This window comes from Pristiophorus japonicus, chromosome 12 (genome assembly GCF_044704955.1).
Source record: "Pristiophorus japonicus isolate sPriJap1 chromosome 12, sPriJap1.hap1, whole genome shotgun sequence".
NCBI lineage: Eukaryota > Metazoa > Chordata > Chondrichthyes > Pristiophoridae > Pristiophorus > Pristiophorus japonicus.
Window position 1 is genome coordinate 128013611 of NC_091988.1, and position 71816 is coordinate 128085426.

The 71816-nt window shown below is 53.4% G+C and overlaps 1 pseudogene; it reads right to left on the bottom strand.

The window, feature by feature from the left end:
* Positions 1–6802: 6802 nt before the first annotated feature.
* On the bottom strand, positions 6803–52442 carry LOC139276863 (zona pellucida sperm-binding protein 3-like; annotated as a pseudogene).
* Between the last annotated feature and the right edge of the window lie 19374 nt (positions 52443–71816).

The following is a 71816-nucleotide window of genomic DNA, read 5'->3' on the forward strand; positions in this document are numbered from 1 at the left end:
CAACCTGTTTATCTTAGCTTTTAACTCTTCAATTTGTTTTATTGAGTATCTATTTCTTTATTGTATCAGGCAAGTATTATTACATAAGCTAGTTCTGTTTTTATTTTTGTTTCCTCTGTTAGGTGAGTCTTTTTTTTTCCTATTAAGAAATCCAAATTAATAATGTTCAGTATAAAACGGCTGTCAATGGAAAGGGTTAACTCCTTTCCAGGTTTGTAAGAAGACCTGATGTCATTACGTGACTTCACGTAATCATCTGAAAAAAAAAGTCTTTGTGCCTTCAAAACTGGCTTCGAAATTAGGAATCCGTTAAACAGCATAAATCATTAGAGTAAACTCCAATGTTTTCTTAACTTCTAATTCAAATACTTGCCAAAGAATTTTTTTTAAAAATTGTTTTAAAACAAGACCACACATACAATAGCAATTTTGTTTACTGAAATTCAATTCTGTTTTTTTTTTTATTTCTCTCTTTCTCCTCGTTATCTTCAAAACCCTCCTGCTTGTTTAGACTGTTCGGGACATTTTGGAAATCTTTTCAAACTGCATTGAAACTTTTTCATAATTGAAAATTCGAATCCATGTAGAGTGTTTTTTTTACTTATTCCAATTTTTTTTTCTCTTCTAATTAAACCAATATCTTTTTCACAGCAAACATCAACTAGTATTTAGTAAGTTATGTCTTTTTCCATTTAGTCTGTTACATCTTTTTTTTTTCTTTCTTCAAATTAGGTTTTGTATTTTACACGGAGGGTTCGTAACTCCATAAAGTTGTTAATTTAAAATCATTTGTTTACTTTCAAAGTGGCGTCTTTATCTTTTTCTTTTTCTCCATAACTGGAATGGAGTCCAGCTTTTGAGTGCTGCCTTTCGTTATCTCAAAATGCTCCAGTTTCAAAGTCGTTACTAAAGCTTGCTGTTTTTTAACATTTTCCAAAAGTTCCTTTTACACCTTCGCAGATAGCTCGCCACTTGCCCAGGAGTTTGACCTGATCAGATTTAATTTAATCTTTTTCTTTTTTTTTTAAATCCACCTCAGTATTTCCTGTGCCTTCTCTGAATATCTCAAAATCCCAATTCAAACGTTGTAATTTCAATCTTTATTTAAAACTTTTTTTTTAGAAGCTCTTTTTTTTTAAAGCATTCTTTATCTCATTCCGAGACTAAATTTATGTCTTTCAACCCAATCAATCATTGCATGTTTTCTTTCGGCAAGTAAGTGAGCATGTCAAATAAATATTTTGCTCAACAAACCTATTCTTTATTTGTTTATTTTCCTAGCTCCGTAACTTATCATCCGAATAAATCCACACCTGTGTTTCGAACTTAAATTTCTTAAAACTTCCCACATACAGGACAACATTACAAAGGGTTAAAAAAAGACTTTCACTCTGTTTCTAAAATAAACAGACACTTGCATTCCTCTTCCAACCAGGCTTTCGGAACATGAAAACATAAAAAATTCATTCTGCAGTCAAAAATCACACAGACACTTCTCACTCAACGATCATACATTTACAACAGTCTCTCTTCTTGTTTTGGCCGGCTCTATTTTTGGATCCATGACCTTTCAGGGAATTCGTAGTTTTATCTAAATAATTCCTCACATAACTAGTTCCTGAGGATTCCACCCTGCTTTAATCATTTTTTCAATTAGCTTCTTTTGTTTTTCCGCCAGGTGGCGGGTAAGCGACCCTTCTGGTCCCCACTCGAGTTTACTTGTTTTCATGGCCATTCCTGGGTAGGACTAGTACCGTTAGGAATCTACTCTCAGAGGTCTGCTTTCTTTCTAGCGCGACTTGTAGTAAACTGTCTCTTGGCTACTGTCAGGTCACAAGTTCTGCTGTTACACAAACTTATACAATTCTTAAAAACGCGTTTAAGCAATTCCCGCAGTGCTCTACGTATCCTTAACGACTACCTACCACCGCTCAGCCCGTTGGTCCGACCCTGTTCACAGGTTTGGATTCCGTTAGCCGCTGTACACCGCTTGGTTCTATCCCGGGGTATTTCAAATTACACTACTGGGTCCGGAAGATGTCTCTCGGTATCACGATCCCACGGTCTAAGTGTGTTCCCTACGCCTACTTGGTTCCTGGCCGTCACGTGGGACAAAAGTCCTCTTAATTCAGGCTCAGGCTAGGCGTTTGAGATATTAGACCGTCTCCTCATGTCGATCAACCAGCTTCCACCTTCCGCACCCTTTATACTTAAAAATTGTTTTTTATACTCACCCGGGTTTTTTTTCCAAGGGCGTCCAGCGACTCCGGGAAATCCCGTCGACTACGCCATTGTTAGCGTTAGTGTTTTCTTAGAAGAATCACTCAACACTCAGAGTCGGTTCCAATTCCTGGCGGCATTTAATAACGCTCAGCGGGGAGGAAACACACAGGACCGTATCCAGGTTTCTCTCCACAGAACAAAGAGTTACATGTACCTTTATATGTTTCACAACAGTTACAAAACAGTTTACTACAGTTACACAGCCCATCACGGCTGGACACAAGCCAATCACAACGATTATAGATTACATATAGGTTCTTTTAACCCAATAGAATTCTCTTAGTATCCAGGGAACCATATGTTCGGTTATTGTCAGCTTGGGCTGATCGATGGCTTTATAGGTTCTCTCCCTAGTTCTTTCATCTGGGAGAAATAATTGGTATATAGTCTTGTTTACAGCAAATGGTTTCCCTCTTATCTTTCTTCCTGGGGAATTAATTGATTTATGGCCTTGTTCACAGGAGATGGTTTCCTTCTTATCTCTGTCTTCCCAGGCATTCCTACAGTGGGCCTCACAGGGTTATTGCTCGGTCAGTGAACGTTCAACAGTTCACAGTTTGACTACCTGATTTCCCATAATGCCTGGGCAGCCATTTTATGTGTGTGTCCATTTAAGCTTATGTGAGTTTTAAATATCCAGCAGGTGTCTAATGCCTAAGTCTATATATATATTTCTACTCTCTACAACAGTTGTTGTTCTTTTTTCCCCTCTCTCCAACTCTTTGTAAAAGTAATAATGATGTTGAATTTTCTGCTCTCCTCCTCTCCCTCTGGATGAATTGGAATAGTAGTAAGCCACTTCCTCCTCTTCCTGGCCTGCTTCACAGTGCTCAAAAAGGCCTTCCAGGCAGGAGCAACAGCAGGGAGCTCCTTCTCTCACTGCAGCACAGCTCCAAGTGAATAGGTCATGCCTCCAACAGCTCCACCATTGGTCCACAGAACTCTTTTTGGGAGGAAAGTAAAACATTAAATCGTGTCCCCCTTCCGATCTGGGGGACACACCAAACATTTTCAAGGCCATTTTTTTTGTGTTTTTTTTTTGCGTTTTTTTTGGGGCACTAAAATCATATATTTTTTCCCGCCAAGTTCCCCCTATAAAATGGGAGGGGGACACTAAAAACACCAGCAATTAAAACAAATTAAACTTTAAAACATAAAATCAGATTAAAATTTGGTTGCCGGGCGTGATGATGCACTCCAGTCCCTCCGGTGCCCACCTCTCGCGGAAGGCCGCGAGCGTACCGGTGGACACCGTATGCTCCATCTCCAAGGACACCCTGGCGCAGATGAACACGCGGAAGAGAGGCAGGCAGTCAGAACCCCTCGACCGCCCTCTACCTGGACCGGCTGATGGCACACTTGGCCGTGCCCAGGAGCAGTCCTACGAGGAGGCCCTCGGACCGACCCGCTCCCCTCCGCACAGGGTGCCCAAAGATCAGGAGTGTGGGACTGAAGTGCAGCCAGAATTTCAGGAGCAACCCCTTTAAATAATAAAACAGCGGCTGCAACCTCGTGCATTCGATAAAAACATGGAACACGGACTCTTCCAGACTGCAGAAATTGCAGGCGGCCTGTGAGTCCGTGAACCGGCGAAAAAATTTATTGCACGGCACTGCTCCGTGCACCACCCTCCAGGCCAACTCCCCGATAAATAGTGGGAGGACTCCAGCGTAGAGTGCCCTCCATCGGGGACCCCCACCTCCTCCGGACGTTAAGATGATATGCCATGGTGTGTCTGGACGGCAGGCGAGGATGGCAAAGTTGAGAGTGTGCAGGAGCAGCCCGTACAGGAAAGCCCTCCGCGCGAAACTGAAAGGCATGGAGGGGATTTCCCCGAGGCGGCTCAAGTTGTGAGGCGCCGGCTCCAGAGGGAGGTTCCGGGTTTGGCGCCGATGAGGAATTCCATCCGGACGGGGGTCAGTTCGGACGGGATCTCCCCACGGGCTTGAGCCTCCTCAATGCACCTAACGGAGTCAGGGCCCTGAGCTGTTTTTAGCGACTCGATGGCATCGGCCGTGCGGCGGATGTCGGCCGAATTTAGGCGCCGCGCCAGCGTGTCTGGCGCCATCCAGCCCGCTCCTCTGCCATTGAGCAGGTCCCTGACACTGGTCACCTCACAAGCCACAGCCCTCTCGTCCGACTGCCACCTAAAACCTCGGTCGTGCAGGTACGGATTCGCGAGCAGCGGCTCCTGCCGGATAGCCGCCACTCCAGCCGCTGGAGAGCTGCGCTTGGTGGAGACTTTGTTCCAGACCCTGGTGAGTTCCTTGTAAAAGACAGGCAGCTCCTGGACGGCGGCCCTGACGCCCCCCATGCTCACATACAGGAGCTGCGTGTCGTGGTTGAGGCCGTGCTGCTGGCGGAAGAAATACGTCGCCAGAGGACGCCACCTAGGAGGGGGCTTGACATAAAGGTATCGCTGCAGGGTCTGAAGACGGAAAGTTGTGAGCTGGGTGCTGACGCACACCCCAAGCAGGAGAATCAAGACCGCGGCAGTGACCCAGTGCTTTCTGTTGTTCCAGAAGAAGTCCACCAGCTTCTTCTGTATCTTGGTGACAAACGCAGGGGGAGGGGTAAAGTGACCAGCCGGTATCACAACATGGCGGTCACCAGCTGGTTTATGACTAGCGCTCGACCCCTGTAGGACAGCACTTGGAGCAGACCTGTCCAGCGCCCTAGGCTAGCGGTCACCTTGGCCTCCAGTTCTTGCCAGTTCGCCGGCTAGGCTTCCTCGTCGGGACGAAGATAGTCTCTCAGATAGAGGAGATGGGTTGTACTCTGAGCTCCTCCGGCAGGGAGTCCACCCGCCACTGACCCACCAGTAGTCCAGAACATTTCTCCCAGTTCATCCTGGCGGAGGATGCGGCCGAGTAAATTTCCTGGCACTCACGCATCCTCTGCAGGTCAGCGGGATCCTCTACCGCGTAAGCCGAGAGGGCGACCATTACGCCCGGCCCTTGCAGAGCCAGTCACATCAACCTCGTCCGCAGGAGGTGCAGGAAAGGCTCCACGCAGATGGCATATAACTGGCCGGACCTGGTGCATCCCTGGCGCACCCCTCTCCCAAAGCGAAGGGGCGCCATCAAGGACCCGTTAACCTTAATCAGACAATCCGCGGCAGCATACAAAAGTCAGATCCGGGTGACGAAATGCGTCCCGAACCCGAAAGCGTGCAGTGTCCCGAAAAGATAGTTGTGATCCACCCTGTCGAATGCCGTCTCTTGGTCGAGAGATAGGAAGGCGTCCGACAGACCAGCCTCCTGGGAATGATGGATGAGGTCCCGGACCAGATGGATGTTATCGTGGATTGTCCGGCCCGGGACCGTGTAGGACTGGTCGGGGTGGATCATGTGGTCCAGCACGGCGCCAAGGCGAGCAGACATCGCCCTGGCGAAGATTTTGTAGTCCGTGCTGAGGAGGGAGACAGGGCGGTAGTTCTTAAGGAGGCGGAGATCGCCCTTCTTAGGCAGCAGGATGATGACAGCCCTGCGCCAAGAGAGGGGCATCTCCCCGGTCGTCAGACTTTCCCCCAGGACCCGCGCGTAGTCGCCCCCCAGGACGTCCCACAACGCCCTGTGGAACTCCACGGTCAGCCCGTCCAGCGCCGGAGCTTTTCCCCTCGAGAGCCGGTCGAGGGCGCCGGTCAGCTCCGCCAGGCTTAGCGGAGCTTCTAGATTATCGGCGACCTCCGGGCTGACCTTCGGCAGGTCCTCCCACAAAACTCTACGCGCTTCCTCGCTGGACGGCTCCGGAGAGAACAGAGCCCCGTAATATTCACGGGCCCTGTTGTTGACGCCCTCCGGATCCGAGACGAGAGAGCCGTCGTCGGCCAGCAGCATCAAGAGCTGCTTACAGACACTCTGTCTTTTTTCCAGCGAGTAGAAGAAGGGGGAGCCTCGGGCCAGATCCCGCAGGAACCGGATCCGTGACCTCACGAACGCGCCTCGGGACCCGACGCACTGCAGGTCCTTCAGCGCGGCCTTCTTCGCTTCGTGCACCGTCCGCGGGGCCGGGTCCTCGACGACTTGACCGAGACGGGACTCCAGGTCGAGCACCTCTTTTTCTAGGCGCCCGACCCTGGCCGCCCGCCTCTTGGCCGACCCCCTCGCGTACTCTTGACAGAAGACGCAGACGTGAGCCTTGCCCACATCCCACCATAGCCTCAAGGAGGGGAAGCCCCCCTGCTTCCTTTTCCCGTCGTCCCAGAAACAACGGAACGAGTCCTGGAACCGCACGTCCTCCAGCAGCTGGTTGTTAAAATGCCAGTACGCGGACCCCGTCCTCGCGCGGAGCGAAGCGAGCTCCGCCCACATCAGGTGGTGGTCCGAAAACGGCACCGGCCGCATGGAGGCCGCCGGGACGCAGGAATTGTACGCCCGAGACACGTAAAGGCGGTCGACTCTGGACCATCCTACTCCAGGCCTCACCCAAGTAAAGGCGCTGGAGTCGGGATGGAGATTTCGCCAGACGTCCACCAAGTGGAAGGACCCGATCAGGTCCCTCAACTTCTCCATCGCCGTCATGTTCTGCGGGGCACCGGAGCGGTCCCTCGCTTCGAGGGTGCAGTTAAAATCTCCCTTGAAGACAATGCAATCGCCGACGTCGACGGAGCCAAGAAGAGCAGACATTTCTTTGAAGAAGCGCGCTTGCTGCGGGCCAGGCTGAGGGGCGTACACGTTCACAAGATGGAGCAGCACGTCCCCCAGGCGAACCGTGACGTGCAGTAAGCGGCCTGGCATGGGCTCCTTGACCCCGAAGATCTCCGGCTGAAAATGCAAGGTCAGCAAGATGGCCACCCCACAAGAGGTGGTAGTGAGGTGGCTCATGCGGACCTCTCCTTGCCATTCCAGGAGCCACGTGGCTTCGTCTCCCGGAATGGTGTGGGTTTCTTGCAGGAAGCACACCGCATATTTCCCCTCCCACAGGAGCGGAAAATTGTTAAATCTACGGTGTGCCTCTCTGCCGCCGTTGATGTTGAGGCTGGCTATGGTTATCTTCATGACAAAAGCATAGTGCAACCTCTACCTAACCTATTGTGGGGGGGGAGTGGAGTCGTTTGTTGACCTCCACTCCCACAGCAGTCCAGCGAGGAAACCTTTGAGCCGGCGCAGCTCAAGGCCTTGCGCCTTTGATAAGGGCCCGGCCGCGGCCATGGTTTTAGCGGCGGTGCGGACGGACGCGATGAGCAGCCCCGGCTCGGACCATCTTTCCTGGGCCAGGTGGGCTCGGTTACGGCGACCCTGGCTCTGGACCAAAAAGTCCCGGAGTTCCTTTACAGGAATGAGGGGGGACTCAGCGGTGGGCACGAGGAGATCCACCACCTCACTGGCGATGGACTCGAGATCTTCTCCCGAGTCCTCCACCGAGTCCCCGTCCCCCTCCGGGAGGTCGCCGCCAGCAGCCGGCCCATCGACCGCACGAGGTACGGCAAATGAACCGGCCGCTCCATCCGACCCTGGCTCTGCCCCGATCCCACCCCCAGGATCGTCGGCAGAGGAGTCCCCACTGGGCTCTTTTAAAAGTGGTGCTGGGTCAGGAAGCGACAGCGGAAGGGGTTCCTCCTCCGCCCCAGGAACCGGGGAACACGGAGAGACCTGGTCAAAGAAATGTTCCAGGTCCTCCAATTCCCTCAGCTCCAAAGTAGGGGGCGAGGGTTGGTATTCTTCCACCTCCCCACCGCCACCCCCCGGCCCAGAGTGTGGATGTATATTAAGATTTTTAAAATTTTCATTTTCTGCCGAGTCGTGCAAGTCCCGGGGGAAGTTGGTTAATAGCTGGGCGGGCTCAGATTCGGCCTTTTCGGCCCCGCCCGCCTCAGTCCCCGGGACGCTCGATCCGGCGGCAACGCATTCCTCCGCTGGTCCCACGCCCCCCACGACAGGCAGATCCCCCACGCCATCCCCGGGAGGCAGAGGCTGGGCAGCCTCGACTGCCCCACCCTCCCCGGGGACAGATTCCTCTCGCCTACGGCGCAGTTTGGGGCGCTGGTGGAGGATGCGGGACAGGCGGCGGGCACCGATTCCTCCGCGGAGGGATGTTGTTCCCCCTCCGCCTCATTGGAGCGGCGCCTCCTTTTGTTCCTGGGGGGGCGCAGAGGCAGGGAGACCCCCATGTCTGCCGAGGCCTCCCACTCCACTCCCCCCTTTTCCTTTTCTTGCCCGCGCCCGGGCCCCTCTGAGATGTTGGTTAAGGGCTCGGGCACGGGCTCAGGGCACCCCGCGCTCGCCAGTGACAGGGTTGGGCTGAGCGCGGTGATCAAATTGTCTGGCACACTGAGGGGACCCGCCTCGAGGTGTTTTGCCTTCCTCCGCGCCTTCTTTCCGGTCGAACGCTTTCCCTCCCCCCCGCCGGAGGCCGTGAATACAAAGGCCCCCGACGAATGCCCGCGCACCTACGGCTCCCGGTACACGGACGCAACTCGGGGGAGGGGTGGCGGCGGCGCCAGCCTTGGCCGCCTTCAGTGGTTTGGCGGCTTTTGAGGCGGGACAGTTCTTGCGAACGTGCCCCACCTCCCGACAGGCATGGCACCGCACGCCGTCCAACGTCCAGAAGACGCGGTAGGCAGTCCCCTCGTGCACCATATTAAATGATCCCTCTGTTTTCTCCTCCCGCGCCAGCCGGACAAAGAGCTGGCGGCGGAAGGAGAACACGTGACGCAGGCTGTTCTCCCTGAGGCCGAGCGGTATGGGGTTAATCCCTGACCTTACCTCCCCCAGTTGGTGTAGGTGAGGGAGGAGGAGCTCAGCGGGAACAAAGGGCGGGATGTTTGAAAGGATGACCCTCTGCGCGGTGGCCTCGAGAGAGAGAGAGAGAGAGAGTCCACCGGCATAAACGTCCCGCCCACCGTGAGCCCCTTTTCAAGGGCCAGGGACAAAGCCCGCTCCGACCCCAGGAAGAACACCGCCTTCCCAGATATCTTGGAGGCTGCGACAATGGCCGAGGGGCCGACTACCCCAGCCATCGCCCGCACGCACTCCTCGATGCTCACAGTATTGTGAGTGTAGCTCTTGACCCCGTGTTTTTTTGTGATTAATCTGAAAGATGGTAGGGCAGCAGGAGGCGCAGGAGGCGCCGTGGATGTGGACGCCGCCTGCCCATATGTCCTTGCTGGACCCGCCACTGGCGTGGATGGGGTCGCCATCACGAGGTCCCTTTTAGGGCTACACTCACCCCAAAGTCACAGGCCTTAATGGTCTTGAATGGCCTCGTTGGTATTTGAACAGAGGGAGCTCTGAAAGAGGCACACCTCTCCCCTAGTTGACGATTGGAGAGGGGCCTTCATCCCTCTGCTCAGTTGTCTTGTAATTGATTTCCAATTAGGAGAAAGGGGCTCTCAGAGAGAGAGGGGAGAGACAGAGTGAGTGAAAGATAAGGAGGGAGGGGGGTGGGAAAGAGGGAAGCTGTGAGGGCAGGTCTCCCCTCACAGTGATGGGTGGGTGCACCCCCCAGATGGTAAGCAAAAAACAAAGTCTTTGGGATGGTCTTCGGGTGGGGGGAGAAGATGTCTTCACCTGGGGCAGCTGGAGCCACCCAGGCACAGCATTCCCAATGATGTTAATTGGGGCCTCAATGAGTCTTCGGCCAGGTAGCTCCAGCTATCCCAGGCTAGGCAATGGGGGAGGGGTGCTTCAGTGGTGCGTTGGGCCTAGTTGTGGCCAAGACCCACATTCACACTTCCACATGCACACACCCCCCGCGATGTTCCAGCCCTCAAAATGGTCTTCTTTCCTCCCCCCACTGATACAACAAAGTCTTGAGGGATATGCATCAAAATACACCCACCTTTGGATGATGAAGTCTCTCCCTCCTTCCACACTGGATAGTTGTTGTTCTTTTTCCCCCTCTCTCCAACTCTTTGTAAAAGTAATAATGATGTTGAATTTTCTGCTCTCCTCCTCTCCTTCTGGATGAATTGGAATTGTAGTAAGCCCCTTCCTCCTCTTCCTGGGCTGCTTCACAGTGCTCACAAAGGCCTTCCAGGCAGGAGCAACAGCAGGGAGCTCCTTCTCTCACTGCAGCACAGCTCCAAGTGAATAGGTCACGCCTCCAACAGCTCCACCATTGGTCCACAGAACTCTTTTGGGAGGAAAGTAAAACATTAAATCATGAAAGCGTGTCCCTCCGATCTGGGGGGCACACCAAACATTTCCAAGGTCCTTTTTGTTTTGTTATTTCTTGCGTTTTTTTGTGTTTTTGTTTTTTTTTAAGTTTTTTTGGGCACTAAAATCATATTTTTTTCTACAAGTGCCCCCTATAAAAGGGGAGGAAGACACTAAAAACACCAGCAATTAAAACAAATTAAACTTTAAAACATAAAATCAAATTAAAAATTGGTTGCCGTGCGTGATGATGCACTCCAGTCCCTCCGGTGCCCACCTCTCGTGGAAGGCCGCGAGCGTACCGGTGGACACCGCGTGCTCCATTTCCAAGGACACCCTGGCGCGGATGTACGCATGGAAGAGAGGCAGGCAGTCAGGTTGAACGACCCCCTCGACCGCCCGCTGCCTGGACCGGCTGATGGCACCCTTGGCCGTGCCCAGGAGCAGTCCTACGAGGAGGTCCTCAGGCCTACCCGCTCCCCTCCGCACAGGGTGCCCAAAGATCAGGAGTGTGGGACTGAAGTGCAGCCAGAATTTCAGGAGCAGCCCCTTTTAATAATAAAACAGGGGCTGCAACCTCGTGCATTCAATAAAAACATGGAACATGGACTCTTCCAGACCGCAGAAATTGCAGGCGGCCTGGGAGCCCGTGAACCGGCTTAAAAATTTATTGCACGGCACTGCTCCGTGCACCACACTCCAGGCCAAGTCCCCTATAAATAGTGGGAGGAGTCCTGCATATAGTGCCCTCCATCGGGGACCCCCGCCTCCTCTGGACAGCAAGATGGTACGCCATGGTCTGTCCGGACGGCAGGCGAGGATGGCAAAGTTGAGAGTGTGCAGGAGCAGCCCATACAGGAAACCCCTCCGCGCGGAACTGAAAGGCACGGAGGGGATTTCCTCGAGGCGGCTCAAGTTGTGAGGCGCCGGCTCCCGAGGGAGCTTCTGGGCTTTGGCGCCGATGAGGAATTCCATCCGGACGCGGGTCAGTTCGGACGGGATTTCCCCACGTGCTTGAGCCTCCTCGACACACCTAACGGAGTCGGGGCCCAGAGCTGAATTTAGCAACTCGATGGCATCGGCCGCATGGCGGACGTTGGCGGAATTTAGGCACTGCGCCTGCATCTCTGGCGCCATCCAGTCCGCTCCTCCGCCATCGAGCAGGTCCCTAACCCTGGTCACCTCACCAGCCACAGCCCTCTCCTCCGACCGCCACCTAAAACCTCGGTCGTGGAGGTACGGATTCCCGAGCAGCGGCTCCTGCAGGATAGCCACTACTCCAGCCGGTGGAGAGCTGCGCTTGGTGGAGAATTTGTTCCAGACCCTGGTGAGTTCCTTGTAAAAGACAGGTAGCTCCTGGAAGGCGGTCCTGACGCCATCCAAGCTCACAAACAGGAGCTGCGTGTCGTAGTTGAGTCCGTGCTGCTGGCGGAAGAAATACGTCGCCAGCACACGCCACCTAGGAGGGGGCTCGACATAAAGGTATCTCTGCAGGGTCTGAAGACAGAAAGTCGCGAGCTGGGTGCTGACGCACACCAACGACTGACCGCCCTCCCCAAGCGGGAGACTCAAGACCGCGGCAGAGACCCAGTGCTTCCTGTTGTTCCAGAAGAAGTCCACCAGCTTCTTCTATATCTTGGCGACAAACGCAGGGGGAGGGGTCAAAGTGACCAGCCGGTACCACAACATGGCAGCCATCAGCTGGTTTATGACTAGCACTCGACCCCTGTAGGACAGCACTCAGAGCAGTCCTGTCCAGCGCCCTAGGCGAGCAGCGACCTTGGCCTCCAGCTCTTGACAGTTCGCCGGCCAGGCTTCCTCGTCGGGGCTAAGATAGACTCTCAGCTAGAGGAGATGGGTCGTGCTCCAAGCAAAAGACCTGAGCTCCTCCGGCAGGGAGTCCACCCACCACTGACCCACCAGGAGTCCAGAACATTTCTTCCAGTTGATCCTGGCAGAGGATGCGGCCGAATAAATCTCCTGGCACTCACGCATCCTCCGCAGGTCAGCGGGATCCTCTATCGCGAGGAGCACGTCATCGGCGTAAGCTGAGAGAATGACCTCCACGCCCGGCCCTTGCAGAGCCAGTCCCGTCAATCTCGTCCGCAGGAGGCGCAGGAAAGGCTCCACGCAGATGGCATATGACTGGCCGGACTTGGGGCATCCCTGGCGCACCCCTCTCCCAAAGTGAAGGGGCGCCGTCAAGGACCCATTAACCTTTATCATACACTCCGCGGCGGCGTACAAAAGTCGGATACGTGCGACGAAATGCGTCCCGAACCCGAAAGCGCGCAGAGTTCCGAACAGATAGTCGTGATCCACCCTATCGAGCGCCTTATCTTGGTCGAGAGATAGGAAGGCGACCGACAGACCAGCCTCCTGGGAGTGATGGAGAGGTCCCGGACCAGATGGATGTTATCGTGGATTGTCCGGCCCGGGACCGTGTAGGACTGGTCGGGGTGGATCATGTGGTCCGGCACGACGCCAAGGCGAGCAGACATCGCCCTGGTGAAGATTTTGTAGTCCGTGCTGAGGAGGGAGACCGGGCGCCAGTTCTTAAGGAGGCGGAGCTCACCCTGCTTAGGCAGCAGGATGATGACTGCCCTGCGCCAAGAGAGGGGCATCTCCCCGGTCGCCAGACTTTCCCCCTGGACCCGCGCGTAGTCGCCCCCCAGGACATACCAGAACGCCCTGTGGAACTCCACGGTCAGCCCGTCCAGCCCCGGGGCTTTTTCCCGCGATAGCTGGTCAAAGGCGCTAGTCAGCTCCGCCAGGCTTAGCGGAGCTTCCAGATTTTCGGCGCCCTCCGGGCAGACCTTCGGCAGGTCTTCCCACAATACTCTACGCGCTTCCTCGCTGGACGGCTCCGGAGAGGAAAGAGCCCCGTAATATTCACGGGCCCTGTTTTTGACACCCTCCGGATCCGAGACGAGAGAGCCGTCGTCGGCCAGCAGCGTCAAGAGCTGCTTACGGGCACTCTGTCTTTTTTCCAGCGAGTAGAAGAAGGGGGAGCCGCGGTCCAGATCCCGCAGGAACCGGATCCGCGACCTCACGAACGCGCCTCGGGACCCGACGATCTGCAGGTCCTTCAACGCGGCCTTCTTCGCTTTCTTTGTTATTAGTCTGAAAGTTGGCAGGGCAGCAGGAGGCACAGGAGGCGCCGTGGATGTGGACGCCGACTGCGCATATGTCTTTGCTGGCCCTGCCACCGGCGTGGATGGGGTCGCCATCACGGGGTCCCTTTAAGGGCTACACCCACCCCAAAGTCACAGGCCTCAATGGTCTTAAATGGCCTCGTTGGTGTTTGAACAGAGGGAGCTCTAAAAGAGGCACACCTCTCCCCTAGTTGACAATTGGGCAGGGGCCTTGCTCTCTCTGCTCAGTTGTCTTAATTGGTTTTCCAATTAGGAGGAAAGGGACTCTCAGAGAGAGAGGGGAGAGACAGAGAGGGAGAAAGAGGGCAGGGGGTGGGAAAGAGGGAAGCTGTGAGGGCAGGTCTCCCCTCACAGCGATGGGTGGGTGTTTTTCTTGGGGTGCACTCCCCAGATGATGGAAAAACAAACATAGTCTTTGTAGATGGTCTTCGGGTGGGGAGAGAAGATGTCTTCACCTGGGACAGCTGGAGCCACCCAGGCACACACTCCCAACGATGTTAAATAGGTGATTAATAGTTCTTCAGCCAGGTAGCTCCAGCTATCCCAGGCTAGGCAATGGGGAAGGGGTGCTACAGTGGTGTGTGGGGCCTAGCTGTAAGCAAGACCCCCACACACACTTCCACACACACACACCCCCTGCGATGTTCCGGCCCTCTAGCAAGTCTTCTTTCCTCCCCCCACCGATACAACAAAGTCTTTAGGGGAATGCACCAAAACACACCCACCTTTGGTTGATGAAGTTTCTCCCTCCTTCCACACTGGATAGTTGTTCTTTTTTCCCCCTCTCTCCAACTCTTTGTAGCAGTATTAAAAGTTGTTGAATTTTCTGCTCTCCTCCTCTCCCTCTGGATGAATTGGAATTGTAGTAAGCCCCTTCCTCCTCTTCCTGGGCTGTTTCACAGTGCTCTCAAAGGCTTTCCAGGCAGGAGCAACAGCAGGGAGTTCCTTCTCTCACCACAGCACAGCTCCAAATGATCAGGCCACGCCTCCAAAGCTCCACCATTGGTCCACAGAACTCTTTTGGGAGGAAATTAAAACATTAATCCTTAAATCGTGTCCCCCCGATCTGGGGGGCACACAAAATATTTACAAGGCCCTTTTTTTTTGTTTTTTTTTGATATTATTTTTGTGTTTTTTTGGGCTCTAATATCATTTTTTTTTCCTCCAAGTGCCCCCTATAAAAGGGGAGGGGGACACTAAAAACACCGGCAATTAAAACAAATTAAACTTTAAATCATAAAATCAGAATTAAAATTTGGTTGCTAGGCGTGATGATGCACTCCAGTCCCTCCGGTGCCCACCTCTCGCGGAAGGCCGTGAGCGTACCGGTGGACACCGCGTGCTCCATCTCCAAGGACACCCTGGCACGGATGTACGCGCGGAAGAGAGGCAGGCAGTCAGGTTGAACGACCCGCTCGACCGCCCGCTGCCTGGACCGGCAGAATGGCACCCTTGGCCGTGCCCAGGAGCAGTCCTACGAGGAGGCCCTCGGAGCTACCCGCTCCCCTCCGCACAGGGTGCCCAAAGATCAGGAGTGTGGGACTGAAGTGCAGCCAGAATTTCAGGAGCAGCCCCTTTAAATAATAAAACAGGGGCTGCAACCTCGTGCATTCAATAAAAACATGGAACACGGACTCTTCCAGACCGCAGAAATTGCAGGCGGCCTGGGAGCCCGTGAACCGGCTTAAAAATTTATTGCACGGCACTGCTCCGTGCACCACCCTCCAGGCCAAGTCCCCTATAAATAGTGGGAGGACCCCCGCGTAGAGTGCCCTCCATCGGGGACCCCCGCCTCCTCCGGACGGCAAGATGGTATGCCATAGCGTGCCTGGATGGCAGGCGAGGATGGCAAAGTTGAGAGTGTGCAGGAGCAGCCCATACAGGAAATCCCTCCGCGCGGAACTGAAAGGCACGGAGGGGATTTCCTCGAGGCGGCTCAAGTTGTGAGACGCCGGCTCCCAAGGGAGATTCCGGGGTTTGGCGCCAATGAGGAATTCCGACCGGACGGGGGTCAGTTCAGACGGGATCTCCCCACGTGCTTGAGCCTCCTCGACACACCGAATGGAGTCGGGGCCCAGAACTGTTTTTAGCGACTCGATGGCATCGGCTGCACGGCGGACGTTGGTGGAATTTAGGCGCCGCGCCAGCGTGTCTGGCGCCATCCAGCCCGCTCCTCTGCCATCGAGCAGGTCCCTGGCCCTGGTCACCTCACCAGCCACAGCCCTCTCATCCGACCGCCACCTAAAACCTCGGTCGTGGAGGTACGGATTCCCGAGCAGCGGCTCCTGCAGGACAGCCGCCACTCCAGCCGGTGGAGAGCTGCGTTTGGTGGAGAATTTGTTCCAGACCCTGGTGAGTTCCTTGTAAAAGGCAGTCAGGTCCTGGAAGGCGGTCCTGACGCCCCCAAGCTCACAAACAGGAGCTGCGTGTCGTAATTGAGGCCGTCCTGCTGGCGGAAGAAATACGTTGCCAGAGCACGCCAGCTAGGAGGGGGCTCGACGTAAAGTTATCTCTGCAGGGTCTGAAGACGGAAAGTCGCGAGCTGGGTGCTGACGCACACCAACGACTGACCGCCCTCCCCAAGCGGGAGACTCAAGACCGCGGCAGAGACCCAGTGCTTCCTGTTGTTCCAGAAGAAGTCCACCAGCTTCTTCTCTATCTTGGTGACAAACGCAGGGGGAGGGGTCAAAGTGACCAGCCGATACCGCAACATGGCTGCCACCAGCTGGTTTATGACTAGCACTCGACCCCTGTAGGACAGCACTCCGAGCAGTCCTGTCCAGCGCCCTAGGCGAGCGGCGACCTTGGCCTCCAGCTCTTGCCAGTTCGCCGGCCAGGCTTCCTCGTCGGGGCTAAGGTAGACTCACAGATAGAGGAGATGGGTCGTGCTCCAAGCAAAAGGCCTGAGCTCCTCCGGCAGGGAGTCCACCCGCCACTGACCCACCAGGAGTCCGGAACATTTCTCCCAGTTGATCCTGGCAGAGGATGCGGCCGAATAAATCTCCTGGCACTCACGCATCCTCCGCAGGTCAGCGGGATCCTCTACCGCGAGGAGCACGTCATCGGCGTAAGCCGAGAGGACGACCTCCACGCCCGGCCCTTGCAGAGCCAGTCCCGTCAACCTCGTCCGCAGGAGGCGCAGGAAAGGCTCCACGCAGATGGCATATAACTGGCCGGACATGGGGCATCCCTGGCGCACCCCTCTCCCAAAGTGAAGGGGCGCCGTCAAGGACCCGTTAACCTTTATCAGACACTCCGCGGCGGTGTACAAAAGTCGGATACGTGCGACGAAATGCGTCCCGAACCCGAAAGCGCACAGAGTTCCGAACAGATAGTCGTGATCCACCCTGTCGAGCGCCTTCTCTTGGTCGAGAGATAGGAAGGCGACCGACAGACCAGCCTCCTGGGAATGATGGATGAGGTCCCGGACCACATGGATGTTATCGTGGATTGTCCGGCCCGGGACCGTGTAGGACTGGTCGGGGTGGATCATGTGGTCCAGCACGTCGCCAAGGCGAGCAGACATCGCCCTGGCGAAGATTTTGTAGACCGTGCTGAGGAGGGAGACCGGGCGCCAGTTCTTAAGGAGGCGGAGATCACCCTTCTTAGGCAGCAGGACGATGACTGCCCTGCGCCAAGAGAGGGGCATCTCCCCGGTCGGCAGACTTTCCCCCAGCACCCGCGCGTAGTCGCCCCCCAGGACATCCCAGAACGCCCTGTGGAACTCCACGGTCAGCCCGTTCAGCCCCGGGGCTTTTTCCCTCGATAGCTGGTCGAGGGCGCCAGTCAGCTCCGCCAGGCTTAGCGGAGCTTCCAGATTTTTGGCGCCCTCCGGGCCGACCTTCGGCAGGTCCTCCTACAAAACTCTACGCGCTTCCTCGCTGGACGGCTCCGGAGAGAACAGAGCCCCGTAATATTCATGGGCCATGTTGTTGACGCCCTCCGGATCCAAGACAAGAGAGCCGTCGTCGGCCAACAGCGTCAAGAGCTGCTTACGGACACTCTGTCTTTTTTCCAGCGAGTAGAAGAAGGGGGAGCCGCGGTCTAGATCCCGCAGGAACCGTATCCGCGACCTCACGAACGCGCCTCGGGATCTGATGAGCTGCAGGTCCTTCAGCGCGGCCTTCTTCGCTTCGTACACCATCCACAGGGCCGGGTCCTGGACGACTTGACTGAGATGGGACTCCAGGTCGAGCACCTCTTTTTCTAGGCGCCCGACCCTGGCCGCCCGCCTCTTGGTCGACCCCCTCGCGTACTATTGACAGAAGACGTGGACGTGAGCCTTGCCCACGTCCCACCATAGCCTCAAGGAGGGGAAGCCCCCCTGCTTCCTTCTGTAGGCGGCGCAGAAACGATGGAACGAGTCCTGGAACCGCACGTCCTCCAGCAGCTGGTTGTTAAAATGCCAGTACGCGGACCCCGTCCTCGCGTGGAGCGAAGCGAGCTCCGCCCACACCAGGTGGTGGTCCAAACATGGCACCGGCCGCATGGAGGCCGCCGGGTCGCAGGAAACGTACGCCCGAGACACGTAAAGTCCATCCTACTCCAGGCCTCACCCAAGTAAAGGCGCTGAAGTCGGGGTGGAGATTTCGCCAGACGTCCACCATGTCGAAGGACCCGACCAAGTCCCTCAACTTCTCCATCGCCGTCATGCTCTGCGGGGCACCGGAGCGGTCCTTCGCCTCGAGGGTGCAGTTAAAATCTCCACCGAGGACAATGCAGTCGCCGACGTCGACGGAGCCAAGAAGAGCGGACACTTCTTCGAAGAAGCGCGTTTGCTGCAGGCCGGGCTGAGGGGCGTAAACGTTGACGAGATGGAGCAGCACGTCCCCCAGGCAAACCGTGACGTGCAGCAAGCGGCCTGGCACGGGCTCCTTGACCCCCAAGATCTCCGGCTGAAAATGCGGGGCCAAGAAGATGGCCACCCCACAAGAAGTGGTAGTGAGGTGGCTCATGCGGACCTCTCCTTGCCATTCCAGGAGCCACGTGGCTTCGTCTCCCGGAACGGTGTGGGTTTCTTGCAGGAAGCACACCGCATATTTCCCCCCCGCAGGAGCGAAAAATTGTTAAATCTACGGCGTGCCCCTCTGCCGCCGTTGATGTTGTGGCTGGCTATGGTTATCTTCATGACTAGAGCATAGTGCAACCTCTACCTAACCTATTGTGGGGGGGGAGTGGAGTCGTTTGTTGATCTCCACTCCCACAGCAGCCCAGTGAGGAACCTTTGAGCCGGCGCAGCTCAAGGGCTTGCGCTTTTGATAAGTGCCCGCCCGCGGCCATGGTTTTAGCGGTGGCGCGGACGGACGCGACGGGCAGCTCCGGCTCGGACCATCTTTCCAGGGTCAGATGGGCTCGGTTGCAGCGACCCTGGCTCTGGACCAAAAAGTCCCGGAGTTCCTTTGCAAGAATGAGGGGGGACTCAACGGCGGGCACGAGGAGATCCACCGCCTCACTGGTGATGGACTCGAGATCTTCTCCCGCGTCCCCAACCGAGACCCTGTCCCCCTCCGGGAGGTCGCCGCCAGCAGCCGGCCCGTCGACTGCAACGAGGTACGGCAAACGGCCCGGCCGCTCCATCCGACCCTGGCTCTGCCCCGATCCCACCCCCAGGATCGTCGGCAGAGGAGTCCCCACTGGGCTCTTTTAAAAGCGGTGCTGGGTCAGGAAGCGACAGCAGAAGGGGTTCCTCCTCCGCCCCAGGAGCCGGGGAAGGCGGAGAGACCTGGTCAAAGAAATGTTCCAGGTCCTCCAAGTACCCCAGCTCCAAAGTAGGGGGCGAGGGTTGTTGTTCTTCCCCCTCCCCGCCGCCACTCCCCGGCCCAGCGTGTACAGAATCATTAAAATTGTTAACATATTTTGTTTCTTCCGGGCCGAGCGGCTCCCGGGGGAAGTTGGTTAATAGCTGGGCGGGCTCAGGTTTGGCCTTTTCGGCCCCGCCTGCCTCAGTCCCTGGGACACTTGACCCAGCGGCTTCGCATTCCTCCGCTGGCCCCACGCCCCCCACGACAGGCAGATCTTCCACGCCATCCCCGGGAGGCAGAGGCTGGGCAGCCTCAACTGTCTCACCCTCCCCGGGGACAGACTCCTCTCACCTACAGCGCAGTTTGGGGGCGCTGGTGGGGGACGCGGGACACGCGGCGGGCACCGACTCCTCCGCGGAGGGATGTTGTTCCCCCTCCGCCTCATTGGAGCGCCGCCTCCTTTTGTTGCTGGGGGGCACGGAGGCAGGGAGACCTCCATGTCTGCTGAGGCCTCCCGCTCCACACCCCCGTTTTTCTTACCTTGCCCGCGCCCGAGCCCCTCTGTGATATTGGTCAAGGGCTTGGGCAAGGGCTCAGGGCTCCCCGCGCTCGCCGGTGACAGGGTTGGTCTGAGCGCAGGGATCAAATTGTCTGGCGCACTGAGAGGACCCGCCTCGAGATGTTTCGCCTTCCTCCGCGCCTTCCTTCCGATCAGACGCTCTCCCTCCCCCGCACCGGAGGCCGTGAAAACAAAGGCCCCCGATGATGCCCGCGCACCCACAGCTCCCGGCACGTGGACGCTACTAGGGGGAGGGGTGGCAGCGGCGCCAGCCTTGTCCGCCCTCGGTGGTTTGGCGGCCTTGGAGGAGGGGCAGTACTTACGAACATGCCCCACCTCCCTACAGGCATGGAACCGCACGCCGTCCAACGTCCAGAAGAGGCAGTAGGCAGTCCCCTCATGCACCACATTAAATGATCCCTCCATCGTCTCCTCCCACGCCAGCCGGACAAAGAGTTGTCGGCGGAAGGAGAACACATGGCGCAGGCTCTCTCCCTGAGGCCGAGCGGTATGGGGTTGATCCCTGACCTTACCTCCCCCAGTTGGTGTAGGTGAGGGAGGAGGAGCTCAGTGGGAACAAAGGGTGGGACGTTAAAAACGATGACCCTCTGCGCGGTGGCCTCGAGAGGGTCCACCGGCAGGAACGTCCCGCCCACCGTGAGCCCCTTTTCAAGGGCCAGGGACACCGCCCACTCCGACCCCAGGAAGAATACAGCCTTCCCAGACACCTTGGAGGCTGCGACAATGGCCGAGGGGCCGACTACCCCAGCCATCGACCACACGCACTCCTGGATGCTCATTGTGGGGTGAGTGTAGCTCTTACCCCGTGTTTTTTTTTTATAAGTCTGAAAGGTGGCAGGGCAGCAGGAGGCGCAGGAGGTGCCGTGGATGTGGCCGTCGCCTGCGCACCTGTCTTTGCTGGCCCTGCCACCGGCGTGGATGGGGTCGCCATCACGGGGTCCCTTTAAGAGCTACACCCACCCCAAAGTCACAGGCCTTAATGGTCTTAAATGGCCTCGTTGGTGTTTGAACAGAGGGAGCTCTAAAAGAGGCACACCTCTCCTCAAGTTGACAATTGGGGAGGGGCCTTGCTCCCTCTGCTCAGTTGCCTTAATTGGTTTTTAATTAGGAGAAAAGGGGCTCTCACAGAGAGAGGGGAGAGAGAGACATAAAGAGAACAGGGGGTGGGAAAGAGGGAAGCTGTGAGGGCAGGTCTCCCCTCACAGCGATGGGTGGGTGTTTTTCTTGGGGTGCACTCCCCAGATGATGGCAAAACAAACACAGTCTTTTTAGATGGTCTTCGGGTGGGGGGAGAAGATGTCTTCACCTGGGACAACTGGAGCCACCCAGGCACACACTCCCAACGATGTTAAATAGGTGATTAATAGTTCTTCAGCCAAGTAGCTCCAGCTATCCCAGGCTAGGCAATGGGGGAGGGGTGCTTCAGTGGTGTGTGGGGCCTAGCTGTAAGCAAGATCCCCACACACACTTCCACACACACACAACCCCAGCGATGTTCCGGCCCTCTACCAAGTCTTCTTTCCTCCCCCCACCGATATAACAAAGTCTTTAGGGGAATGCACCAAAACACACCCACCTTTGGTTGTTGAAGTTTCTCCCTCCTTCCACACTGGATAGTTGTTCTTTTTTCCCCCTCTCTCCAATTCTCTGCAGCAATATTAAAGGTTGTTGAATTTTCAGCTCTCTGCCTCTCCCTTTGGATGGATTGGAATGTAGAAAGCCCCTTCCTCCTCTTCCTGGGCTGTTTCACAGGGCTCACTCAAGGCCTCCCAGGCAGGAGCAACAACAGCAAGCTCCTTCTCTCACTGCTCCAGGCTCCAAGTGAATAGGCCACGCCTCCAAAGCTCCACCATTGGTCCACAGATTCCCTGAAAGTCGCAGGCCAGGTGGATAAGGTGGTTAAGAATGCATACGGAATGCTTGCCTTTATTGGGCGAAGCATCGAATACAAGAGCAGGGAGTTGTATGCTTAAGTTGTATAATACTCTGGTTCAGCAACAGCTGGAGTATTGCGTGCAGTTCTGATTGCCGTATTATAGGAAGGATGTGATTGCACAAGAGAGTGTGCGGAGGAGATTTACTAGGATGCTGCCTGGAATGGAGAATCTTAGCTCTGAGGACATATTGAATAGGATGGGTTTGTTCTCATTAGTACAGAGGAGGCTGAGAGGATCTCATTGAGGTGTACAAAATATTGAGGGGCCTGGACATAGTGGATAGTAAGGGTCTATTTCCATTGGTGGAGGGTTCTGTGACAAGGGGGCATAGTTTTAAGGTGGTTGGTGGAGGGTTTAGAGGAGATTTGAGGGGGGACTTCTTTACGCAGAGGGTTGTGAGAGTCTGGAACTCACTGCCTGGAAGTGTGGTGGATGCAGAATCTCTCACCACATTTAACAGGTGCTTGGATGGGCACTTAATGTGCCGTAACCTGCAGCGTTACGGACCTAGAGCTGGTAATTGGGATTAGACTGGATAACCTCTTGTTAGCCAGCGCAGATATAATGGTAAGCACGGCAGGGAATTGAATACGGCCAGGGTGATCTCCTGGACTAGTTTCGATCGTCTGGATGGGTTGGAGAGGAATTTTCCCAGATTTTTTTCCCCAATTGGCCTGGGTTTTGATCGTTTTTATCTGAAACCTCCTGCTGATTACCACCCTCAGCTGATGAATCTACTCCTCCATGGTGAACACCACTTGGAAGAAGCTCTGAGAGTAGCAAGGGCACAGAATATACTCTCGATGGGGGACTTCAATGTCCATCATCAAGAGTGTCTCGGTAGCACCACTACTGACCGAGCTGGCCAAGTCCTGAAGGACATAGCTGCCAGATTGGGTCTGTGGCAAGTGGTGAGCGAAGCAACACGAGGGAAAAATCTACTTGACCTCTTCCTCACCAATCTACCTGTCGCAGATACATCTGTCCACGACAGCATTGGTAGCAGTGATCACCGCACAGTCATTGTGGAGACAAACACCCATCTTCACACAAAGGACATCCTCCATCGTGTTGTGTGGCACTACCACCGTGCTAAATGGGATAGATTCAGAACAGATCTAGCATCCATGAGGCACTGTGGTCCATCAGCTGATGCAGAATTGTATTTCACCACAATCTGTAACATCATGGACTGGTATATAACTTACTCTACCACTACCATCAAGCCAGGGGACCAACCCTGGTTCAATAAGGAGTGTAGAAGAGCATGCCAGGAGCAGCACCAGGCATACCTATAATTGAGGAGCCAACCTGGGGAAACTGCAACACAGGACTACATGCAGGCTAAACAGCGGAAGCAGCATGCAAAATACAGAGCTAAGCAGTCCCACAATCAACGGATCAGATGAAAGGTCTGTAGTCCTACCACATCCAGTCATGAGTACTGCTGGACAATTAAACAACTAACGAGAGAAGGAGGTTCCATGAATATTCACATCCTAAAAGATGGCAGAGCTCAGCATGTGAGTGCCAAAGACAAGGCTGAATCGTTTGCATCTATCTTCAGACAGATGTGCCGAGTGGATGATTCATATCGGCCTCCTCCTGAGGTCCCCACCATCACAGAAGCCAGTCTTCAGCCAATTAGATTAACTCCACATAATATCAAGAAGCGGCTGAGCACACTGGATACAGCAAACGCTATGGGCCCCAACAACATTCCAGCAGTTGTGCTGCAGACTTGTGCTCCAGATTTAGCCGCGCCTCTAACCAAGCTGTTCCAGTACAGCTACAACACTGGTATCTATCCGACCATGTGGAAAACTGCCCAGGTTACAAAAAGGACAAATCCAATCCAGCCAATTACCTTCCCATCAGTCCACTCTCAATCATCAGCAAAATGATGGATGGTGTCGTCGACAGTGCTATCAAGCGGCACTTACTCACCAATAACCTGCTCACCAATGCTCAGTTTGGGTTCCACCAGGATCACTCTGCTCCAGACCTCATTACAGCCTTAGTCCAAACATGGACCAAAGAGGTGAATTCCAGAGGTGAGGTGAGAGTGATATCAAGGCAGCATTTGACCGAGTGTGGCATCAAGGAGCCCTAGTAAAGTTGAAGTCAATGGGAAACAGGGTGAAATCTCCCCTAGCTGGAGACATACCGAGCACAAAGGAAGATGGTTGTGGTTGTTGGAGGTCAATCATCACAGCCCCAGGACATTGCATCAGGAGTTCCTCAGGGCAGTGTTATAGGCCCAACTGTTATGTCTGAATAACTCCACAAGTCTGTATTGTAAGCTCAAACTGTTGTGACCTTGGTCTCTTTAATGTAACTCCAGAGTGAGGAAGCAGCATGGTAGATTACCTTTCATACCTGCTTGCCCAGTGTGCACAGGTGACACTTAGGTCTCCCACAGGTGTGCCCCCTGGTGGCAAGTCTTACATACTGGTGAGGTTTGCATACACACATAACATCACTCCCCTACAAAGTCTTATGTACAAGTTATTTACAAGTTGAGGTGATCTGGCGCTCTGCGTTCCCAGGTCGATCACCTGGGTTGAAGTCCTGACATGGGTGAGTTGGTCAGATCATTGCTGCACGGCCGCGTGACTGGTCTGATCGGATTGACAGGCATGGTGGGTTCATCCTCATGGTTGACAGCGAGGTCGATTGTGTTAGTGGGTCGCTGGGGGCCAGGTCCTTTCACATTGGTTCCTGGTTATCTGTAGTTCACAGTTTGGTCCGGTCCAAATGCTTTCTGCATTTGCCCAGTACATGGCTTCACAACAAACACTCTATTTTCATCACAAACACTCCATTCCCCTCTTTGGCTAATACAGTGCTAGCAGCCCATCTGGGGCCATGAAAATGGTCTACATCATTTATTGTGATGTCACGTGGAGGAGCCGTGCGATCATGGTACATTCTCTGCTGATAGCATACGGAAGGTTCGGTTCTGAGTCATTCTGTCTGGTGACTGTGTAACACCCGGGATAGCCGGGTCTGTAGGGAGTCTACCGTGACAGGTCATAAACTGGGGAGCTGTTACCGTTGATCCCTCGCTCTCTATCACTTCCATAACAACGACCAGGTCTGTGGGCTGCGCTGTTTCCACCCCGGTGATGGGCAACGGTAGCCAACTGAGGGCATCAGCGCCATACTCAGTGCCTGGCCCGTGGCGGATCATGTTACAATGCACAGACAGTGTTAGACATATTCGAAACAAAGCATTGATAATAGTGCCTCTTCTCCAAAAACTGAGATTGGCAGCTTGTCTGACTCGAGTAAATATTGGGACACTCTTTGGTATGTCTCTTTTGTCCCGTGAACGCAGGCTACTGTCTTGGTTTACTTATTGGATACATGTACAACCGGTTGGGGCTCAACCGCTACTTTGGCTTGCTGTACAACATGCCCGACCCCGTGTGATAACACATCACTTGCTACAAGTTCTTTGCCAGATACATATACGACCGGTTGGTGTTCGCCCACTATTTTGGCTTGTTGTAAGGTACCCCCGTCCCCATATAATAATGCATCATCAGCCGCGAAAGAGCGCTTACATGGGCTACACAGTGCAAACAACTTATTGGAATGTAATTGGTTCCTGGCCTTCTCATCGGCCGCCCCTTTATCTTTCCCGAAGCCCAGTTATTTTCCTTGCTGGGCAACACATGCCTCTGTTCCGTTGCGGTGACATCCCTTGGTCTGGACGCTGTCTCGTCCCATGGTCTGGACGCGACGAGATTATGAACTTTCATGCAAAAATGACTAACGTGGTGCCTTAGAAAAGTTCTCAGAGGGTGAAGTTTGGGAAGCCTTTACGGAACGGCTCGACCAATATTTTGTCATAAATGACCTGGTCAGTGGTGATCCGGCCACACTGGCAGATACGTGCAGAGCTATCCCGTTGACCAGTTGTGGGCCTGCGGTCTATGGCCTCGTCAGGGACTTGCTTGCACCAGAGAAAACAATGACCAAGTCAAACGAGGAGCTGTGAGTGCTAATTCGGAACCAAATCAAACCGAAGGAGAGCATCCTCACGGCCAGGCATCGATTTTATACACACCGCCACCCCAAGGAGCAGGAAATTGTGAAGTACGCTGCCGACCTCAGGAGGCTGGCAGGACCGTGTGAATTTGGCGCATCCCTCACCGATGCATTGCAAGACGTCTTCGTAATTGGCATCAGTCATGGGGCCCTTCTTCACAGGCTACTGTCTGCTGAAACCAACGTCAATCTGCAGATGGCCATCAGCATCAGCCAAGCGTTTATGACCTCAAGCTGCAGCTCCAAGCAGATTATGACTCACTCTCAGGACTCAAACCCGACAAGTACTGTAAATAGAATGGCACCTTTCACAGGCAGAACTGTTGAACACGAATCTGCCCAGGACAGAGCATATAGGCCCCCAAGTCCTTCAACTCAGAATCCGCCGAGGGGTGCAAACCTAAGTCATGCTGGTGTTGAGGAGGTAATCACAGGGCTCATCAGTGTCGGTTCAGAGACTATGTGTGGAAAGGCTGCAGCACAAAGGGCTACGTCCAGCGAACGTGCAAAAGAACTGTGACTCACCACGTGGAAGAGGAGTCAGCAGATGGCTGTGAATCCAACACGGATTATGAGGAAATGGCTAGTGAGGCAGCTCAGTCCCAGTACAAAGTGTATGGAGTATATACCTGCACCACAGATTGTCCTCCAGTGATAATGGAAGTTGAGATAAATGGCATTCCAGTCTTCATTGAAGTGGACCTGGGGGCGAGTCAGTCAGTAATGAGCCAGGAAGCCTTTGAGAGGCTATGGAACGATCAAGCTGAATGACCCAATCTGGTCCCAGTTCAGGCAAAGCTGCGCACCGACACCAAGGAACTGAAATCAGTTGTTGGTAGTGCGGATGTAAGTGTATCCTATGATGGCGCAGTGCACAATTTACCATTGTGGATTGTTTCAACGTTACTTGGAAGATGGATGGGGAAGATTCATTGGAACTGGGAAGACTTCATCCCTCCAGCAATCGACAACCCCGTGCTCTGAGGCAGAGCAAGTCCACACCTTTGGTTGGGCCAGTCACCGGAGAGCAGATCTGCGCAGCCCCCGAGGCACAGACGCTCATCACGACTGTATGGCGATGATCCAGCCGAGATGACCCGACCGCACTTTCCCGCTTTCAGTGGCAGGACTCCTGAGGAAGATTGGATCTAAGGGCACCTTCCCAGCTTCAGTGGCAGATCCCTGGGAAAGACAATCGTGGCAGTCGACATCATGGACAGGGAAAAGATGCCGTCCAAACCACGAGGTGCAGCGCTAATGGAGCAATGACTCCACATAAGGAAGATGATTGGGGTATTTTAAAGAAGACCAGAAATCCGCAATTTTTGAATGAGCTGCTTGAAATTGGTAACCAATGTAAAAGTCCAGCTGCAACAAGCAAAATGTTGAGTGCAAATTGTAATCAGCCAATGTAGCGGGCAAACACCTAATGGTGGTATCCAGGTCCAGTGGGCTACCCAATGCTATACCCTGTGTCCCCAGGACCAGAACGATATTTCATAAAGTGTCCCCACAGCTGACAGAAGTAGACAAGCCGCAGAGTAAACGATCGCCGGAGAGCAGAGGCACCGGGAGCGAAACCCTGCTTCAGATCGGTTTAACATTGCAGGCACCCGATGGCATAAACTGCCATGGGCCTGAAATAGTAAACTGCGCCTATGCTCGTAGTCGGCTACCATCTCCCACCACCCGGGTAAACAAAAGGCGCAGCCCACGGACCCACTCACCACCACTGCAAAGCCCAAGAGCGAAGGGTCACCCGCAACAGCTCCTCCAAACGGGACCTGGACCAGCCAGGATCCCAAACGAGAGTGTGGTCACAACGGTGCCCTCAAGGAAAGCGAGTCAGCAGTCCCCTGCGAATTGCTAGACAAGACAAGGCAGCCCCACCGTCGCTGAGACGAAAAGTTCACTCACTCAGACCGCTTACCAGGGAACAGCAGCGGCACTGTGCAAACGAAAAGTACGGTGGTCACAGGCACAGCAGTTGTCTTTGAGCCTGCCCGACACTAAGAATAATGACAAGAGCCCTGAGCTCTGGCAACTTGAGCAAAATGATCTCACCTCACCGACAGACCCACTAGCATGGGGCGCTGCCACCAGACGACCCAGATCTCATCCGGCCGTGCTGGAACTAGACTGTCCTTGTGTACCTGTACTGATTATGTAAACGTACCACGCAAAGAAACGCAACTGTAATCCACCCAACAAATGTCCCTAGATGTAAACGTAAAACCCATGTGATTAACTTGAATGCAAATTGCATGTAATGGGCTATTAGCATAATCTCTGTGTGGGGGAGATGGGGGGGGGCGGGGGTGGGGAGAAAGAATGGAGTCGTCATGGACTCAACCAGAAACCACGGGGACGTCCACTAGCAACAAATCTCACCACCAACGCACCCAAGCTAGAAGCAACCCTCCAAAGGTCAACCAGAAAGAACAAAGCCCAGGTCACCATCAATGTACGAGTCAATTTGCCTTAATGATTTGGGGGGAAGTGATGTCATGTATGTAGACCATGTATACCAATTGTAAAATCACAAGGTGTGCCACTAGAGGGCACTGCGGTGGAAGGCCTGAGGGTCTGCTGCATAGGTACGCAAGGCCGAGTGTAAAAGGCTGCCCACCATGCTTGTGCCTCACATTGGAGTTGCAATCAATGAGATTCAGGTCACAACAGCTCAAGCACAATACTAGACCTCATGGAGTCATTGCTAAGAGTATTAACGATGATGGGTTTGACAATAAAAATCAGGAGTGGGATTAGAGCAGTGGTGACAAATCACAGACTGAGCCCACTCAGGGTCATGCAGCAAAGTTATTTAACAATCGCTCCATCAGCCTCTCAGCTCAGACCATCCCACACCTGGGATCAGGGAGACAGTTTTGTTCAATGCTTGGAGAAAGCTCTGCTGGTCTGATCCGAGTCAAGGTTTATTGTAGTAAGGTTTGACTTCACAAGCCAACATGGACATGGGGTCAATTCACAAGATCCTGAAAATGGTGAAGATTTTTTTTCCCTTCAGTATTTAAAAAAGGAAACCATTCCTTCCAGAAGATATTGTTGGCGTGTCGAGTAGAGAGACAGTGGGCAAACCAGAAAACAGAGCATCAAGTAGCAGGGACCTGTAGAAAGTCAGCCCACCCCCAGCACCATCGCCTGTCCGTGAGCTTCGAACTCCACCAACTGTTCCTGTACTGAGCTTCCCCTCCCCAGTGTACTGCCGCTCAAGTTAGAACACCCATGTTCCAATCTAATCCCTAGTCCCTGTACAGTGGGGATTATATTAAAGGCTATTCTCAGTCTGTACTCAATTTCTTTAGGCACCTATCCCTGAGCTTCTGCAACAGTTGCAGGCTCAGACACTGGCACTGAAGCCCCAATAGGGGGCAGCAACACTGCAGGCTCCATTAAGGAGCCTACCTTGTTCCCAGGCAGGAACAGAGGAGTCAGAGAGCTGGCAGTGGAGAAGCTCAGTGAGGGAGACGGTCTGCTCACCCCCTCAGGGGAAGAATAGGGGAGTGATTGTTAGAAGCTCCTTCTCTGCCATTCTCCAGCGAGGGAGATGCCAATTAGTTCAAACCCCAACCTCTAGCACCATTTGGTTGCCAGCTAAGCTCAGCCCTCCCCTTCATCCAGGGGAAGATGCAACCAAACTCAGCTGTATATTAGGGCTCTGAATAGTTCCAGTTCCCATTGGTACCCAGTCACTATTTCCACTGCAGGGTGAATTAGACAAGCGAGAAACTGCAGCAACAAACCACACCAACATGGTGAAGGGAAAAATGGGCCCAGGTCAGAAATGCTGCAAGCCCATTTGTGTCCCGGTCCACAGAGCCAGATCCAAGACAGGAGACACAGTGGAACGATCCCACAATTGGAAGGGTTTGGTTACTCTAGTACCAAGCACTCCTACATTAAAGCATGAACAGGGACAGAAGATCACGACTTGCTGTTCTCTCAGGACATGAAAATAATTCCACCTTAAACATCAGCCGGAGAACTTCACTTATGGACTACAGGACCCATTTACATCACGTAGAGCGAGGGGAAGGGCATTTGAATACATGGTTATAGAAGACAGACAGTAGCAGTCCTTACTTAATCCCAGCACACAAGAGTGGTCAAAGCATGCCTGGAGCTCAAACTGGGTGGGAAGTCAAGTAAATATTGTGTCAACCCCAATAGGGATGGTAAATTGACACCAGTGTGGAATGGAGTCCTTGTGAAAGGGAGCCAATGGATTAACTTGGACCAATCACCAAGCTTGCACCAATCACTCAGGGCACTTCCACTTACCTGAAGCTCATGGACCTGCAGTGAAGGCTAGACAGTTACCATAGTCACAACCCATCCCAGGATAAGCTTTTACCAGTCATTGTGGCACTAGTTACCTGGACCAGTTACACCAACACAGAACTGAGGGATGGTTGCTGAGTGTAAACAGCTCTATTCTACACGTGTGGGTAGTAGATGGACAGTGGCAAATGAGCAACCAGGCACAAGGTTCATGTAACCACTACTTTATTGATCATTTGATAACTAGTTGAACTGCGTTTCCTTGTGTTTCCTGTACAGGAACAAGGTCATCAAAGCAGCAGAGATCAGAGAGACAGCTGTCACAGTCAGGGCCACCATCAGGACCACCTCAGACTCCACACCTAAAGAGCTATGAGAAACCAATGGTTACTGAATGAAATACTCAGGGGGAAATGGAAACTAGCAGTGAGCCCACTCACCCCCTGGAGACCTCTGCTGCATCCGTTGCCCAACCTCAGTAAGGGACTCAGTTGCCAGGTGAGTCACATCAGTGTCCAGAATGACCAGGGGTCCAAGTGAGGCCTCATCCTCCCTCTTCAATTCAGCATCACTCCCTGCAATATCAAACATTCCAGTTAGAGAGGGTAAAGGGGGACCTCCAACATCTAGAGGATCAATGTCCTACCAGCTTCAGGTACAAGGTCCCTCCTTCCTCTGAAAGGAAAGCCCAACTCCCTTGTGGAACCGCAGTCACCCAAATCACAACAGGCACAAACGTCATTGTTCAATCCTTCCAATGGGGCCCAGCTAAACAAGACAATCAGTGCAACAATCAGGTTGGGCATCACTTCTCCACACAACACATCTTTGAGGGAGAGAGGGGGTACTTACACATTCTGCAGCTTCTGGAAAGTACAAGCTTTGCTCATGGAATCTCTCCCATCCACTGCAGCAACCTTCAGGTGACAGGTGAGGAAAATCTGAGGGACACATTCAACACCAGCCGTTATTCAGTGACTCCCTCCCAACATGGAGAACCCAATGGGCAGCTTCCTCTTACCAAGGAACGGTCATCACCAAAGAAGTGGAACGCATCCAGGTCAAAGTGGAGCTTCTCCAGCTCACGCTCGCCTCTTGGCAACACGAAGGTTGAGAAGGAGTCCTCAGCTTTGCTGTCCAGAAGGCAACTGTTGAAAAATTAAAACACAGGCCATGGAGTGAATCAAGTAAAGCCATAGAGACGGGACCAGCTGGAAAATGCAGAGACCTCCTTACCCATTGTAGTCAATGATGCTGTAACTCGGGGTGGAGTCCTTGTCTTGGCTCAAAGTAGCGACACAGTGGTCAATGTAGAGCTTCAAGGGCATGTGGTTGGTCATTGAAACAGAGGCCTCAATGTGAATGAGGTCGCCCAGGTAGTAGACAGTCGAAGTGCGCTCTGTAAGCCAGTCATCTGAAGGACAAGAGGACAAGGGTTGGAGACAGTGGCTGCAACTCCCAGTGGGTGACAGGAAATCACTCCCCATCCACCCAGCACATACCAGCCATTAGGCACAGAGAGAATGACAGAAGCCCTTCTCCAGACTTGGTGGAGCTGAACGGGATCCAGGTGGGCTTGATCGGGTTACTGCTCACATTGCCCCTCCTGGAAAGACAAGGGAGCCATTTTAGCACAAAGTCAGACAACATGCATTAGATCAAGTTTTCATTGTCAATGATTACCTCTAATAGCGGCACTCAATGGGTACAACAGCTCCATTAGTTCGCACAATGACAGATGCAAGAGCCTTGGGGGTGTAGTTCAGGTGTGTGGTGTAGACCAGGAAATCTCCAGCCATCTGAAAAACATCAGCTTCAGAAATTAAGAACATTGTACTCGGGTGTTCGGAAGGGAGGTTTGCAGCCTCTGCAGTTAATGCAGGGGGAGGGAGTTCAAGCAGGAGAGCAAAATCAATTCAACAGAAAAGTGGAGTGGCTCAGTGGGTAGCACCCTCACCTCAGAGTGAGTAGGTTGTGGGTTCAAGTCCCATTGCAGAGACTACAGCACAAAAAGCTAGGCTGACATCCCAGTGCAGTGCTGAGGGAGCACTGCACTGTCTGAGGTGTCATTTTTCAGATGAGAAGTTAAGCAGAAGACTCAGCTGGGCATAAAAGATCCCACAGAGCTAGTTCAACAAAGAGTAGGGGAGTTCTCCCTGGTGTCCTAGGCCAATATTGATCCTTTAAAATCACCATCACTAAAAAGAGATGATCTGGTCATTATCACACTACTGTTAGTGGGAGCTTGCTGTGCACAAATTGGCTGCTGCATTTCCCACAATAGTGACGACCCTTCACAAAGTACTTCACTGGCAGTAAAGCACTCTGAGATATACGGTGGTTGTGAAAGGTGCTATAGAAATTAAAGTCTTTAACAATGCATAAAAAAAAGGAGCAACAAGTGGCCAATAATTTGGGGCAATGAATAGACCTCCAGATTTAAGTCTCATTTAATCCAGGCTCGCAGGTATTAGAATACAGGAAGTGTGGGAGATAAAGCTGAATATGGAAAACAACTGAAACATTAAACTGACCCCCCAGTGACCTGAGAATCCACAAGACAGGATATACCAAATAAATAGTTTCGACAAACCCAAGTGAATGCTCAAGGACAATAGGGGTGAGATCACCAGATGGAGAGACTAGGGAAGACCAGTTAAAGCAAAGCACAATGCAGAATTCCAGAGCAAGTTGGAGGTTTGAAACCAGGAGACAGGATTCCCCTCGACATCAATGCCCTCTCACCCAGAGTTGGAGTGAAGAGTGGGGACTGATCCACACACCAAGCTTAGAGCAAGAGTTGAGGAATCACATTACCTTCACTGAGCTGCCACATTCATGGAGCCCATAGTCAAAGAGGACGGTGCGGTTCGGAGAGTCGATCCCAGTTGGCCGACAACCGACTGTCCCCAGGGTCAGGTCAGCAGCTTTAATCAGCTGCCTGGTCCCAAATAAATCCATGTGTACCCTGACCAGCAGGTTGTGCTCCCCACACTGCACCATCACAGTGTGCAGTGGGGACACACTGTGCCCCTCAGACACACAGAGACGGGAACCAAAGGGAGCCCCAGGGGCCTTAACTCTTCTCCATGGAAACCTTTGGCCTCCAAACTGTCGCCAAATACCAGAGGGGCAAACAGCCCCAACTAACGGCAGCACTGTGACCAGTGCCCTCACTATACAATCCCCCATGATCCCAAACCACTCAACTATCCCTGCAGCCCCCAACCAGCAACTTTTGTACATACAAGCTGCAGTCACCTGACACCAATGATACCAGAAGCAGCAACATGGAGCCAATTAACCGGCCCCAATCTCCACAATTTCTACCCAATGACAAAATGGATGGATTTATTGCCAGGCGGAACGAAGTAAATTGGACCAATAGGAGTGATTTTTTTTGGTGATTTTTTGGGCATTAAAATGATATATTTTACAAGCGCTCCCTATAAAAGGGGAGGGGGACACTAAAATCGGCAATTAAAACAAATTAAACTTTCAAACATATAAAGTCAAATTAAAATTTGGTTGCCGGGGGTAATGATGCACTCCAGTCCCTCCGGCACCCACCTCTCGCGGAAGGCCGCGAGCGTACCGGTGGATACCGGCAACAGCTCCACAACTCTTTTGAGGGGGGAACAACATAAACATTAGATCAAGTTCCCCCCCAATCTGGGGGACACTCCAGACACTTTTAACTGCCCCTTTTTTCATTTTTTTATTGTTTTTTTTTAAGGTTTTTTTTGTGGTTTTTTTTGGGGCATTAAAATTATATATTTTACAAGTGCCCCCTATAAAAGCGGAGGGGGAACACTTAAACCGCAGCAATTAAAACAAATTAAACTTTAAAACATATAAAATCAAATTAAAATTTGGTTGCCGGGGTTGATGATGCACTCCAGTCCCTCCGGCGCCCACCTCTCGCGGAAGGCCGCGAGCGTACCGGTGGACACTGCGTGCTCCATCTCTAGGGACACCCTGGCCCGGATGTAAGCACGGAAGAGAGGCAGGCAGTCAGGCTGAACGACCCCCTCGACCGCCCGCTGCCTGGGCCGGCTGATGGGCCAATAGGAGTGGCAGTGAGTGGCCCGGTGTCACCTGACAGAAATCAGCCCCACAAAGGCTCATTTTGAATAGCACCATTAATACAATCGTATAACAAGGCTTTTGTAATTGATGCCTCACAGTGACATGGTTTGCCCCAGTGGCATCAACACAGGAACACATTGACACCTGCCCTCCCTATTTCAGATGGCACAACTGGTAAAGGAACTCAAACATAAATTGTACTTTTTACAAAACAAAAGGAATGTGGGCAGGGACTGCTCCATTATCTGAGGAGTTGCGAATGGCCCTGAACACTGTGCAGTCATCAGCGAACATCCCCACTTCTGACCTTATGATGGAGGGAAAGTCATTGATGAAGCAGCTGAAGATGGTTGCTGTTATGTTTGTATTTAAACCTCACCAATATGTAAGACTTGCCACAAGGGGGCACACCTGTGGGAGACCTAAGGATCACCTGTGCACCCTGGGCAAGCAGGTATAAAAGGTAATTATCATGCTGCTTCCTCACTCTGGAGTCACATTAAAGAGACCAAGGTTACAACAGTTTGAGCTTATAATACAGTCTTGTGGAGTTATTCAGAACATAACAATTGGCGACGAGTAACGGATCATGAACTTTCATGTGGTAATGGCTGCCATTGGTATTCTTGAGAGATTTGTTGAGGGCTATGATTGGAAAGCCTTCATTGAGTGTCTCGACCAGTACTTCGTGGCCAATGAACTGGACAAGGCTGAGACGGCGGTCAAGCGCAGGGCTATTCTCCTCACCATATGTGGGTCTTCGATATCTGGACTCCTCAAAAATCTGCTGGCACCGGACAAACAAATGGACAAGATTTACACAGGGCTGTGCACGCTGGTTCAGGAACACCTCAAGCCGAGGGAAAGCACCTTAATGGCCAGGTATCACTTTGACATGCACCATCGTTCCGAGGGCCAGAACGTAGCGAGCTTTGTCGTCGACCTAAGATGCCTTGCGTGACAGAGCGAATTTTCTAGATCTTTGGGGGAAATGTTGCGGGACTTTTTCATGCTTGGAATTGGCCACGAGCTCATTCTTCGCAAACTGCTGTCTGCTGAAACCCTAGATCTGAGCAAAGCCATCACGATAGCCCAGGCTTTCATATCCACGAGCGACAACATGAAACAGATATCTTCACAGAATCGAAGCTCACTGGCAAGTACTATGCATAAAATAATTATTTCAGCAGGCAGAACTGTACATGGCACGGCCTACATGAGCGCACAGGCCAGACCTAGGCCAAGGGTGACTCAGATTCCACCGTGGGGCATGAATGCGTATCCATTAACACCATGTTGGCGCTACGGGAGCAGTCATAGTGCCCACCAATGTCGATTCAAGCTCTATGTGAGCGAAGGCTGTGGAACAATGGGGCACCTCCAGCAAATGTGCAAACGACCTGTAACTCACCACGTGGCAGAGTCAGGAGAGGACCACCGATCCAGCGAGGATCATGTTGAACGAGCAAGAGAGGTAACTCAACCTGAGGATGAAGAGGTAGTATATGGATACACACCTTCACCACCAAAAGCCCTCCGATAATGTTAAAAGTTAAACTCAATGGCACTCCAGTCTCCATGGAATTCAACACGGCAGCGAGTCAATCAATAATGAGCCAGAAGGCATTCAAGAGGCTGTGGGGCGACAGAGCACAACGACCCAAGCTGATCCCGATTCAGGCAAAGCTGCGCAGCAACCCCAAGGAACTGATACCAGTTATTGGTAGTGTGGACATAAGAGTATCCCATGAGGGAGCGGTGCACGATTTACCTCTGTGGATTGTTTCAGGTGATGGGCCAATGCTGCTTGGTAGAAGGTGGATGGGGAAGATTCGATGGAGTTGGGAAAACCTCTGTGTACCTTCTCTGGCGAACGACGTCTCCCTTGTTCAAAGACTGAGCAAGCCCCCACTTTCATGTGAACCTGGCATCAAAGTGCAGATCCATTTGCAGATCCCTGAGGCACAGGCCACTCATCACGACCATGAGGAGGTAACGCTCAACTGAGCAGTGGTACAGGCGCGGTACCCACCAACCAAAGCTGACGACCTCTTCGCGACGATGGAATTGCCTCCAGGTTGACCAAGCAGAGTGTGACTCCGGCTGAAATGTTCCGAATGCGTCTTCCTGATGCCAGAAGCAAAATCCCCGGGGAGGAGGATCGTGGCAGTCGGTACCACGGACACGGACGAGAGTGCGTCCAGACTACGGGATGCGAGTGCGACCTGACAACGGGACGAGAGTGCGTCCAGACCACGGGACAAAAGTGTGTCCAGACCACGGGACGCGAGTGCGTCCAGACCACGGGATGTCGCCACAACGGAGCAGAGGCAGGTGTTGCCCAGGAAGGAAGATGACTGGGCTTGGGGAAAGGTAAAAGCGCGGCCATTGAGAAGGCCAGGAATCCATTACGTTCCAATAAGTTGTTTGCACTGTGTAGCCCATGTAAGCGCTCTTTCGCGGCTAATGATGCATTATTATATGGGGTCTGGGGTACCTTACAACAAGCCAAAATAGTGGGCGAACACCAACCGGTCGTATATGTATCTGGCAAAGTACTTGTAGCAAGTGATGTGTTATCACACGAGGCCGGGCGTATTGTACAGCAAGCCAAAATAGCGGGCGGGCCCCAACCGGTTGTACATGTATCCAATAAGTTACCCAAGGCTGTTGCCTGCATTCACGGGACAAAAGAGACGTACCAAAGTGTGCCCCAATATTTACTTGAGTCAGACAAGCTGCCAATCTCACAGTTTTTGGAGAGCAGAGGCACTATTATCAATGCTTTGTTACGAATATGTCTAACACTGTCTGTGCATTGTAACATGATCCACCACGGGCCAGGCAATGAGAACGGCGCTGATGCCCTCAGTTAGCTACCGTTGCCCATCACCGGGGTGGAAACAGCGCAGCCCACAGACCTGTTCTTTGTTATGGAAGTGATAGAGAGCGAGGGATCAACGGTAACAGCTCCCCAGTTTATGACCTGTCACGGTAGACTCCCTACAGACCCGGCTATCCCGGGTGCTACGCAGTCACCGGACAGAATGACTCAGAACCGAACCTTCCGTATGCTATTAGCAGAGAATGTACCATGATCGCACGGCTCCTCCACGTGACATCACAATAAATGATGTCGACCAATTTCATGGCCCCAGATGGGCTGCTAGCACTGTATTAGCCAAAGAGGGGAATGGAGTGTTTGTGCTGAAAATTGAGTGTTTGTTGTGAAGCCATGTACTGGGCAAATGCAGAAAGCATTTGGACCGACCAAACTGCGAACTACAGATAACCAGGAACTACTGTGAAAGGACCTGGCCCCCAGCGACCCACTAACACAATCGACCTCGCTGTTGTAAGGGGTGGTTTGCAGGGGGTCAGCTTTCTCTTCTGACCTTATATGAGCGGTTACGATTCGCTCCCACACTCTTGATTCTAGACACTGAAATTATGAAGGGACTGTGACAGACTTGGACAGACAATCGGTTTCAAGGTAGGAAGCAGGTATGGCTTTATTTTGTTTAAAAGAAGTAAAAGGCACACCTTTAATAACACACACACAGACCAATACACACTGAAGGGTACAACACATTGAATAAAATGTCAAATTACAGCCTGTGGGGAAATGAATACAGCTTAAACTCTAAATGGGGTAAAAAGGAGAATGCAGATACATTTACACAAGTTATCCCAGCCTCCCCCCTCCCAATTCCCATAACTAACTAAGTTATAGCTCTGGGGGTTCAGGGGCTATGCTCACCAATCCCTTTTTACAGTTGCCGGTGAATCACGGTTTCGGGGTTCACTGCACTTGGCCTTCTAGGCGAGCCGCACCCCGGACAGAGGAGAGGACTTCGGACTGCGTAGTCTTCGGTTGGGGTGTGTCCGTTGATGAGTTTTGGATGTTTACGGTAAGTACCCACTTTCTTTGGTTAGGAATAGTTTTAGCGAATCCCTTTTGGTAATTTCTCACCCGTTGGGTCATTCAGAAGTAGATTGTAGAGTTGAAATAAAGGTCGATTCTTTGGTTTTTGCTGAGTTGGTTTCGGTTGGTCGTTTCGCTGGTTGTGGTGGCCTGAGTTGTCAATTTGGTTGCTGAAAACCTTCCATTTCGTGGGCCTCGTGCTCGGTCGGTCCTTGACGATTTCTTGTAGTTTCATTCACTACTCCATTTCTTCACTCCCCAGCTCCAGCTGCTTGTGTCTGTCTGTGTTCCTTTCGAGTCTGTGTTCTGTTCGAGTCTGTGTTCTGCTAGTTCTTCCTTGTAAAACTAGGGGATAGATATATCCCCCAAAAAAAGGCTCCGTTATCTCCCATCAAATCTCTTGGGCTCTGTTTAAACTGTTCTGTCCATTGATTTTCAAATGTCTCCTTTGTCAGCAGTAACTCGATTAGGGTGTGAGAATGTGCTATCACTGGTTTTGCATTGTTTTAGGATTGTCCAGTTTTTCTGGCCATGATTTCCATTGTGCTTGATTGGTTAATTCGATTATCTCTTAGAGGGTGAATAGCCTGGGAACCTTAATGTACGAATTTGCTTCAGAGATTGGCCCCACATCCTGCATTTGGTAACTCTTTTTCGCAGCCAAAATGTTGTAGAATCTTAAAATTGATATGCTCCTTCCCATAGATGTTTTACGGGATCTCAAGCTTCTGTAATTTACATCCATTTTGAATTCCCTTTCCTATGAGTCCAAACACTGGGGGAGGGGGTCTCCATGAATGCATCCCCTTTTATCCCCCGCAGGTTTCGTCTGCCCCTTTAAAATCATTTTAAAAGCCCAGAAAGGGATTGTTCTCCTCTGTAGGGGAAAGGTACCTGGAATCTTTGCGAGATATTGGTAAATTCTACATTCCCCCCTGTGATACCATATCACTTATGGTATCATTCTTCGAGGTGAGCAAAGTTCCTGACTCCCAAAAGATAACCTTCCCCGTAAATTAGCTAAACTAATACCCAAAATGCATTACACTTATGCAACATCACCATAGATGCACACTTTTCCCTTTACAGGTACAAACCTTTTTACATTTACACCCTCCCAGCTTGGAGGGGGTTCAATCACTACAATTGCATTTCAGCACATTTCATTTCATTTCATTTCAGTTACATTATATTCACCAGCATATGGACAATGTACAACCAGATTACAGAAGGAAAAAAACATAGATTAAAATTAAACAACATCAATTGGTCTCCCTGAGGTTTGTCCATCACCCGGTAATGTCTGGATCCTGCCCTTGAAAACTGCTCTCAGGCTGGCTGACACACAAGACAAACTCAAAATAATCACCTAAACATTACTGCAACATTACCCTCAATTCTAAACTCAACCTTAAAATGTGAAATGGTGCAGTCAGCTGCCTTAAACTAAAATTAGAGCTATGTACAACCACCACCCGTCTCCGGGTGGCCTGGTTAGTCCCTGTCAGGCTCATGCCTTGTGCGGCCTGATAGTCACCTGGGTGCTAGGGTTTCCCCGCAGCCGGTGAGCTGGAGACCCTTGTCTCTGGGACAGCTCATTGCGACTGCTCCTGTGAGACCCTCACCGCTGGAGGCGGCTGGCTGGTGGTCCCTACTCTGAGCGGCCTCTGTACTTCTGACCTTCGGCCTTTCCTGTCGGGCTGCCCTTCTCCTAGGGTAGAATCGCTGAGGCTCAGATGCCGGTGACCACGGTATCTTTGGCCGTAATGTATGGAGGGTCCTTCTCAGGGCTTGGGTTACTGGGGGTGCGTCCGAATCCCAAACGATGGGTGGGATAGCCCCTCCAGTACTGCAATTCACTGCCCCAATAGGCATGGTTTCTGAGCCTGCCACATTCCCTGTGGGCCCTCCACCGTCGGGGGCGGCCAACGGAGGGTCCCTGTCCTGAGGACGGTTCACACCTCACGGCTGCCCTCTGTGCTTGGATGACCCTGGGTTGTACAGCTTGCACTGGTTGATATGGAATCACTTAGTACGGCGAGGCAGCTTTATGGCATAGACCATTGGGCTTGCCTTGTCCACAAGGCTGTATGGCCCCATATATAATGCTTCAAAAACCCCGACCCGAGCATAGTTCCTCACCATGACCTGGTCGGTCCCCTATCTCCCATTCATGGTGTTTGCTGGGTTCTAGCAGCAATCAGTTACTCCGATGCTGTCTGCCCATGTTACTAGCAGCCTGCCAGTGAATCTGTTTCAGGTGTTCAAACAGGTTCCTGACAAACCGGTCCCGGTTCACCTCTCTGAGCTGACCTTCTGTGAGCACCGGACCTAGGACATGGGTGGGAGTCCGCATGATCCGGCCAGTCATGAGCTCGTATGGGGAATATCCGGGGCTCTTTGACTGGCTAGCTCGGATCCCCATTAAGACCAACGGTAAGACCTCCACTCACTTTTGGGGTGAGTCTCCCGTTTCCTTCCGCAGCCTTTGTTTAATGGTGCGGTTTAAATGCTCCGCAATACCCGATGACTGTGGATTGTGGGCAGCGTGCCATTTCCCCTCAATGCCGAGCACCTTAAGGGTTGCCTGCATTACCTGCCCGGTGAAATGGCTCCCCTGGTCCGACTCCACATACTGTGGGAGTCCCCACCAGGAGAACACTTCCCTCACTAGAATCTTAGCTGTCCCTAGTGTGGTGGCTGTTCGGCAGGGGAAGGCTTCAACCCATTTTGAGAACACGTCCACCAGGACTAGGCAGTATTTGTAGCCTCCCTGGGCAGTGGGTAGGGGCCCTATGTAGTCAATTTGGATTGACTGCCATGGTCCCTCTACCCTCCTGACGTGTCCTAGGGACACCTTCCTTTTCTGGGGGTCAGGGTTGTTCGCAGCACACACCAGGCAGTTCGCACAGAACTCGCAGACGTCCTCCCTGAGTCCCAGCCACCATCCTGCCTGTTCCACCCGTTGCCAGGTGGTCTCAGGCCCGGGGTGTCCCGCTCCTGGACCCTAATGGACCAGTTTTAGGAATTCCCTCTGGTGCTGCTGCAGCACGACCCATTGTCCCTCTTTAAACAGCATGCCTTCCTTAACGGTAATGGCTGCTGTGCCGTACGGACCTTCTACTCTCTCTCCTCTGGCTAGCGCATTCAGGACTGCTTTCAGGGCTGGGTCCTGTGCCTGAACTGTTTTTAAGTCCGGGGCCAAGGCTATCCCTGTACTCTCTGCTGCCCTGTTCTTACTCTTGACCGCTGCTATGCGGCCGGTGTCATAGGGGGCCCAGAAATTTCCCGTGCGGGCACCTTCTTTGGCCAGTTTGTCAGCCTGTTGGTTTCCCTCTGCACGGGGTTCGGTTTTTGAATGGGCCTTCACCTTATGTATGTAGACCTTTCCTTCTACCCCCACCGCTGTCATGATTTTCTCCAGCAGGGGCTTGATTGCCAGGGGTCTCCCGTCAGCGGACGTGTATCCGCGATGGGACCAGATAGCCAGGTACTCCGTACACGAATTGCAGGTGAACATACTGTCCGAGCAAATCATGTATGGTGTAGGGAATTCCTCGGGGTGGGTCACCACGTACATTACGGCGGACAGTTCAGCATGCTGGGCGCTCATGGTGCTGGGGAGCTTGATTCAGGGCAATACCTGCCCTTGGGTCATAGACTCCACACCCAGTGAGTCACTTGCCAGCAGATACCGTGCTGGACCCGTCCACGTAGATGTCCCGGCCTGTAGGGTGTAACCCAGCCCGAAGGCCAATGTTCACCTCCCATACCCCTTCTATGGAGCACCTGTGGGCTTTCCCTGGGTAGATTAGTTTGGCTGCGCGCCTTGGCTCGCGGAGGCCTTCTACTCTGAGACCCATCTGGGAGAGGAGCAGGGTCCAGCGAGCAATGCAGGCACTGCTCACCGTCCCCTCCTTAATCCTCCCATCTAGGAGCATCTGAGTAGGTGTGTGGTGGGTTAGGAGTGTTAGAGGAGACCCTCCTGTGAAGATCAAGGATCTTTTCACTACCCAATGTGTGGCTAGGAGATGTCTCTCAGAGTTGGAGTACCCCTTCTCCACATCTGTGAGGATTCTGGAGGAGTAAACCACCGGCCTCAGCTGGCTGTGCTGCTCTTGAAGCAGCACTGAGCTCAAACTGTCCCTGCTGGCTGCCACCTCCAGGAAAAACTCCTTTCCTACATCTATCGCTCCCAAGGCTGGTGCGGTCTGCAAGTCCTTCTTGAGCTGATTAAATGCTGCCTCACAACCCTCATCCCAGTCCCACTCTACACTCTTGTGTAGGAGCCTGAGCAGAGGGGCTGCGGTGGCTGCATAATCCTCAATGAAGTCTCTGCAGTACCCGGTGAGCCCGAGAAAGGATCTTACCCCTGTCATTGTGTTGGGAGCCGGTAACTCCTGTACTGCCTCCCTTCTAGCCTTGTCTATGGCCCTTTCCCCAGCGCGCACAGTCAGCCCCAAGAATTTGACTTCCTTCTGGCCGATCTGTGCCTTCTTGGGGTTTACTTTAAACCCTTCCTCTTTTAGCAGCTTCAGCAACTCAGCCAGCAGTGGGCCATGCTCATCCCCCTGATCGGTGAACAGGAGCAGGTCATCCACATACTGCACCAACTGCTGGGGCCTGCTAAAGCCCTTTAAACAGTTCGCCATACATTGGTGAAAAATGCTGGGACTATTGTGGAAGCCTTGGGGAAGACAGTTCCACGTGTATTGTTGGCCCTTAAAGGTAAAGGCGAACTTGTACTGGTCCTCCCGTTTTAAAGGAATGGACCAGAACCCATTTGAAATATCCAGCACCGTGAAAGTGGTCGCAGATGCTGGAATACTCCCTATGAGATCCGCTACGGCTGCGACAGTGGGTGCACAGGCAGGGATATTCTTATTTAGTACTCGATAGTCCACGGTGGCCCTCCATGAGTTGTCTGGTTTCCTAACCGGCCACAGTGGAGAGTTCACATGGGTTGCTATCGGTCTTAACACCCCTTGCTCTACCAGTGATCCCAGCGCCGTTGTCAGGTCTGCCTCTGCCTCCCTGGGGAAGTTATATTGCCTTTGTGGTCGGGTCATGGGGTCCCCTTCTACACTAACTTCCACCTCCGTTACCCTGCCACAGTCATGTTTGTGGGTGGCGAATGCTGCAAGCTGTGCCCGGACATATGCCTGGTACTCCACTGGGGTATTACTGACCAGTAATTCCAAGTCATAACCCTCCTTTGGCTTCACGGTACACAATGTTCCCTTGGCCCCTTTTTCTGGGATCACCACCACCTCACCTTCCCTGTCAGTCACTATGGCTCCCCATAGACAGTGGTTCCTGAGATCCACTAGGATCTGGTAGCCAATGATAAAATCAGCCCCCAGGATCCCTTTTCCCTTCTGCTCCCATTTCATCAGGACACACTTGCATTTGGTTTTGAGTGTCCCTAACTGAATGGTGAGCGGGATGGAAAACGTACCAGTTTGCTCACTGCCTGTGAACCCCACTAGACTGTGCGGGACCCCGTTCGATAGAGGTAAGGTAGCTGGGTTATCTGCATATACAAGCATGCTGGAAGCACCAGTATCTAGCAGGTAGGTCCCTTTCACTTTCTCCACCTGCATCGTAATGCACGGTCTCTTCCAGGCATCGTACTCTAGGGAACACGGGTACACAGGCTGCGCTGGCTCTAGTCATGCATCTGGGTGGGTTGGAGCAGAGGGTTTTACCATACCGGTTACTGCACCAGATGCGATAGCTACTGCTCCCTGTCCATTTATGAGTGTCTGTAGAGCGGTTACGAGTGTCTCATATGAGTCGGGTGTTCCTGCCCCGGCCTTACGGGCTGGGGCTGAAGTGGCTTTTCCCTTAGTCTCTTTCCATGGGTTCCTACAGTCCTTCCTCCAGTGCCCACTTTTCCCACACCCAAAACATTCGTCCCCTTTGTGGAGAGGGTTCCCACCTTCCTGATGCCACTCTCTCTTGCCTTGGCTGGGTTTAATCACATGGACCGTCCCTTTAGAGGAGGGCTCCTCTGTCCCACTACCGTTCCGGTAAGCCAGTGTCAACTGTCTGACCACTGTCTCCTCGGTGGTTCTGGGATCTCTTGGATCGAACCATACCTCGGCTTTTGCCTTTACTCCAGGTAAGCTGTTTGCCACCAGGCTGCGGAGCCAGCGAGCCAGCTCGTTAGGGTTCAGGTGGGCCCGGTCAAGAACCCCACTACAGGCCCTTTCGTAGACCAGCCACAACCTGTCGGCGAAAGCCTGTGGAGTCTCCCCATAGAGCTGCACTGTTTTCTCCACTCGGGAGAAAGGACTCCCATTGTTCATACCATGGCTTCTAGAACCTCCTCCTTAACCATAGCATACGTGTTTCGCCCCTTTCTGCTGTCTGCAGAGAGGGAATGGCACAGCTTGGTGTCTAGCGAGAAGAGCAACAGCTTAGCCTGTTCCAAATCGTCGCACCCTTTAATATCCCGTGTGTTCCACTTCCAGGAAGTATACCGAGGGATCCCCCTGTTGGTTGAGCTTACTTAGGTGGCCTATCATAGCACTCAGTTTTTGGGTGTCGTGGGGGACAACGAACTTGCTTTCTAGGGGTCCTGCTGCCCCATTGGCATCAGGCGGGCCAAACTTCTGCTGCCGGACCGGGTGCATTGGCCCTGGTTCTGGCCCTTCTTGTATTGGCTCGCCCTCTTCCCCCTGCTGCCAAGCCGAGTTAAAACTCGGGGCTGCTGGTATTGGTAGTTCGCAATCCTTGCCTGCCCCGCATTCTGGCTGACACCCCTGCTGCCCCGGGCCATTCCTGGGAGCTGCAGGCGGTGACTGAGGGGTTTCTCCTTGCCCAACCAGGTGTTCCTGGCTAAACCCGGGTTTATCAGGCACACCATGCCTTTAGCCTGGGATAGAGCAAGGTTCAAGCTTTGGATCTGCTGCTGGCAGGGGCCGTGGTCTCAAATTCTCTGCTACTGGCTACCTTATAGACTACCTGAATGACTCTCACCCTCTCCCCGTACTCTTTAACTTGCTTGGCGAGGCAGGAATTCTCTTCCCGCAATGCCAGTTTGCTATTCTTGGCTTCAATAATCTGACACTGTAAAAGGTCCAATTTGGTTTTGAACCTTTCTTTAGTGAGCTCTCTACTTTCCTTTAACTGTCCCACCTCTGTCCACAGCCTTTCCCCGACTGTGGCCCTTGCGCTGGACCTCTCTTCTGCCTGTCTCAATACTCCCTTTAATTTCTCATTCTCCTCATCTAGAAGCCGGATCTGTTGATGAAGGCAAATGGCCTTCTCTATCGACCTTTTATGGTCCTTGCTCTCGGTCCATTGAGCTGCAGAATCTTCTGGACGCTCAGCATACAATAGATCTAGTACCCACTCCTTAGCCACATTTACCCTCTTAAACACATACGAGGAAATCCCCTTTTGCTTCTTTTCCTGAAACCAGTCTCTCTCTTATCACGTCCCTTGTACCAGTGTCCCATCTGGGTCGCCATGTGTAAGGGGTGGTTTGCAGGGGGTCAGCTTTCCCTTCTGACCTTATATGAGTGGTTCCGAATTGCTCCCACACCCTTGGTTCTAGACACTGGAATTATGAAGGGACTGTGACAGACTTGGACAGACAATCGGTTTCAAGGTAGGAAGCAGGTATGGCTTTATTGTGTTTAAAAGAAGTAAAAGGCACACCTTTAATAACACACCCACAGACCAATATACACTGAAGGGTACAACACATTGAATAAACTGTCAAATTGCAGCCTGTGGGGAAAAGAATACAGCTTAAACTCTAAATGGGGTAAAGAGGAGAATGCAGATACATTTACACAAGTTATCCCAGCCTCCCCCTCCCAATTCCCCTAACTAACTAAGTGAGAGCTCTGAGGGTTCAGGGGCTATGCTCACCAATCCCTTTTGACAGTTGCTGGTGAATCACGGTTTCGGGATTTGCTGCACTTGGCCTTCTAGGCGAGCCGCACCCCGGACGGAGAAGAGGACTTCGGACTGCGTAGTCTTCGGTTGGGGAGCGTCCGTTGATGCGCTAAGTTACGTTTTGGATGTTTAGGGTAAGTAACCACTTTCTTTGGTTAGGAATAGTTTTAGCGAATCCCTTTTGGTAATTTCTCACCCGTTGGATCATTCAGAAGTAGATTGTAGAGTGGAAATAAAGGTCGATTCTTTGGTTTTTGCTGAGTTGGTTTCGGTTGGTCGTTTCGCTGGTTGTGGTGGCCCGGGTTGTCAATTTGGTTGCTGAAAACCTTCCGTTTCATGGGCTTCGTGCTCGGTTGGTCCTTGACGATTTCTTGTAGTTTCCTTCACTATGCCATTTCTTCACTCCCCAGCTCATCCACTCGGCACATCTGGCTAAAGATGGTTGCAAATGCTACAGCCTTGTCTTTGGCACTCACATGTTGGGCTCTGCCATCATTGAGGATGTGAATATTCATGGAGCCTCCTTCTCTCGTTAGTTGTTTAATTGTCCACCACTATTCATGACTGGATGTGGTAGGACTACAGATCTTTCATCTGATCCGTTGATTGTGGGATTGCTTAGCTCTGTTTATACCATGCTGCTACCACTGTTTAGAATGCATGTAGTCCAGTGTTGCAGCTTCCCCAGGTTGGCTCATCAATTATAGGTATGTCTGGTGCTGCTCCTGGCATGCTCTATTACATTCCTCATTGAACCAGGGTTGGTCCCCTGGCTTGATGGTAAGGGTAGAGTAAGTTATATACCAGTCCATGATGTTACAGATTGTGGTGAAATACAATTCTGCATCAGCTGATGGACCACAATGCCTCATGGATGCTAGATCTGTTCTGAATCTATCCCATTTAGCACGGTGGTAGTGCCACACAACACGATGGAGGATGTCCTTTGTGTGAAGACGGTTCTTCGTCTCCACAATGACTGTGCGGTGATCACTGCTACCAATGCTGTCGTGGACAGATGCTTCTGCGACAGGTAGATTGGTGAGGAAGTGGTCAAGTCGGTTTTTCCCTCGTGTTGGATCTCTCACCACCTGCCGCAAGCCCAATCTGGCAGCTATGTCGTTCAGGACTCGGCCAGCTCAGTCAATAGTGGTGCTACCGAGACACTCTTGATGATGGACATTAAAGTCCCCCATCGAGAGTACATTCTGTGCCCTTGCTACTTCAGAGCTTCTTCCAAGTGGCATTCAACATGGAGGAGTAGATTCATCAGCTGAGGGAGGGTGGTAGGTGGTAATCAGCAGGAGGTTTCCTTGCCCATGCTTGACCTGAAGCCAGGAGACAACATGCGGTCTGGTGTCAATGTTGAGGACTCCCAGGGCCATTCCTTCCCGACTGTATACTACTGTGTTGCCAGCTCTGTTGGGTTTCTCCTGCCGGTGGGATCGGACATACCCATGGCTGGTGATGGAAGAGTCTGCGACATTGGCTGAAAGGTATGATTCTGTGAGTATGACTATATCCTCATATGTTGGTGAGAAGGACTTTTCAGGGTTGACTAAGATGGGTGTGCCGTTGTCGTGTCCGTAGCCGGTGCCGAGATCGATGCCGATTGGTTGGTCCTGGCAGTGTTTGATGATTCAGTGTGCAGGGTGCTTTACTGTCTATCTTACCCATGCTGTACCTGCCCTGCAAGTGTTTGATGAGACAGTGTAGAGGGAGCTTTACTCTGTATCTCACGTTCCCTGGGAGTGTTTGAAACACAGAAAGAGAGAAATTTACAGTGCAGAAGGAGGCCATTTCAGCCGATCGCGTCCGTGCTGGCCGACAAAGAGCTGCACGGCCCTCGGTCAGCAACCCTGAAGGTTACATATAAACCTATGAACAATGAACAATGATGGAAAGATAAAGAGCACCCAGCCCAACCAGTCCACCTCACAAAACTGCGACACACCTTATCGTAAAACATTCTACACTCTACCCCAACCGGAGCCATGTGATCTCCTGGGAGAGGCAAAAAACAGATAAAAACCCAGGTCAATTGGGGAAAAAAATCTGGGAAAATTCCTCTCCAACCCATCCAGACGATCGAAACTAGTTCAGGAGACCACCCTGGCCGTATTCAATTCCCTGCAGTGCTTACCATTATATCTGCGCTGGCTAACAAGAGGTTATCCTGTCCAATCCCAATTACTAGCTCTAGGTCCGTAACGCTGCAGGTTACGGCACATTAAGTGCCCATCCAAGCACCTGTTAAATGTGGTGAGAGTTTCTGCATCCACCACACTTCCAGGCAGTGAGTTCCAGACCCTCACAACCTTCTGCGTATGAAGCCCCACCTCAAATCCCCTCTAAACCTTCCACCAACCACCTTAAAACTATGCCCCCTCATAATAGAACCCTCCACCAATGGAAATAGACCCTTACTATCCACTATGTCCAGGTCCCTCAATATTTTGTACACCTCAATGAGATCCTCTCAGCCTCCTCTGTTCGAATGAGACCAAACCCAGCCTATTCAATATGTCCTCATAGCTAAGATTCTCCATTCCAGGAAGCATCCTAGTAAATCTCCTCTGCACCCTCTCTTGTGCAATCACATACTTCCTATAATACGGTAATCTGAACTGCACGCAATACTCCAGCTGTTGCTTAACCAGAGTATTATACAATTTAAGCATTACCTCCCTGCTCTTGTATTCTATGCCTCGGCCAATAAAGGCAAGCATTCCGTATGCCTTCTTCACCACCTTATCCACCTGGCCTGCTAACTTTCAGGGATCTGTGGACCAATGGTGGAGCTTTGGAGGCGTGGCCTATTCAGCTGGAGCTGAGCTGCAGTGAGAGAAGGAACTCCCTGCTGAAGCTCCTGTCTGGAAGGCCTGAAGTGAGCACTGAGACCAGCCCAGGAAGAGGAGGAGGGGGCTGGCTTACTACAACTCAACATCCAGAGGGAGATGAGGAGAGCTGAAAAATTCAACAACTTTATTTACTTCTACAAAGAGTTGGAGAGAGGGGGAAAAGAGCAACAACCTGTGTGGAATGAGAGAGATTCTACAACATTCTGCAGGTGGGTGTTGGTGCATTCTCTGAAAGACATTGTTTTATTGGTGGGGGGAGAAAAGAAGATTTTCTTCGAGGCCCGGAACATCGCGGGGGGTGTGTGTGTGTGGAAGTGTGTGTGGGGTCTTGCTTACAGCTAGGCCCCACACACCACTGAAGCACCCCTCCCCCATTGCCTAACCTGGGATAGCTGGAGCTACCTGGCTGAAGATTTACTAATCACCCTATTAAACATCGTTGGGAGTGTGTGCCTGGTTGGCTCCACCTGTCCCAGGTGAAGACATCTTCTCCTCCCACCCGAAGACCATCCCATAAGACTGTGCCTTGCTTTGTTTTCCATCATCTAGGGAGTGTGCTCCAGAAAAACACCCACCCATCGCTGTGAGGGGAGACCTGCCCTCACAGCTTCCCTCTTTCCCACCCCCTCAGTCTCTCTGTCACTCTCTCTGTCTCTCCCCTCTCTCTCTGAGAGCTCCTTTCCTCCTTAATTGGAAAAACAATTAAGACAACTGAGCAGAGGGAGCAAGGCCCCTCCCCAATTGTCAACTAGGGGAGAGGTGTGCCTCATTGAGAGCTCCTCTGCTCATAAATTCAAACGAGGTCAATTTAAGAACATTAAGGCCTGTGACTTTGGTGTGGGTGTAGCCCTTAAAGGGACCCCGTGATGGCGACTCCATCCACGCCGGTGGCAGGGCCAGCTAAGACTTATGCGCAGACGGTGTCTGCATCCACGGCGCCTCCTGCGCCACCTGCTGCCCTGCCACCATTCAAACTAATTACTAAGAAACACGGGGTCAAGAGCTACACTCAACCCACAATGAGCATCGAGGAGTGCGTGCGGGCGATGGCTGAGGTAGTCGGCCCCTCGGCCATTGTCGCAGCCTCCAAGATGTCTGGGAAGGCTGCGTTCTTCCTGGGGTCGGAGCGGGCGGTGTCCCTGGCCCTTGAAAAGGGGCTCACGGTGGGCGGGACGTTCCTGCCGGTGGACCCTCTCGAGGCCACCGCGCAGAGAGTCATCATTTAAAACGTCCCGCCCTTTGTTCCCGCTGAGCTCCTCCCTCACCTGCACCAACTGGTGGAGGTAAGGTCAGGGATCAACCCCATACCGCTCGGCCTCAGGGAGAACAGCCTGCGCCATGTGTTCTCCTTCCGCCGCCAGCTCTTTGTCCGGCTGGCACGGGAGGAGACGACAGACGGCAATTTTAATGTGGTGCACGAGGGGACTGCCTACCGCGTCTTCTGGACGTCAGACGGCGTGCGGTGCCATGCCTGTAGGGAGGTGGGGCACGTTCGCAAGAACTGCCCCACCTCCAAGGCTGCCAAACCACCGAGGGCGGCCAAGGCTGGCGCCGCCGCCACCCCTCCCCCTAGTAGCGTCCGCGTGCCGGGAGCCGTAGGTGCGCGGGCATCATCGGGGCCCTTTGTTTTCATGGCCTCCGGCGGGGGGGAGGGAGAACGTCTGATCAGAAGGAAGGCGCGGAGGAAGGCAAAACATCTCGAGGCGGGTCCCCTCAGTGCGCCAACTCCGTCACCGGCGAGCGCGGGGTGCCCTGAGCCCGTGCCCGAGCTCTTGACCAATACCGCAGAGGGGCTCGGGCGCGGGCAAGATAAGAAAAAGGGGGGTGCGGAGCGGGAGGCCTCGGCAGAAATGGAGGTCTCCCTGCCTCCGCGCACCCCCAGGAACAAAAGGAGGCGCCGCTCCAATGAGGCGGAGGGGGAACAACATCCCTCCGCGGAGGAGTTGGTGTCCGCCGCGTGTCCCGCGTCCCCCACCAGCGCCCCCAAACTGCGCCGTAAATGGGAGGAATCTGTCCCCGGCGAGGGAGGGGCAGTCGAGGCTGCCCAGCCTCTGCCTCCCGGGTATGGCGTGGAGGATCTGCCTGTCGTGGGGGGCGTGGGGCCAGCGGAGGAATACGATGCCGCCGGGTCGAGCGTCCCAGGGACTGAGGTGGGCGGGGCCGAAAAGGCCGAACCTGAGCCCGCCCAGCTATTAACCAACTTTCCCCGGGAGTCGCTCGACCCGGCAGAAACTGAAAATGCGAATAATTTTACAGAACATCCACATGCTGGGCCGGGGGGAGCAGCGGGGAGGGGGAAGAAAAACAACCCTCGCCCCCTACTTTGGAGCTGAGGTACTTGGAGGACCTGGAACATTACTTTGGCCAGGTCTCTCCGTGTTCCCCGGTTCCTGGAGGAACCCCTTCCACTGTCGCTTCCTGACTCAGCATCACTTTTAAAAGAGCCCAGTGGGGACTCCTCTGCCGACGATCCTGGGGGTGGGATCGGGGCAGAGCCAGGGCCGGATGGAGCGGCCGGGCCGTTTGCCGTACCTCGTGCAGTCGACGGGCCGACTGCTGGCGGCGACCTCCCGGAGGGGGACGGGGACTCGGTGGGGGACGCGGGAGAAGATCTCGAGTCCATCGCCAGTGAGGCGGTGGATCTCCTCGTGCCCGCCGCTGACTCCCCCCTCATTCCTGCAAAGGAACTCCGGGACTTTTTGGTCCAGAGCCAGGGTCGCTGCAACCAAGCCCATCTGGCCCGGGAAAGATGGTCCGAGCCGGGGCTGCTCGTCGCGTCCGTCCGCGCCGCCGCTAAAACCATGGCCGCGGGCGGGCCCTTATCAAAGGCGCAAGGCCTTGAGCTGCGTCGGCTCAAAAGGTTCCTCGCTGGGCTGCTGAGGGAGTGGAGATCAACAAACGACTCCACTCCCCCCCCACAATAGGTTAGGTAGAGGTTGCACTCTGCTTTTGCCATGAAGATAACCATAGCCAGCCTCAACATCAACGGCGGCAGAGAGGCACACCGTAGATTTAACAATTTTTCGCTCCTGCAGGAGGGGAAATATGCGATGTGCTTCCTGCAGGAAACCCACATCGTTCCGGGAGACGAAGCCACGTGGCTCCTGGAATGGCAAGGAGAGGTCCGCATGAGCCACCTCACTACCACTTCTTGTGGGGTCGCCATCTTGTTGGCCCCGCATTTTCAGCCGGAGATCTTGGGGGTTGAGGAGCCCATGCCAGGCCGCTTGCTGCACGTCACGGTTCGCCTGGGGGACGTGCCGCTCCATCTCATGAACGTGTACGCCCCTCAGCCCGGACCGCAGCAAACGCGCTTCTTCGAAGAGGTGTCCGCTCTTCTTGGCTCCGTCGACGTCGGCGACTGCATTGTGCTTGGCGGGGATTTTAATTGCACCCTCGAGGCGAAGGACCGCTCCGGTGCCCCGCAGAGCATGATGGCGATGGAGAAGTTGAGGGACCTGGTTGGGTCCTTCGACTTGGTGGACGTCTGGCGAAATCTCCATCCCGATTCCAGCGCCTTTACTTGGGTGAGGCATGGAGTAGGATAGTCCAGAGTCGACCGCCTTTACGTGTCTCGGGCGTACGTTTCCTGCGACCCGGCGGCCTCCATGCGACCGGTGCCGTGTTCGGACCACCACCTGGTGTGGGCTGAGCTCGCTTCGCTCCGCGCGAGGACGGGGTCCGCGTACTGGCATTTTAACAACCAGCTGCTGGAGGACGTGCGGTTCCAGGACTCGTTCCGTCGTTTCTGGGCCGACTGGAGAAGGAAGCAGGGGGGCTTCCCCTCCTTGAGGCTATGGTGGGACGTGGGCAAGGCTCATGTCCACGTCTTCTGTCAAGAGTACGCGAGGGGGTTGACCAAGAGGCGGGCGGCCAGGATCGGGCGCCTAGAAAAAGAGGTGCTCGAACTGGAGTCCCGTCTCGGTCAAGTCGTCGAGGACCCGGCCCTGCGGATGGTGTACGAAGCGAAGATGGCCGCGATGAAGGACCTGCAGCTCGTCGGGTCCCGAGGCGCGTTCGTGAGGTCGCGGATCCGGTTCCTGCGGGATCTGGACCGTGGCTCCTCCTTCTTCTACTCGCTGTAAAAAAAACAGAGTGTCCGTAAGCAGCTCTTGACGCTGCTGGCCAATGACGGCTCTCTCGTCTCGGATCCGGAGGGCGTGAATATTACAGGGCCCTGTTCTCTCCGGAGCCGTCCAGTGAGGAAGCGTGCAGAGTTTTGTGGGAGGACCTGCCGAAGGTCAGCCCGGAGGGCGCCGGAAATCTGGAAGCTCCGCTAAGCCTGGCGGAGCTGACCGGCGCCCTCGCCTGGCTCTCGAGGGGAAAAGCCCCGGGGCTGGACGGGCTGACCGTGGAGTTCCACAGGGCATTCTGGGACGTCCTGGGGGGCGACTACACGCGGGTCCTGGGTGAAAGTCTGGCGGCCGGGGAGATGCCCCTCTCTTGGCGCAGAGCAGTCATCGTCCTGCTGCCTAAGAAGGGCGATCTCCGCCTCCTTAAGAACTGGCGCCCGGTCTCCCTCCTCAGCACGGACTACAAAATCTTCGCCAGGGCGATGTCTGCTCGCCTTGACGCCGTGCTGGACAACATGATCCACCCCGACCAGTCCTACACGGTCCCGGGCCGGACTATCCACGACAACATCCATCTGGTCCGGGACCTCATCCATCATTCCCAGGAGGCTGGTCTGTCGGTCGCCTTCCTTTCTCTCGACCAAGAGAAGGCGTTCGACAGGGTGGATCACGACTATCTGTTCTGAACTCTGCGCGCTTTCGGGTTCGGGACGCATTTCGTCGCACATATCCGACTTTTGTACGCCGCCGTGGAGTGTCTGAGAAAGGTTAATGGGTCCTTGACAGCGCCCCTTCGCTTTGGGAGAGGGGTGCGCCAGGGATGCCCCATGTCCGGCCAGTTATATGCCATCTGCGTGGAGCCTTTCCTGCGCCTCCTGCGGATGAGGTTGACGGGACTGGCTCTTCAAGGGCCGGGCGTGGAGGTCGTCCTCTCGGCTTACGCCGATGACGTGCTCCGCATGATAGAGGATCCCGCTGACCTGCGGAGGATGCGTGAGTGCCAGGAGATTTACTCGACCGCATCCTCTGCCAGGATCAACTGGGAGAAATGTTCCGGACTCCTGGTGGGTCAGTGGTGGGTGGACTCCCTGCCGGAGGAGCTCAGGCCTTTTGCCTGGAGCACGACCCATCTCCTCTATCTGGGAGTCTACCTTAGCCCCGACGAGGGAGCCTGGCCGGCGAACTGGCAAGAGCTGGAGGCCAAGGTCGCCACTCGCCTAGGGCGCTGGACAGGACTGCTCCGAGTGCTGTCCGACAGGGGTCGAGCGCGAGTCATAAACCAGCTGGTGGCCGCCATGTTGTGGTACCAGCTGGTCACTTTGACCCCTCCCCCTGCGTTTGTCACCAAGATACAGAAGAAGCTGGTGGACTTCTTCTGGTACAACAGGAAGCACTGGGTCTCTGCCGCGGTCTTGAGTCTCCCGTTTGGGGAGCGCGGTCAGTCGTTGGTGTGCGTCAGCACCCAGCTCGCGACTTTCCGTCTTCAGACCCTGCAGAGATACCTTTACATCGAGCCCCCTCCTAGGTGGCGTGCTCTGGCGATGTATTTCTTCCACCAGCAGCACGGCCTCAACTACGACACGCAGCTCCTGTTTGTGAGTGTGGGGGGTGTCAGGACCGCCGTCCAGGGGCTGCCTGTCTTTTACAGGGAACTCACCAGGGTCTGGAACAAAGTCTCCACCAAGCGCAGCTCTCCACCGGCTGGAGTGGCGGCTGTCCGGCAGGAGCAGCTGCTCGGGAATCCGTACCTCCACGACCGAGGTTTTAGGTGACAGTCGGACGAGAGGGCTGTGGCTGGTGAGGTGACCAGGGTCAGGGACCTGCTCGATGGCGGAGGAGCGTGCTGGATGGTGCCAGACACGCTGGTGCGGCGCCTAAATTCCGCCAACGTCCGCTGCACGGCCGATGCCATCGAGTCGCTAAAAACAGCTCCGGGCCCTGACTCCGTTAGGTGCATCGAGGAGGCTCAAGCACGTGGGGAGATCCCGTCCGAACAGACCCCCGTCCGGACGGAATTCCTCATCGGCGCCAAACCCCGGAACCTCCCTCGGGTGCCGGCACCTCACAACTTGAGCCGCCTCGAGGAAATCCCCTCCATGCCTTTCAGTTCCGCGCGGAGTGGTTTCCTGTACGGGCTGCTCCTGCACACTCTCAACTTTGTCATCCTCGCCTGCCGTCCAGAGGAGGCGGGGGTCCCCGATGGAGGGCACTCTATGCGGGAGTCCTCCCAATATTTATCGGGGACTTGGCCTAAAGGGTGGTGCACGGAGCAGTCCCGTGCAATAAATGTTTAAGCCGGTTCACGTGCTCCCAGGCCGTCTACAATTTCTGCGGTCTGTTAGAATCCGTGTTCCATGTTTTTATGGAATGCGCGAGGTTGCAGCCCCTGTTTAATTATTTAAAGGGGCTGCTCCTGAAATTCTGGCTGCACTTCAGTCCCACACTCCTAGTCTTTGGGCACCCTGTGCGGAGGGGAGCGGGTAGGTCCGAGTGCCTTCTCGTAGGACTGCTCCTGGGCACGGCCAAGGGGGCCATCAGCCGGTCCAGGCAGCGGGCGATCGAGGGGGTCGTTCAGCCAGACTGCCTGCGTCTCTTCCGCACGTACATCCACGCCAGGGTGTCCTTGGAGATGGAGCACGCGGTGTCCACCGGTACGCTCGCGGCCTTCCGCGAGAGGTGGGCACCGGAGGGACTGGAGTGCATCGTCGCGCCCGGCAACCAAATTTTAATTTGATTTAATGTTTTAAAGTTTAATTTGTTTTAATTGCCGGTGTTTTTAGTGTCCCCCTCCCCTTTTATAGGGGGCACTTGGAGGAAAAAAAAAAATATGATTTTAGTACCCAAAAAGAAACTTTAAAAAAATCAAAAACTCAAAAAAAAACACAAAAAAGGGCCTTGGAAATGTTTGGTGCACCCCCCAGATCGGGGGGACACGATTCAATGATTTAATGTTTTAATTTTCTCAAAAAAAGAGTTCTGTGGACCAATGGTGGAGCTTTGGAGGTGTGGCCTATTCAGTTGGAGCTGTGCTGCTGAGAGAGAAGGAACTCCCTGATGAAGCTCCCGTCTCGAAAGCCTGGAGTGAGCCCTGAGACCAGCCTAGGAAGAGGAGGAGGGGGCTGGCTTACTACAACTCAACATCCAGAGGGAGAGGAGGAGAGCTGAAAAATTCAACAACTTTATTTACTTCTACAAAGAGTTGGAGAGAGGGGGAAAAGAGCAACAACCTGTGTAGAAGGAGGGAGATTCTACAACATTCTACAGGTGGGTGTTGGTGCATTCCCCGAAAGACATTGTTTTATTGGTGGGCGGAGAAAAGAAGATTTTCTTCGAGGCCCGGAACATCGCGGGTGGTGTGTGTGTGTGGAAGTGTGTGTGGGGACTTGCTTAAAGCTAGGCCCCATACACCACTGAAGCACCCCTCCCCCATTGCCTAGTCTGGAATAGCTGGAGATACCTAGCTGAAGATTTACTAATCACCCTATTAAACATCGTTGGGAGTGTGTGCCTGGGTGTCTCCAGCTGTCCCAGGTGAAGACATCTTCTCCTCCCACCCGAAGACCATCCCATAAGACTGTGCCTTGATTTGCTTTCCATCATCTAGGGAGTGCGCCCCAGAAAAACACCCACCCATCGCTGTGAGGGGAGACCTGCCCTCACAGCTTCCCTCTTTCCCACCCCCTCAGTCTCTCTGTCACTCTCTCTGTCTCTCCCCTCTCTCTCTGAGAGCTCCTTTCCTCCTTAATTGGAAAAACAATTAAGACAACTGAGCAGAGGGAGCAAGGCCCCTCCCCAATTGTCAACTAGGGGAGAGGTGTGCCTCATTGAGAGCTCCTCTGCTCATAAATTCAAACGAGGCCAATTTAAGAACATTAAGGCCTGTGACTCTGGGGTGGGTGTAGCCCTTAAAGGGACCCCGTCATGGTGACTCCATCCACGCCGGTGGCAGGGCCAGCTAAGACTTATGCGCAGGCGGCATCCACATCCATGGCGCCTCCTCCGCCTCCTGCTGCCCTGCCACCATTCAAACTAATTACTAAGAAAAACGGGGTCAAGAGCTACACTCACCCCACAATGAGCATCGAGGAGTGCGTGCGGGCGATGGCTGGTGTAGTCGGCCCCTCGGCCATTGTCGCAGCCTCCAAGATGTCTGGGAAGGCAGTGTTCCTCCTGGGGTCGGAGCGGGCGGTGTCCCTGGCCCTTGAAAAGGGGCTCACGGTGGGCAGGACGTTTCTGCCGGTGGACCCTCTCGAGGCTGCCGCGCAGAGGGTCGTCCTTTCTAACGTCCCGCCCTTTGTTCCCGCTGAGCTCCTCCTCCCTCACCTGCACCAACTGGGGAAGGTAAGGTCAGGGATCAACCCCATACCGCTCGGCCTGAGGGAGAACAGCCTGCGCCATGTGTTCTCCTTCCGCCGCCAGCTCTTTGTCCGGCTGGTGCGGGAGGAGACAACAGAGGGATCATTTAATGTGGTGCACGAGGGGACAGCCTACCGCGTCTTCTGGATGTCAGATGGCTTGCGGTGCCATGCCTGTAGGGAGGTGGGGCACGTTCGCAAGAACTGCCCCGCCTCCAAGGCCGCCAAACCACCGAAGGCGGCCAAGGCTGGCGCCGCCGCCACCTCTCCCCCAGTTGAGTCCACGTGCCGGGAGCCGTAGGTGCGCGGGCATCGTCGGGGGCCTTTGTTTTCAAGGCCTCTGGCGGGGGGTGGGAGAGCGTCCGATCGGAAAGAAGGCACGGAGGAAGGCGAAACATCTCGAGGCGGGTCCCCACAGTGCGCCAGAATGTTTGACCACCGCGCTCAGCCCAACCCAGTCATCGGCGAGCGCGGGGTGCCCTGAGCCCATGCCCGAGCCCTGGACCAATACCGCAGAGGGGCTCGGGCGTGGGCAACATAAGAAAAAGGGGGGGGGCGGAGCAGGAGGTCTCGACACACATGGAGGTCTCCCTGCCACCGCGCACCCCCAGGAACAAAAGGAGGCGCCGCTCCAATGAGGCGGAGGGGGAACAACATCCCTCCGCGGAGGAGTCGGTGCCCGCAGCGTGTCCCGCGTCCCCCACCAGCGCCCCCAAACTGCGCCGTAGTTGGGAGGAATCTGTCCCCGGAGAGGGAGGAGCAGTCGAGGCTGCCCAGCCTCTGCCTCCCGGAGATGGCGTGGAAGATCTGCCTGTCGTCGGTGCGTGGGGCCAGCGGAGGAATACGATGCCGCTGGGTCGAGCGTCCCGGGGACTGAGGCGGGAGGGACCGAAAAGGCCGAATCTGAGCCCGCCCAGCCAATATCCAACTTCCCCCGGGACTTGCTCGACTCGGCAGAAATACACAGTATTAACAATTTTAATGAATCTGTACACGCTGGGCCAGGGGGTGGCAGCGGGGAGGGGGAAGAACAACAACCCCCGCCCCATACTTTGGAGCTGGGATACTTGGAGGACCTGGAACATTACTTTGGCCAGGTCTCTCCGCATTCCCCGGCTCCTGGGGCGGAGGAGGAACCCCTTCCGCTGTCGCTTCCTGACCCAGCACCGCTTTTAAAAGAGCCCAGTGGGGACTCCTCTGCCGACGGTCCTGGGGTTGGGATCGGGGCAGAGCCAGGGCCGGATGGAGCGGCCGGGCCGTTTGCCGTACCTAGTGCGGTCGACAGGCCGGCTGCTGGCGGTGACCTCCCGGAGGGGGAAGGGGACTCGGTGGGGGACGAGGGAGAACATCTCGAGTCCATCGCCAGTGAGGCGGTGGATCTCCTCGTGCCCACCGCTGAGTCCGCCCTCATTCCTGCAAAGGAACTCCGGGACTTTTTGGTCCAGAGTCAGGGTCGCCGCAACCGAGCCCACCTGGCCCTGGAAAGATGGTCCGAGCCGGGGCTGCTCGTCGCGTCCGTCCGCGCCGCCGCTAAAACCATGGCCGCGGGCGGGCCCTTATCAAAGGCGCAAGGCCTTGAGCTGCTCCAGCTCAAAAGGTTCCTCGCTGGGCTGCTGAAGGAGTGGAGGTCAACAAACTACTCCACTCCCCCCACGCCCCCCCCCCCCCTCCACAATAGGTTAGGTAGAGGTTGCACTATGCTTTTGTCATGAAGATAACCATAGCCAGCTTCAACATCAACGGCGGCAGAGAGGCACGCCGTAGATTTAACAATTTTTCGCTCCTGCGGGAGAGGAAATATGCGGTGTGCTTCCGGCAAGAAATCCATACCGTTCCGGGAGACGAAGCCACGTGGCTCCTGGAATGGCAAGGAGAGGTCCGCATGAGCCACCTCACTACCACTTCTTGTGGGGTGGCCATCTTGTTGGCCCCGCATTTTCTGCCGGAGATCTTGGGGGTCGAGGAGCCCGTGCCAGGCCGCTTGCTGCACGTCACGGTTCACCTGGGGGACGTGCCACTCCATCTTGTGAAGGTGTACGCCCCTCAGCCCGGCCCGCAGCAAACGCGCTTCTTCGAAGAAGTGTCCGCTCTTCTTGGCTCCGTCGACGTCGGCGACTGCATTGTCCTCGGGGGGGATTTTAACTGCACCCTCGAAGCGAGGGACCGCTCCGGTGCCCCGCAGAGCATGACGGCGATGGAGAAGTTGAGGGACCTGTTCGGGTCCTTCGACTTGGTGGACGTCTGGTGAAATCTCCATCCCAACTCCAGCGCCTTTACTTGGGTGAGGCCTGGAGTAGGATGGTCCAGAGTCGACCGCCTTTACGTGTCTCGGGTGTACATTTCCTGCGACCCGGCGGCCTCCATGCGGCCGGTGCTGTGTTCGGACCACCACCTGGTGTGGGTGGAGCTCGCTTCGCTCCGCGCGAGGACGGGGTCCGCGTACTGGCATTTTAACAAACAGATGCTGGAGGACATGTGGTTCCAGGACTCATTCCGTCGTTTCTGGGCCGACTGGAGAAGGATGCAGGGGGGCTTCCCCTCCTTGAGGCTATGGTGGGATGTGGGCAAGGCTCACGTCCGCGTCTTCTGTCAAGAGTACGCGAGGGAGTCGACCAAGATGCGGGCGGCCAGGGTCGGGCGCCTAGAAAAAGAGGTGCTCGACCTGGAGTCCCGTCTCGGTCAAGTCGTCGAGGACCCTGCCCTGCGGATGGTGTACGAAGCGAAGAAGGCCGCGCTGAAGGACCTGCAGCTCGTCGGGTCCCGAGGCGCGTTCGTGAGGTCGCGGATCTGGTTCCTGCGGGATCTGGACCGCGGCTCCCCCTTCTTCTACTCGCTGGAAAAAAGACAGTGTCCGTAAGCAGCTCTTGACACTGCTGGCCGACGACGGCTCTCTCGTCTCGGATCCGGAAGGCGTCAACAACAGGGTGCGTGAATATTATGGGGCTCTGTTCTCTCCGGAGCCGTCCAGCGAGGAAGCGCGTAGAGTTTTGTGGGAGGACCTGCCGAAGGTCGGCCCGGAGGGCGCCGAAAATCTGGAAGCTCCGCTAAGCCTGGCGGAGCTGACCGGCGCCCTCGACCGGATCTCAAGGGGAAAAGCCCCGGGGCTGGACGGGTTGACCGTGGTGTTCCACAGGGCATTCTGGGACATCCTGGGGTGCGACTACGTGCGGGTCCTGGGGGAAAGTCTGGCGACCGGGGAGATGCCCCTCTCTTGGCGCAGGGCAGTCATCGTCCTGCTGCCTAAGAAGAGCGATCTCCGCCTCCTTAAGAACTGGCGCCCGGTCTCCCTCCTCAGCACGGATGACAAAATCTTCGCCAGGGCTATGTCTGCTCGCCTTGGCGCCGTGCTGGACCACATGCTCCATGCCGACCAGTCCTACACGGTCCCGGGCCGGACAATCCATGATAACATCCATCTGGTCCGGGACCTCATCCATTATTCCCAGGAGGCTGGTCTGTCGGTCGCCTTCCTATCTCTTGACCAAGAGAAGGCGTTCGACAGGGTGGATCACGACTATCTGCTCGGAACTCTGCATGCTTTCGGGTTCAGGACGCATTTCGTCGGCCGGATCCGACTTTTGTACGCTGCCGCGGAGTGTCTGATAAAGGTTAACGGGTCCTTGACAGCGCCCCTTCGCTTTGGGAGAGGGGTGCGCCAGGGATGCCCCATGTCCGGCCAGTTATATGCCATCTGCGTGGAGCCTTTCCTGCGCCTCCTGCGGATGAGGTTGGCGGGACTGGCTCTGCAAGGTCCGGGCATGGAGGTCTTCCTCTCGGCTTACGCCGATGATGTGCTCCTCGCGGTAGAGGATCCCGCTGACCTGAGGAGGATGCGTGAGTGCCAGGAGATTTACTAGGGGAAATGTTCCAGACTCTTGGTGGGTCAGTGGCGGGTGGACTCCCTGCCGGAGGTGCTCAGGCCTTTTGCCTGGAGCACGACCCATCTCCTCTATCTGGGAGTCTACCTTAGCCCCGACGAGGAAGCCTGGCCGGCGAACTGTCAAGCGCTGGAGGCCAAGGTCGGCGCTCGCCTAGGGCGCTGGATAGGACTGCTCTGAGTGCTGTCCTACAGGGGTCAAGCGCTAGTCATAAACCAGCTGCTGGCCGCCATGTTGTGGTACTGGCTGGTCACTTTGACCCCGCCCCCTGCGTTTGTCACCAAGATACAGAAGAAGCTGGTGGACTTCTTCTGGAACAACAGGAAGCACTGGGTCTCTGCGGCGGTCTTGAGGCTCCCGCTTGGGGAGGGCAGTCAGTCGTTGGTGTGCGTCAGCACCTAGCTTGCGACTTTCCGTCTTCAGGTCCTGCAGAGATACCTTTACGTCGAGACCCCTCCTAGGTGGCGTGCTCTGGCGACTTATTTTTTCCGCCAGTAGCACGGCCTCAACTACGACATGCAGCTCCTGTTTGTGAGCTTGGGGGGCGTCAGGACCGCCTTCCAGGAGCTGCCTATCTTTTACAAGGAACTCACCAGGGTCTGGAACAAAGTCTCCACCAAGCGCAGCTCTCCACCGGTTGGAGTGGCGGCTGTCCTGCAGGAGCCGCTGCTCGGGAATCCGTACCTCCACGACCGAGGTTTTAGGTGGCGGTCGGACGAGAGGGCTGTGGCTGGTGAGGTGAACAGGGTCAGGGACCTGCTCGATGGCGGAGGAGCGTGCTGGATGGCGCCAGACACGCTGGCGCGGCGCCTAAATTCCGCCAACGTCCGCCGCGCAGCCGATGCCATTGAGTCGCTAAAAACAGCTCTGGGCCGTGACTCCGTTAGGTGCATTGAGGAGGCTCAAGCACGTGGGGAAATCCCATCCGAACTGACCCCCGTCTGGATGGAATTTCTCATCGGCGCCAAACCCCGGAACCTCCCTCGGGAGCCGGCGCCTCACAACTTGAGCCGCCTCGGGGAAATCCCCTCCGTGCCTTTCAGTTCCACGCGGAGGGGTTTCCTGTACGGGCTGCTCCTGCACACTCCCAACTTTTCCATCCTCGCCTGCCGTCCGGACATGCCATGGCGTACCATCTTGCCGTCCGGAGGAGGCGGGGGTCCCCGATGGAGGGCACTCTATGCGGGAGTCCTCCCACTATTTATCGGGGACTTGGCCTGGAGCGTGGTGCACGGAGCAGTCCCGTGCAATAAATTTTTAAGCCGGTTCACGGGCTCCCAGGCCGCCTGCAATTTCTGCGGTCTGGAAGAGTCCGTGTTCCATGTTTTTACCGAATGCACGAGGTTGCAGCCCCTGTTTTATTATTTCAAGGGACTACTCCTGAAATTCTGGCTGCACTTCAGTCCCACACTCCTGATCTTTGGGCACCCTGTGCGGAGGGGAGCGGGTAGGTCCGAGGGCCTCCTCGTAGGACTGCTCCTGGGCACGGCCAAGGGTGCCATCAGCCGGTCCAGGCAGCGGGCGGTTGAGGGGGTCGTTCAGCCTGACTGCCTGCCTCTCTTCCGCGCGTACATCCGCACCAGGGTGTCCTTGCAGATGGAGAGGAAAGTCATGGACTGCAGGAGGATATAAATCTACTGGTTAGGTGGGCAGAGCAGTGGCAAGTGGAATTTAATTCTGAGAAATGTGAGATAAAGCACTTTAGGAGGGCTAATAAGGAAAGGGTATAGACATTAAGTGGCAGGCAACTTAATAGTGCAGATGAACAAAGGGATCTTGGAGTGCTTGTCCACAGAACTCTTTTTGTCCACCGGTACGCTCGCGGCCTTCCGCGAGAGGTGGGCACCGGAGGGACTGGAGTGCATCGTCACCCCCGGCAAACAAATTTTAATTTGATTTTATGTTTTAAAGTTTAATTTGTTTTAATTGCCGGTGTTTTTAGTGTACCCTTCCCCTTTTATAGGGGGTACTTGGAGAAAAAAAAAATAAGATTTTAGTGCCCAAAAAAAAACTTGAAAAAAACCCCAAAAAAACAACAGAAAACCCCCCAAAAAAACACAACAAAAGGGCCGTGGAAATGTTTGGTGCGCCCCCCAGATCGGAGGGCCACGATTTAATGATTTAATGTTTTAATTTTCTCCCCAAAAAAAAGAGTTCTGTGGACAAGCACTCCAAGATCCCTTTGTTCATCTGCACTATTAAGTTGCCTGCCACTTAATGTCTATACCCTTTCCTTATTAGCCCTCCTAAAGTGCTTTATCTCACATTTCTCAGAATTAAATTCCACTTGCCACTGCTCTGCCCACCTAACCAGTAGATTTATATCCTCCTGCAGTCCATGACTTTCCTCTTCATTATGAATCACACAGCCAATTTTAGTGTCATCTGCAAACTTCTTAATCATACTCCCTATATTCAAATCTAAATCTTTGATATAAAGCACAAAAAGCAAGGCACCTCGTACTGAGCCCTGCAGAACCCCACTGAAAACAACCTTCCAGTCACAAAAACATCCATCAACCATTACCCTTTGCTTCCTACCTCGAAGCCAATTTTGAATCCAACTAGCTACTTTGCACTGGATCCCATGGGCTTTAACCTTTTGTGACCAATCTACCATGTGGAACCTTATCAAAAGCTTTGCTAAAGTCCATCTACACTACATCGTACACACGACCATCATCGACCCTTCTGGTTACCTCCTCTCAAAATTCAATCAGGTTAGTCAAACACGATCTTCCCTTAACAAATCCATGCTGACTGTTCATAATTAATCCTTGCCTTTCCAAATGTAGATTTATCCGGTCTTTCAGGATTTTTTCCAAATAATTTTCCCACCACTGAGGTAAGGCTGACAGACCTGTAATTACTCGGCCTATCCCTCTCTCCCTTCTTAAATAAGGGTACTACATTAGCAGTCCTCCGGCACCATGCCCAAATCCAAGAAGGACTGGAAAATGATGGTCAAGGCCTCAGCTATTTCCTCTTTTACTTCACTCAACAGCCTGGGATGCATTTCATCCGTGCCTGAGAATTAGCTACTTTCAAAGCTGCTAAACTCCTTAATACTTCCTCTCTCACTATATTCATTTCATCCAGAATATCACACTATTCCTCGATGGCAGTATCTGCATTGCCCCTTTCCTTTGTGAAAACACACACAAAGTATTCATTAAGAACACTGCCAACATCTTCCACATCCACACAAAGATTACCCTCATGGTCTCTAATAGGCCATACCCTTTAGTTATCCTCTGGCTCTTAATATATGTGTAGAACATCTTTTGGTTTTCCTAAATTTTACTAGCCAAGAAATTTTCATGCTCTCTCTTAGCATTCCTAATATCCTTTTTGATTTTACCTCAACTTTCTATATTCCTCCAAAGATTCTACAGAATTTAGCTGTCGGTATATGACATAAGCTTCCCTTTTTTTCTTAATCCTCCCCTGTAAGTCCCTCGACATCCAGGGGGCTCTAGAATTATTATTCCCACCCTTTTTCTTTAAGGGCACATGTTTGGCCTGAGCCTTCCGGATCTCCTCCTTGAATGCCTCCCACAGTTCTGACACTGATTTACCCAAAAGTAGCTGTTTCCAGTCCACTCTGGCCAAATCACTCCACAACTTAGCAAAGTTAGCTTTTCCCCAATTTGGGAATTTTATTCCAGGCCTATCCTTGTCCTTAGCCAAAACTAACTTGAATCTGACTGAATTATGGTCACTGGTACCCAAGTGCTCTCCCACTAATACCCCTTCAACCTGCACAGCTTCATTCCCCAAAACTAAATCCACCCCTTCTCATGTTGGGCTTGTTGCATACTGACTAAAAAAGGTCACTTGAATGCATTTTAAGAATTCCGCACCCTCTATACCCTTCACTCTATATTTGTCCCAATTAATATTAGGATAGTTAAAATCCACTACTATTACTACCCTATGGTTTTTGGACTTCACAGCAATTTGCTACATATTTGCTCCTCTAACTCCTTCCCACTGTATGGGGGTCTATAGTACACGCCCAGCAGTGTGATCGCCCCTTTTTTATTTTTCAATTCGACCCATATGGCCTCATTAGATGATCCCTGTGGCACATCATCCCTCCTCACCGTTGTAATAGTTTCTTTAATCAGTACCGCGTCCCCCCCCCCGCCCTTTTTACCCCCTCTCTTACTTGCCTAAATATCCTGTAACCAGGAATACTGATCTGCGAAACCTACCCCTCTTTCAGCCATGTTTCTGTAATGACTATAATATCATACTCCCAAGTATCCACCTGTGCTCTTCACTCATCCGCCTTATTCGCGATATTCCTTGCATTAAAGTCTATTCCATTTAACACAGGAAGGCCTCCTCGATTACTATTTACTAACCCTTGTTTCCTCTGACTTACAGATTTGCTTTCTAAATTCTTGCTTTCCAATTTCTGCTTTACTTCCTTCCCTATTCAATATGTTCTCAGGTTCCCATCCCCCTGCCAAGCTAGTTTAAACTCTCCCCGACAGCACTAGCTAAACTTCCCGCCAGAATATTGGTCCCGGCGCTGTTGAGGTGCAACCCATCTGGTTTATACAGGTCCCATCTCCCCCAGAAGGGGTCCCAATGCCTCAAGAATTTAAGGCCTCCCTCCTACACCAATTCTCAAACCATGTGTTTGTCATGTATCTTACATAATGATATATAACTGTATCCTAACAAGCTATACATGACTGTAATCAGATATGACCTGTAACCACCAGCATAACTTACCACCAGGGTGCACTTGCAAGAGACAGGTATATAAGGGCAGGTCTCAGGCAAGTGCAGCATTCCAGAGCTGTGAAATAAAGGCGCAGGTCCAGAGTGACCTTGACTTCACTACATGCCTCGTGTGAATCTGTACTGAGGGGACAGGACTTTACAGTGGCGACGGGTTACGGAATTACAGAATCCACAGAATGGCGAACAACGGATCAGATGAAAAGTACAATGCGGGAGACAATTGGGAGGACTTGATAGAAAGGCTCCAGTAAAGCTTTGTAACCAAAGACTGGTTAGGCGACGATAAGGCAGACAAGAAAAGAACCCATCTCTTGACCAGCTGTGGCTCGAAAACATACGCTTTAATGAAGGATCTGTTGGCACCCGAGAAACCAGCAAGCAAGTCGTTTGAAGAATTGAGCACACTGGTAAGAGACCACCTGAAGCGAGCGAGCAGCCTACACATGGCCAGGTTCTACAACTACAGACGCTGTGTGGGCCAGAGCATACCCAACTTTGTGGCGGAACTTCGGAGGTTGGCTAGTTTATGTGAGTTCTCCGATGAACTGAGGAAAGAAATGCTGAGAGACTTTTTCATTGAAGGAAGAGACCATGCAGGCATATTCTGAAAGCTCATAGAGACCAAGAACCTGACCTTAGAGGCAGCAGCACTGGTTGCACAGACATTCTTGGTCGGGGAAGAAGAAACGAGGTTGATTTACAATGCAGGTACGACAACTAACGAAATATTGAACAGGAAGTTCACAGCACTAAACAAGCTGCTACGCCCACACACAGACAAAACCGGGAGAACAGGTTCTCGACAGCCGGCAGAAGCCATCAAGGGCCACAGGAACGGCCGTTCACACCTCATCAACCCACAATGCGACCAATCAACTACAAACTGAGAGAAGCTCAAGAGAGATCAGCCAGACGCAGCTCATTCTTTGGAAACTCTTTGAACAATGGAACAGGTCTGTGCTGGAGGTGTGGGAGTGGGCACTCGTCAAGGGGATATCGATTTCAGCAGGCTGTTTGCAGAAATTGTGAATATACAGGGCATTTGGCCCGCATGTGCAAAAAAACGGCAGCTCAGCTGGTATACGAATTGGATGAGTCGGAAGGTGGACCAGAAGAATGTGGGGACAGTACCCGGGACACCGGTGTACAGTGGGTCAACACGATCAATGGCTGCTGCTCCTACAACAGCACGCCTCCTATAATGATGAGGGTCCTACTCAATGGGATATCTGTCAACATGGAGCTGGATACGGGAGCGAGTCAATATCTCAGGGGCACTCAACAATTTGAACAACTGTGGCCGCATAAAAGAGACAGACCAAAACTCACAAGGGTCGACACCACACTAAGGACCTATACCAAAGAAATCGTACCAGTCCTCGGCAGTGCCATGCTCTCTGTCACACACAAAGGGACAGTGAACCGACTTCCCCTGTGGATTGTCCCCGGAGACCCCCCAGCACTGCTGGGGAGAAGCTGGCTGGCAAAACTAAACTGGAAATGGGATGATGTCCATGCCATGTCATTAGAGGAATGGACCTCCTGCTCAACAGTTATAACGTGATTTGAACATCTCTTTCAGCTAGGCACTTTCAAAGGGGCCAAAGTCAAAATCTACATTACAAGGCCAGAGCTGTACCCTATGTGATGAGGGAAAAGATTGAACACGAACTGGACAGGCTTCTTCGGGAAGGCATTATATCACCTGCAGAATTTAGCAACTGGGCAAGTTCCATCGTCCCAGTCATGAAGCCTGATGGATCCGTACGAATTTGTGGGGACTACAAATCTACCATAAACAGAGTCTCCCTACAGGACCAGTACCCGCTGCCCAAAGTGGAGGACTTATTTGCCCCATTGGCTGGAGGCAAACTTTTCTCAAAATTAGACCTCACATCTGCATATATGATGCAAGAATTGACCGAGAATCCAAGCTACTCACCACCATCAACACACATCGCGGCCTTTTCATGTACAATCGATGCCCATTCGGCATCAGGTCGGCAGCAGCTATATTCCAGCGCAACATGGAGAGTCTGCTCAAGTCCATCCCGGGGACGGTTGTATTTCAAGATGACATACTTATCACGGGCAGGGACACTGACTCCCATCTCCGTAATTTGGAGGAAGTACTAAAGTGGTTGGATCGGGTAGGCCAACGAGTCAAGAAATCCAAGTGCCTGTTTCTCGCACCCGAGGTTGAATTTTTGGGCAGAAGGAGTGCCGCTGATTGAATCCGGCCAACAGAGTCCAAAACAGAAGCAATTCGCCTGGCACCCAGGCCCCGGAATGTCTCAGAACTGTGTGCCTTTCTCGGGCTACTCAATTACTTTGGGAACTTTATGCAGAACTTAAGCATGCTGCTGGAGCCTCTCCACGTGCTACTCAGAAAGGGGTGCGATTGGATTTGGGGAGACGCCCAGTAACACGCCTTCAATAAGGCACGCAACCTTCTGTGTTCCAACAATGTTGTGACTTTCTTTGACCCATGTAAAAAGCTAGTTCTCACATGCGATGCGTCAGCATATGGGGTCGGGTGCGTTTTGCAACATGTCAATAGTGCGGGCAAATTACAACCCATAGCTTATGCCTCCAGATCACTTTCGCGGGCGGAGCGCGGGTACGGAATGGTAGAGAAGGAGGCGCTCGCGTGCGTGTTCAGTGTCAAAAAGATGCACCAATACCTTTTCGGGGCCAAGTTCACATTAGAAACTGACCACAAGCCCCTCACGTCCCTCCTATCCGAGAGCAAAGCAATAAACGCCAACGTCTCGGCACGAATTCAATGGTGGGCACTCATGCCATAGGCATAGAGCAGGCACAGACAACTGTGCCGACGCGCTCAGCAGGCTACCCCTGGCGACCATGGAAGGATCTGACGAACAGGACTGTGAGATAGTCATGGCAATCAATGCCTTTGAGTCCACAGGTTCGCCCATGACGGCTCGCCAAATCAGAGCCTGGACGGCCAGCGACCCCACATTATCCTTAGTAAAAAGATGTGTCCTAACCGGTGACTGGGCAGAGGCTCGCGATGCCTGCCCCGAGGAATTAAAACCCTTTCACAGGCGCATGCATGAGCTTTCACTACAAGCAGACTGCCTGATGTGGGGCAGCCGAGTAGTCATGCCTCTGCGAGGCAGAGAGGTATTTGTCCGGGAGCTCCACCGCGAGCACCCGGGGATCGTTCTCATGAAGGCCATAGCCAGATCCCACGTCTGGTGACCTGGTATTGACGCGGACTTGGAGTTCTGCGTCCGAAGGTGTACCATTTGTGCCCAACTCAGCAATGCCCTCAGGGAGGCTCCACTGAGCCACTGGCCCTGGCCTACCAAACCGTGGTCGCGGTTTCACGTCGACTATTTGGGCCCATTCATGGGCAAAACATTCCTCGTAGTTGTAGATGCATTTTCAAAGTGGATCGAATGCACGATTTTAAACTCGAGCACAACCTCCACCACTGTGGAGAGCCTCGCAACCATGTTTGCAACGCACGGAATCCTTGACATATTGGACAGTGACAATGGTCCGTGCTTCACCATCACAGAATTCCAAGACTTTGTAATTGACTACGGCATAAATCACGTCAAGACGGCACCGTTCAAGCCGGCCTCCAATGGCCAGGTGGAGAGAGCAGTGCAAATCATTAAACAAGACATGCTTAAAATCCAAGGTCGCACGCTGCAGGGTCGCCTGTCGTGACTGCTGCTGGCATACCGATCTCGTCCGCACTCACTGACTGGGATCCCCCCCGCGCAACTGTTGATGAAAAGGAATTTAAAAACAAGGCTCTCATTAATCCTCCCAGATTGGACGAAATCGTTGAGGCAAAGCGCCATAAGCTGACTGAGTACCATGACAGAAATTCAAGAGGGAGATGGAATGAGATAGGGGACAAAGTGTTTGTACTAAACAATGGCAGGGGTCCCAAATGGCTTGAAGGGACAGTAATGGGCAAGGAAGGAAATAGGCTACTGGTAGTACAAATGGACAATGGCAAAACCTGCCGGAGGCATGTAGACCAAGTCAAAAGCAGATTTACCAACAACACTGTGGAACCAGAGGCAGACTACAATGTGAAACTCGCACCACACCTGGTGGACAGACAGAGGGAACAACCTGAGGAAAGGACAGCCCAAGCGAGTCAACAACAATCACACCTATCAAAATAGACAGCCCAGGCGAGATACCAGCAACCACACCCAAAGGAAAACAGTCACCAAGGCAAACAACTGAACCACAACTTAGACGCTCCATGCGAGAGCGTAGATCACCTAAGAGACTGATCCTATAAAGACAATAAGACCTTGGGGGAGGGTGATGTCATGTATCTTACATTATTATATACAACTGTATCCTAACATGCTATACATGAGTGTAATAAGATATGACCTGCAACCACCAGCATACCTTACCACCAGGGGTGTACTTTCAAGAGACAGGTATATAAGGGGAAGTCTCAGGTAAGTGCAGCATTCCAGAGCTGTGAAATAAATGTGCAGGTCCAGGGTGACCTTGACTTCACGACATGCCTCGTGTGAAACTGTACTGAGGGGACAGGACTTTACAGTGTTCATCCTCTCCAACTTTCTATTCTTGTTCCAATAGTAACCCAGAGATTACTGCCTTTGAGGTCCGACCCTTTAATTATTTGATGGGACAGTGTAGAGGGAGCTTTACTCTGTATCTAACCCATGCTGTACCTGTCCTGGGAGTGTTTGATGGGACAGTGTAGAGGGAGCTTTACTCTGTATCTAACCCGTGCTGTACGCACCAATTGGAAGGCGTCCTATTATATAACACTAACGTCGCTCATGTCAATAAGAATAAAATTGACGTCAAGAAAGTTGAGAAAATTCTCACTCCATGGGAGCACCTGTAATAATGAATCCTCCATCATATTTATCTCTAATATGTAATCGCCCTTTATTGTCCAAGACAGAATCAGACGTCTCCCAGTGGGGTCCAGCACGGCTGGGGTGGAATCCGAGAGTTCCTTCTCTCTGGGTCAATAGGCCCCATTCTGTGCTGACGGGGTTACACCCGCTCATCTGTGCCTCCGCTGCGCCCCCTGGGAAACCATGGCTTCGACCCGAGGGGGAGATCGGGCTGCGACTGATAAACACACGTCACTGGGAAAGAACAGGCCTTGGTTGAACGTGGAATTAATACCCGTTAAGACCAGGCAGCAGCCACGATCGACTCACTTGGCACCAACCTGAAGTTTACCTGCCCAGAGAGGGAGGAAGAGTTGGAGGTGGAACATGGGGACTGGGGGAGGCCATTCTGCCCCTAGAGAACGGTCCACCATTCAATCAAATGATGGCTGATCTGTATTCAAGTCCATGGGGGCTGAAGCCTGGGGGCTTGTCCATGTGATGGGCCTCTGTACAGAACAGCAGCAGTACAAGGAGAGGCAAGGGGCAGGGTCATTGGAGAACCAACACTGGGGAGGGGACAGCTCCATATTCTCTTTAAACATGGAATATGGTTCCTCTCTAATTCGACTCACATGATATCACCACTAAGAGACCTCGTAAAAGAAAGACTTGCATTTGTATAGCGCCTTTCATGACCTCAGGACGTCCCAAAGCTCTCTGCAACCAATGAAGCACTTTGTGTAGTGTAGTCACTAATGTAGAAAACACGGCAGCCATTTTGCGAACAGCAAGCTCTCACGAACAATAATGCGATAACAACCAGATAATAATTTTTAGTGCTGTTGATTGAGGGATAAATATTGGCCCGGACACTGGGGAGATGATACAGTGCCAGGGCATCTTTTATATCCAACTGAGAGAGCAGACGGGCCG